The following is a 72,089-nucleotide window of genomic DNA, read 5'->3' on the forward strand; positions in this document are numbered from 1 at the left end:
AAAGGGCCACATGAACCAGCGACTACATCATCCTGAGACCAGAAGAACTAGATGGTGCCCGGCTACAACCGATGACTGCCCTGACAGAGAACACAACAGAGAACCCCTGAGGGAGCAGGAGAGCAGTGGGATGCAGACCTCAAATTCTCATAAGACCAGACTTAATGGTCTGACTGAGACTAGAAGGAGCCCGATGGTCATAGCCCCCAGACCTTCTGTTGGCCCAGCACAGGAACCATTCCTGAAGCCAACTCTTCAGACATGGATTAGATTGGACAATAGGTTGGAGATGGATGCTGGTGAGGAGTGAGCTTCTTGGATCAGGTGGACACTTGAGACTATGTTGTCATCTCCTGCCTGGAGGGGAGATGAGAGGGTGGAGGGGGTTAGAAACTGGCCAAAAGGGCACGAAAAGAAAGAGTGGAGGGAGAGAAGAGACTGTCTTATTAGGGGGAGAGTAATTGGGAGTAACAAGGTGTATATGGGTTTTTGTGAGAGAGACTGACTTGATTTCTAAACTTTCACTTAAAACACAATCAAAATTATTAAAAAAAAGGTTATTCAAGAACATAATGAAAATTTTAATGAGCTGCAAGAATCCATAGATAGACAGCAATCATAAGTTCAGAAGATTAACAAGAAAATTATAGAATTAGACAACTCAATAGAAAGTCAGAGGAGGAGAAGTGAGGAAGTTGAAGGCAAAACTAGTGAGACTGAAGATTAAACACTTAGCACCAATATATTCAAAGAAAAATCAGATACAAGAATTTAAAGATTGAAGAAACCCTAAGAATCATGTGGGACTGTATCAAGAGAAATAACCTACAAGTGATTGGAGTACCAGAACAGGGAGGGATAACAGAAAATAAAAAGAGAATTATTGAAGATTTGCTGGCAGAAAACTTCCCTGATATCATGAAAGATGGGACGGGATCTATCCAAGATGTTCATCAAACTCCACATAAGGTAGATCTCAAAAGAAACTCACCAAGACATATTATTATGAAACTGGCCAAAGCCAAAGACAAAGAGAGAATTTTAAGAGAGGCTAGAGATAAAAACAAAGTCACCTATGAAGGAGAGTCAACAAGAAAAAGCTCAGACTACTTGGCAGAAACTATGCAGGCAAGAAGGCAATGGGATGACTTGTATAAAGTATTGAAGGAAAAAGATTGCCAGCCAAGAATCATATCCAGCAAAACTGTCTCTCAAATAAAGGCGAAATTAGGATATTTCTAAATAAACAGAAGTTTAGGGAATTTGTAAAAGAACAAACCAAAACTACAAGAAATACAGAAGGGAGTTCTCTGGTCAGAAAATCAATAATATCAGATATCAACCCAAGAGTAGAACACAGGATAGAGCAACTAGGTTTCAACCCAGATAGGGAAATCATAAAAATAAATCAAGATTAAAAAAAAAAATGCTCATAACAGGGAAACAGCGATGTCATTATGTAAAAGAAGAAAATATTAAAACAATAAAGACAGACAAAGAAATGCAGTCATAGATCTTTCATATGGAAAGGAAGACAAGGCGATATAAAGAAATAAAAGTTAGGTTTAAACTTAGAAAAACAGGGGTAAATATTAAGGAAGCCACAAAGGAGAATAACAATTTTACTCATCAAAATAAAATACAAGAAAAAAACAAAGACTCAGCAGAAACAAAATCAAGACAACAAATAAGACTAAAAGACAATATATAAAAATAAACTACTCAGTACAAAAAATTAAGTGGAAAAAAGAAACTGTCAATAACACACAAAAAAAGACATCAAAATGACAGCACTAAACTCATACCTATCCTTAATTATGCCAAATGTAAATGGCCTGAAGGCACCAATAAAGAGACAGAGAGTGACAGAATGAATAAACAAACACAATTCATCTATGTGCTGCCTACAAGGGACACACCTTAGACTTAGAGACACAAACAAACTAAAACTCAAAAGATGGAAAAATATATATCAAGCAAACAACAATTAAAAAAAAAAAAGACCAGGACTGACAATATTAATTTCTGACAAAATAGACCTTAGAGTTAAATCTACCATAAAGGAGAAGGAAGGACACTATATAATGATTAAAGGGACAATATACCAGAAGAATCTCACCATATTAAATATTTACGCACCCAATGACAGGGCTGCAAGATACATAAAACAAACTCAAACAGCACTGAAAAGTGAGATAGACATCTCCACAATTATAGTAGGAGGCTTCAACACACCACTTTCAGTGAAGGACAGAATATCCAGAAAGAAGCTCAATAAAGATACAGAAGATCTAAACGCCACAGTCAACCAACCTGACGTCATAGGCAAATACAGAACACTCCACCCAACAGCAGCCAAGTATACTTTCTTTTCTAGAGCACATGGAACATTCTCTCAAATAAACCACATATTAGGTCAAAAAGCAAGCCTTGGCAGAACCCAAAACATCGAAATATTACAAAACATCTCCTCTGACCATAAGGCCATAAAAGTGGAAATCAATAACAGAAAAAGCAGGGAAAAGAAATTAAACACTTGGAAACTGAACAATACCCTGCTCAAAAAAGACTGGGTTATAGAAGACATTAAGGGTGCAGTAAAGAAACTTATAGAATCCAATGAGAATGAAAACACTTTCTATCAGAACCTTTGGGACACAGCGAAAGCAGTGCTCAGAGGTCGTTTTATGTCAATAAAAGCACATATACAAAAAGAAGAAAGGGCCAAAATCAAAGAACTATCCCTACAACTTAAACAAATAGGAAGAGAGCAGCAAAAGAAACCCTCAGGCACCAGAAGAAAGAAAATAATAAAAACTAGAGCAGAATTAAATGAAATAGAGAAAGGAAAAATAATTGAAAGAGTTAACAAGACCAAAAGCTGGCTTTTTGAAAAAATCAACAAAATTGATAAACCACTGGCCAAACTGACAAAAGAAAAACAGAATGAGAATGAGATGGTGATATTACAACAGACCCAACTGAAATTAAAAGAATCATAACAGATTACTCATAGCTATAGGGCCGCCATGAGTCGGAATCACTCAACGGCACTGAGTTTTTTTTTTAACAGATCACTACAAAAAATTGTACTCTAACAAATTTGAAAACTCAGAAGAAATGGATGAATTTCTAGAAACACACTACCTTCCTAAACTCACACAAACCGAGGTAGAACCACTAAATAAACCCGTACCAAAAGAAGAGATTGAAAAGGTAATTTAAAAAACTACCCCCTCAAAAAATCCCTGGCCCAGGCAGCTTCACTGTACAGTTCTACCAAACTTTCAGAGAACAGTTAACACCACTACTACTAAAGGTGTTTCAGAGCATTGAAAAGAATGGAATACTCCCAAACTTATTCTATGTAGCCAGCATATCCCTGATGCCAAAACCAAGTCAAAACACCACAAAAAAAAAGAAAATTATGACCTATATCCCTCTTGAACTTCGATGCAAATATCCTCAACAAAATTCTAGCTGATAGAATTCAACATCATATAAAAAAAAATAATTCACATTGACCAAGTGAGATTCATACCAGGTATGCAGGGATGGTTCAATATTAGAAAAAACAATTAATGTAATCCATCACATAAATAAAACAAATGACAAGAACCACATGATCTTATTAATTGATGCAGAAAAGGCATTAGACAAAGTTCAGTGGATGTTCATGATAAAAAAAAAAAACTCTCAGCAACATAAGACTAAAAGGGAAATTCCTCAACATAATAAATGGCATTTATACAAAGCCAACAGCAAACATCATCCTAAATGGAGAGTCTGAAAGCATTCCCCTTGAGAACGGGGAACAGACAAAGATGCCCTTTATCACCACTCTTATTCAATATTGTGCTAGAGGTACTAGCCAGAGCAATTAGGCTAGACACAGAAATAAAGGGCATCCAGATTGGTAAGGAAGAAGTAAAAGTATCTCTATTTGCAGATGACATGACCTTATATGCAGAAAACCCTAAAAAATCCTCAAGAAAACTACTGAAACTAATAGAAGAGTTCAGCAGAGTATCAGAATACAAGATAAATATACAAAAATCAGTTGGATTCCTCTACACCAATGAAAAGAATATCGAAGAGGAAATCACCTAATCGGTACCATTTACGATAGCCCTCAAGAAGAGAAAATACTTAGGAATAAATCTTACCAGAGACTTAAAAGACCTATACAAAGAAAACTACAAGATACTAATGCAAGAAACCGAGAGATACCTGCGTAAGTGGAAAAACGTACCTTGCTCATGGATAGGAAGACTAACATTGCAAAAATGTCTCTTCTACCAAAAGCGACCTATAACAAAAAACCAAAACCCAGTGCCGTCGAGTCGATTCTGACTCATAGCGACCCTATAGGACAGAGTAGAACTGCCCCATAGAGTCTATAGATACCATGCAATTCTGATCCAAATCCCAATAACATTTTTTAATGTGATGGAGAAACAAATCATTAGCTTCATATGGAAGGAAAGAGGCCCCAGATAAGTAAAGCATTACTGAAAAAGAAGAACAAAGAGGGAGGCCTCGCACTACCTGATTTTAGAACCTATTATACTGCCACAGTAGTCAAAACAGCCTGGTACTGGTACAACAACAGAAACATAAACCAATGGAACGGATTTGAGAATCCAGACATAAATCCATCCACATATGAGCGGCCGATATTTGACAAAGGCCCAAAGTCAGTAAAATGGGGAAAAGATAGTCCTTTAATAAATGGTGCTGTCGTAACTGGATATCCAACAGCAAAAAAATGAAACAAGACCCACACCTCAAACCATGCACAAAAACTAACTCAAAATGGATCAAAGACCTAAATATAAAATCTAAAACGATAAAGGTCATGGAAGAAAAAATAGGGACAATGCTAGGAGCCCTAACACATGTCATAAACAGTATACAAAACATTACTAACAATTCACAAACGCCAGAAGAAAAACTAGATAACTGGGAGCTCCTAAAAATCAAACACCTATGCTCATCCAAAGACTTCACCAGAAGAGTAAAAGGATTACTACCTACAGACTGGGAAAAAGTTTTTTGTTATGACGTTTCTGATCAGTGCCTGATCTCTAAAATTTACAGGATATTGCAAAAAACACAACAACAACAAAAAAGACAAATGACCCAATCAAAAAACGGGCAAATTATATGAACAGACACTTCACTAAAGAAGACATCCAAGTAGCTGACAGATACATGAGGAAATGTTCACCATTGTTAGCTATTAGAGAAATGCAAATCAAAACTACAATGAGATTCCATCTAACTCCAACAAGGCTGGCATTAATTAAAAAACACTTAGATGAAACCTACTGAAAACCAACTTTTTCCTAAATTCTATGTGGCCTAATACCTAAATTCTATCTAGAATTCTATCTGGCTCCTTTACTCCTCCTTCACATCCTGCTTTTAGGTCAAAAGGAGTCTAAAGAGGGGGACTATAATCACAGAAATTCAGAGATTCTGCACAATCAATAATAAATGCATACTCAGCCACCTTTTCCTCAGTCCCAGCCCTGGTGGTGCAATGGTTAAGCATTAAGGCTGCTAACCAAAAGGTGAGCAGTTCTAATCAATCAGCCTATACATGGAAACTTAATGGGGCAGTTCCGCTCTGTCCTATAGGATTGCTGTGAGTCGAAATTGATTCAATGGCTTTTTTTTTTTTTTTTTTAGTGTAGGTGCAGACCCTGGTGTCATTGGTTAAGAGTGTGGCTGCTAACTAAAAGGTCAGCAGTTCAAATCTCTCATTCTTGCAAGCTGCATGGACAGGATCCTTATAATTCAGAATCCACTTGATGGCAACTGATTTTTTTTGTTGTTGTTAGTATAGGTGCAGAGGCAATATAGGTGAGCCCTTTGCAAGTCAAGTAGGTGACATCAAAATTGGCTTAGGGAAGGCCTATGACAGAATGGTAGAAGGTGGATAGTTGCAGTTTTTCGAAAGAAGAGAAAAGGGGGTGATACATTATGACAGATCTCCAGGTCTCTTGATTTCTCACCTCCTGTATCATAACCAGGCCCTACTTCCCTGTGGAGAAAATACCCTTTCCTTACCTTCAAGCCTTCTCTACAAGGTTTCTCTACAAAATTTTCTCCTGGTTCAGGTCAAAACACAAAAATCCTTTTAGTTCATATTCTGGATTGTATGACCAAATTCACATTGATTCATCAAGGTTATTTTTATTCTCGGCTAAATAATTCAAAATACTTATCGGAAAACTAGAATCGTTCCACAAGGGTGTGACAACTGTCCCGAAACAATGTAGGCCTTACCAGAGGTCTTTGTGTTAATGTGACTGTTCTATCCTCTTTTGACCCATGAGTGTTTAGGATTTGTGCTCCATTTCTTCTTTGGCAACCTCTTCAAAGATGAGATTCTCCCAACCACACCCAAACGCTGAGTTCAGGGTATATAGACTAAAAAGTTGCTATGTACTTCAATGGCCTCTTTCTGCTCTATATCCATAACCACGAATGAGAGGTAAGCAAGACAGTGTGGTGAGTCTTTGCATTTCCAGCCCAAATCTGGGTGGAACATCTATGTCTCAAAGTTTTAGAGCATGCCAGAATAGGAGATGAAACAAGAAAATAGCTCTCTTCTTTGGCAGGAATAAATTCTTCTTTGCCGGACATTATTTGGAATTCTGTGTTCTCCATCCCAAAGAAAGAACAATGATTTTCCCTAAGCGCTGGAGCAGGTTTTTCTTATTCCAGATTCTCTAGCCTCTTGACATTCAACTTTTCCCCAAATCATCTTAAACAGTCTGCTTAGTCATGCTTAGACATGCAGGTGATGGCCAATGTACCAGTGAGTAATGAGAGTGCTTGGAGAGAATGAGTGAAGGAAAATGACAACAAATAACTTTAAGTGAGCACCAATGTTCCAACAAGTCAGTTAAAAAAGAAACACCAACGCCAGAACAACTCGATTAAAAAGAAGTACCTTGGTTTGTGAGGAAAGAAAAGTGGCAGCAGTGGGGATTGAACCTAGAATCCCATGCATACTAAACATGTGCTCTAACACTGAGCTATATCTTCAGTAACACAGCCCTTGGGAGAAATCTCCACATCTGTTCTCCGAGTCTTGGAGTACTAAGTAATGAAAACAAAATTACTTTAGGTTTACTTTTGATGTTTCCAAACTCCCTCCGCTGTACTCTCTCAGACACTGATACACCAAAAAAAGGATACCTTAGTGCCAGAAAGATCGATATTGCTCCTAGTTGACGGTCTTCCAACCAGACAGCCCAGAACCTGCTTCCATTTCATCACCTGGGTGAGTCCCAGGATATAACACCACCTTGTAACTTGTTTGTATTCTTTTGACTCTTGGAAATATATTAATGTTTCACACAGGCAAATAAATAAGTGAAACTAAGTCAAGTCTATGTGACAATACTCTTAATATGAATACAAGTGGAAACATAAATCTAACATATTTCAAAAGAATAACATTCACATTGGAGAAAAAAGAGAGACCTGATTCAAGAAAATGTTTTACACAATGCTTTATCCTCATTGTAACACAAAAAGAATTGCAAACAAATATTAAACTCTACGTAACTGAGTTTTTTGTTTTGTTTGTTTTTTTTAATACTGCTATGGGTGAAGCAATTCTGATGTTACTTCCTGTTAAGTTTTAAGCTTGAGTAAATGGGTACATATATTGAGGTTGTTGGAAACCAGGGCTTTCACTGTGGGAGATAGAAGAGAAACACGAAACTGGAATGGAGGAAGGTAAGAAATCTGTTGGTGCTGGACGAGTATTCCCGTTGCTGTCTAGGTTGATTTCGACTCATGGAGACCCCACGTTTAAACAGAGAAGAACTGCTTGGTAGGGTTTCCTGGGCTGCAATCTTTATGGGGCAACCTGGTAGCACAGTGGTTAAGCGCTCAGCTGCTAACCAAAAGATCTGCGGCTGGAACCGACCACTGCACTCTGTGAGAGAAAGATTTGGCAGTCTACTTCTGTAAAGATTACTGCTATGCGTATGAATCGACTCCAAGGCAGTGGGCATGGTTTCTTGAGTTTCATCTTTACGGGTGACACAAGGAGTGCAATTGTGCTGGACTGCTAGCTTAGATTGTTAGTTCCAGCGGTAGTAAGGGCCTGGCCATCTGCTTCTGCTAAGATTACAGCCAACACATAGGGTCACCTTGAGTCGGAATCACCTCGATAGCAATAAAAAATTTTTAAGGAAGCAAATGGTCAGGACTTTTCTTCCACAGTGTCGCTGGGTAAATTCCAGCTGCCAACCCATCGGTTAACCATTAGCTTACCGAGCGGAAACCGTTTGTACCGCCCAGAAACCTTCCTCACACAGTTTAGTGATGCTTTTTCTACAGGACTTTTTAACATTTCTTGTGATTAAAAACATCCTCCCGCCCCCAAAACACACATAATAATGTCAGAGCAGGCACGAATCATAAGTGAAAAAGCACGTAGAGTAACAGAATTTCTTACTCTATCAGTTCCTGGGTTTTCTCACTGAATTTCAGTTCCTTTTTTTTTTTTTAATGTTAAATAGAACATGCAAAATGTTGGTTAGCACTTCACGGAAGACCTCAAAACCAAACCAAATTCATTGCCCTCCAGTCCATTCCGACTCATAACGACCCAAGAAACATGTAAATAAGGGAGAGGATGATCAAAATATGTATGTCTACAACTTGATTGCATTTCCCAAAATCAGTGAAAAGTGTGAAAATCTACCATTTACTGTCGAATCGGTTCTGATTCATAGGGACAGGGAAGAGTAACACCGTAGGGTTTCCAGGTCTGGCACAGTGGTTGAAACCATCAGCTACTAATATAAAGGTTGGCGCTCCGAAACTGATCCTGGCTTCTGCAGGAGGAAAAATATGGCACTCTGCTTCTGTAAAGATTGACAGTATTGGAAACCATAAAGGGTAGCTATGAGTCAGACTCAACAGCAGTGAATTTGGTTTTGTTTTTTTAATCTGTACGGAAGTGGCCCCACCTTAATCACGGAGCCACCATGGCTCCTAGACATCGATACAGATTTTTTAAATTTTTTTACTGTAGTTCTGTGTTGGATAGATGTACTACTCAGTCCTATTAGAATCCTAAGCCTTGCAATGAACCTGTTTTATAAGTATTTATGCAAAACTAACTGAAGCTGCTGAAATCCGGGATCTTTACATCTTCAAGACTAACGCTCTCTCAGTTAAGCACTTTCCTCCACCTGCAAAGACCTTTTTCAGTCATGCTTCCAAAATATTATCAAGGCTCCTGTGTTTTCAAATGTTTAGTCTTTACTTATTCTATATTATCTACTCACTCACCCAAAATTATATGGATTCACTTGCTATTCGTGCCTGAAAATGGGATCCAATTTTAGGAGACCATGAATAAGTCCGTAGAGTAGGAGAAGGGCAAGATATGGAAAGGATAGGTAAAACAGGAAGAAGCTCTTCTTGGTAACCACTGCCTGTTCCAGGCTTCAAACAGTGCTCATCAACCTAAAGGAATTTCCATTGAAATGGCTGAGCTTGTTCTTTCTCTCTTCTTTCAGTCTTTCTGTTCCTTTCTTGCTCTTCAGTGACACTGGAAAGGGGAACACAGCATTACTGAGCACACTGAAAACTCAGCATCAGGATTGGAGGAAGACTCATTAATCACCTGCGATATGCAGATGACACAACCTTGCTTGCTGAAAGCGAAGGGGTCTTAACACACTTACTGATAAAGATCAAGGACTACAAGATTCAGTACGAAATACACCTCAGAGTAAAAAAAAAAAAAAAAAATCCTTCCAATCAAACCAATAACCTGAATCTTAATAAAGGGAGAAAACTTTGAAGTTGTCAAGGACTTCATTTTCTTTGGATCCACAATCAATGCCCATGGAAGCAGTAGTCACATAAATAAAAGACAGATTTCATCGGGCAAATCTGCTACAAAATAATTTTTTAAACTGTTAAAAAGCAAAGATGTCACCTTGAAGACTAAGATGCACCTGACCCAAGCCATGGGGTTTTCAATTGCCTCATATGCATGCAAAAGCTGGACAATGAATAAGGAAGACCAGAGAAGAATTGAGGCCTTTGACTATGGTGTTGGCGAAGAATACTGAATATACCTTGTACTGCCAGAAGAACAAACAAATCTGTCTTGAAAGAAGTACAGCCAGAGTGCTCCTTAGAAGCAAGGATGGTGAGACTACATCTCAAATACTTTAGACATGTTATCAGGACGGCCTAATCTCTGGAGAAGGACATCATGCTTGGTAAAGTAGAGGGTCAGTGAAAAAGAGGAAGACCCTCAATGAGATGGATTGACAGAGTGGCTACAACAGGGTGGCTCAAGCATAACAACAATTGTGAGGATGGCACAGGACCAGGCAGTGTTTCATTCTGTTGCACGTAGGGTCATTATGAGTCAGCGTCGACTTGACTCTACCTAATAACAATAGCGCATGATCTGGTACTTCAACTAACTGCTTTATTTTCATACTTTCATTTTATGGCCTCTGCACCCAGCACCACAGTGGTTTATCCCTCTGACCTTCTCTAGTGAATTGTCCTTGGTTTGGAGACACCTAGTAGATTATACCACCACTCCATTCCCAGCAGCAGCCAATGGCTGACTAGAGGGAGTGGAAGATGCAAAAGTCCAAATCCCTTGACTCAAGGACAACTGCGATGTGCTATTTATACCCCTGCACCCCGTCACGTGAATCAGGCTAAAACTAGACTTTACCGGAGAAAACAGCATTGCTTGGCTACTTTCCTTTTCCCATCTTGAAGACCACTACCTCAATAAATCATGTGCCCTGAATTCCTGTATCACACCCCTAATATTTTACAGACGGGAAATAGGCTGATAAAACTACTCAGCAGCAAACACATGCTTTGTTGTTATTCTTATTAGGTGCTGTCCTGCTGTTTCCAACTCATAGCAACCCTAGGTATAACAGAAAGAAACATTTCCCAGACTTACACTATCCTCACAATGTTTGAGCCCATTGTTGCAGCCACCGTGTCAATCCATATCATTGAGGGTCTTCCTCTTCTTCATTGCCTTACTTTACCAAGCTAGATGTCCTGCTCCAGGGACAAGTCCCTCCTGATAACATGTATAAAATATGTAAGATGAAGTCTCGCCATTCTTGCACCTAAAGAACATTCTGGCTGTACTTCTTCCAAGACAGATTTGTTCTTTCTTCTAGCAGTCCATGGTATATTCAAAATTTGTCATCAATATCATACTTCAAAGGCATCAATTCTTCTCTGGTCTTCCTTATTCATTGTCCAGCTTTCACATGCATATGAGTTGATTGAAAATACCATGGCTTGGGTCAGGTGCAACTGAGTCCTCCTCAAAGTGACATCTTTGCTTTTTAATACTTTAAAGAGGTCTTTTGCAGCAGATTTTCCCAACGCAAAGCGTTGTTTGATTTCTTGACTGCTCCTTCTATGGATGTTGATTATGGATCCAAGTAAAATGTAATCTAACAACATCATTATTTTCTCACTTTATCATGACTTGGCTTATTGGTCCAATTGTGAGGATTTTTTAATTTCCTTATATGCAGGTGTAATCCATACTGAAGGCTATTGTCTTTGATTTTCATCAGTAAATGTTTCAAGTCCTCCTCCCTTTCAGCAAGCAAAGTTGTGTCATCTGCATATGGAAGGTTGTAAATGAGTCTTTCTCCAATCCTGATGCTGTATTCTTTTTCTTATAGTCAAGATTCTCAGATTATTTGCTCGGCATACACATTGAACAAGTATGGTGAAAGTATACAACCCTGATGCACACCTTTTCTGATTTTAAACCACGCAGTGTCCCCTTGTTCCGTTTAAAAAAAAACTGCCTGTTGGTGTATGTACAGGTTCTGTATGAGCACAACTGAATTTTCTGGAATTTCCATTCTTCACAATGTTAGGCATAATTTTTTTATGATCCACACACCTGAATGCTTTTGCATAGTTAATAAAACACAGGTAAACATCTTTCTGGTATTCTCTGCTTTCAGTCAAGATACACCTGACATCAGGAATGATGTCCCTTATTTCACATCCTATTTTGAATCTGGTTTGAATTTCTGACAGATCCCTGTCGATGTACTGCTGTCACCGTTTTAGAAATATCTTCAGCAAAATATCACTTTTGAGTGATGTTATTGATATTGTTTGATAATTTCCACAACCTGTTGGATCACCTTTCTTTGGAATGGGCACAAATATGCATCTCTTCCAGTCAGTTGACCAGGTAACTATCTTCCAAATTTCCTGGCAGAGATGAGTTAGTGCTTTCAGGGTTGCAACCGTTTATTGAAAAATCTCAATTGGTATTCTGTCAATTCTGAAGATTTATTTATTGCCAACACCTTCAGAGCAGCTTAGACTTCTTCCTTCAATATCATTAGTTCTTGATCATATGCTACCTCCTGAAATGGTTGAATTTTGCAGGATTTTCTTTGTGTAGTTACTCTATGTATTCCTTTCATCTTCTTTTTATTCTTTCTGCATAACTCAATATTTTCCCCATAGAATCCTTCGATATTGCAACATGAGGCTTGAATTTTTTCTTCAGTTCTTTCAGCTTGAGAAATGCAAAGTATGTTCTTCCCTTTTGGTTTTCTAACTCCAGGACTTTGCACATTTCATTTTATAGTAGCCATTTACATTGCTGAAAGAAGGTATTTGCAATGAATAAGTTGTTGGTCTTGCAAAATTCTATCATGCCATCTCTAGTGTTGTTTCTATCACCCAGGCCATATTTTACAACTACTTATCTTTCTTCTTTGTTTCCAACTTTCACAATTGAATCACCAGTAATTATCAAGGCATCTTGATTGCATGTTTGGTCAATTTCAGACTGCAGAAATTGATAAAAAGCATGTGCTCTTCATTTTTCATATAAATGGAAGGATGACTCTGAGAGGATGACTCCGATGGCAGAGCCATCAAACCACAGAGCATTAATTCTAGGCCTTGAAATGTAACGTTACTTGCGTGGCTGGATTTAGACACATCTTGGGACTAGTGACCTTTTTTTCTTTCAATTTCTCCCCTTCTTTAATTAAAATGTGTAGAGCTCTTATCCTATGCCTGATGCACCACTGCATTTTGGGGAGCAGATATTTTGTTTGTTGCATTTCACAGATTCACAGATAAACAGGAATTGTATCTCAGGATGAATTATACCCAGAGCCTCACCCATACTTAATTTAGAGGATAGAGATAATAGAAGATTTAGGACTTTTGAGCTGATGAGATTTAGAGAGGAATTTTGGTCTTTGATTTGAGGCTGTAATGGGTTGAGATTTGGGGGAATGCTAGGATGAAGTGAATTTTTTTACATGTGGGACAGTTGTAAATCTTTGTTGACCAGAGGGAAGACTGTAGTAGGTGTAGTAATGACCCCCTAAAACTATCCTCATCCTAATATCCAAAAACTGCGAATATGTTACATTACATGGCAAAAGGTATTTTGCAGGCTTGATTCATTTAAGAATCTTTCAATGGAAAAATTTTTCTGAATTTTTTCGGTGGACCAAATGAAATCACAAGACCCTTATAAGAGGGAGACAGGTGGCCCAGAGTCAGAAGAGGAAATGAGACAATAGAAGCAGAGATCAGCATGATGCAGCCATGAGCCAAAGAACGTGGGTGGTCTCAGATGTCAGAAAGGACAAGCAATTAATTCTTCACCATAGTCCCCAGAAACAATGCAACTCTGCCAACATTTTGAGTTTAGTCTCCTAGGACCCGTTTCAGGGATCTGACCTACAGAACTGAAGATAATAAACTTGTGTTTTTTTAAGCCAGGAAATATGTGGTAATTTGCTACGGTAGCAATAGGCAAGTAATCCAGAGGTTGGTATTAGGTTGTACTGTAGTCAGCGTATTAAAAAACAGTCTTGCTACTGAAAGAAACTGATAGTTTTTTAAGGATTCCCTGGCAGAATACTAAAAATTACATATCCTATGCCTCACCTATGATCACATTACTGACGATTACTCAGAGTCAGTTCTGAAATCTGCATTTCTTACTTAAAAATCTGATCAGTGTTATAATTCTCCCTACTGCTATCATTTTTTCTCAAGAGAGTTTGTGTAGAAGAGAGAAAAGGACCCGTTCGAGCCTTCTCCGAGGCTTGAACTCAGGACCTTCAGACTATGAGACTGACGCCCTACCTACTGCTACCTAAGAAAGCACCCGCTCAAACATCTTTTAGTAAAACTTCTCAATTGGAAAGATTTCAAGCGTCAGGGAAACTTCTGAAATACTAGGTTTTCATATATTAAACACCACCAGTGAAGCCCTGGTGGCACAGTGGCTAAGAGTTCGATTGGTAACCAAAAGGCCGGCAGTTGGAGTCCGTCAGCTCTTCTTTGGAAACCCTGTGGGGCAGTCCTACTCTGTCCTATAGGGTTGACTCGATGGCAGCGGGTTTCTTGTTTTTGTTTTTTAATACGCCTCCATACCCAAAAGAAATTGGTGCTACGTCATATGTAAGTTTGCTGTTGCTCTCAGTTTGTCGCATAGCCTTGGTCAAAATCATTTCAGGATTTTACCCCTGACTAAACAAGTATACAACAGAGTGAGGTTTTCCACTACCGCTTTAAACATCACTTCTTGCTGGGTGACATTCAGCAAGTTGCTTATCATCTCTGTGCCTCATATTCTCCATCAGCAAAATGGAGATCATAGTAACTACCTATCATTGGGGCAGTTTAGAGGACTGAATGACTGTAAATGTAAGGAGAGTTCATGAAACTTGATAAATTTTAGTTGCTATTTATCAGTGTTTTGGACGAGTACCTTGTAGAAATGTTCTAGGAAAAGAATAAAAAAAAAAAAAAAAACGTGGTGGTAAACAATGTTGTGTCTTGGTAAACATTACGATTTGAAACACGCTAGCGGGTTAGTATGAAGGAAACCCTGGTGGCGTAGTGGTTAAGTGCTATGGCTGCTCACCAAGAGGTTGGCAGTTGAAATCCACCAGGCGCTCCTTGGAAACTCTATAGGGGCAGTTCTACTCTGTCCTATAGGGTCTCTATGAGTCCGAATCGACTCCACGGCAGTGGGTTTGGTTTTTTTGGTTTTAGTATGACGGTAGCGTGGCCGAGCGGTTTAAGGCGCTGGATTAAGGCTCCAGTTTCGGCGGGGCCCTGGGTCCGAATCCCTCCCCTTCCAGCTCTACTGTAAATTGAATCCATCTGAGAACGGAATTACCAAAAACCTAACCTGTTGTGACTGAGTCGCTTCCAACTCATAGCGAGCCTATATAGCACAGAGCGCAACTGCCCCATAAAGCTTCCAAAGAGCTGCTGGTGGATGTGAACTTTTGGTTGGAAGCCGGGTTCTCAACTTGGGCGCCCTTGGAGAACATAAACAAGGCATTTATGGTCTTTTAAAGAAAATGAAACTATTGTCATTTCTGACGATTCTTTATATCTAAGAACAGTATTTCGTGTCCAAGAGGTAAATCTTTATGGTTTTTAAAATGTTTATATTGAAACAAGTATAACTCATATATTTCCAAAAGACAAAAACGTAAGATTTGACATACAGTGAAAATCTTCCCTTCCACCACCTCCCCTCCCCATTCCACCTGCTCCAGATTCTGCCGACCCAGGCAACCATATTAGTCTGGGGTTACCTGCAAGGAATACTATTCGCACAAGCAAGCTAATAATATGCAGTCTCTGACTCATGGAGACTTCACATGTGTCAAGGTTGAACTGTGCTCTGTAGCGTTTTCTTTTTCTTCTTTTTTACTGCGTTCTTATAATACGCTCTGTGCTTAGAATAGCTGGGTTGGAAGTTTCTAGTTGAAAACACCAATGAATAGGAAGCTCAACCAATTGCTAAGGTTTTAAACACACTGTCAGAGCCTCTGTAAAAAGCCTCCACAAAATAAAACAAGCAGGGCCAATAGGCTAGGTTTCCATTTCTCCTTCTTTTTCTTCTACTGGAAGCCTCCGGGGCAATGTGGCTCTCCTCCCTTAGCCAGGAGAACCGGGGGTGGTCCTTCCCCTCTTGCTTAATCTAAAAATGGAATCATGTGACATAGCACTTTTCAGAGTCTAAGCCCATTGGTAAAAATCTAAGTCCATTTCAATGCCATATTCATTTCATTACCTAATGCTAAGTAGAGAAGAACAACTCTTCTTACTTTCTAATGTGTATAGGACAATCATTGGGCACAGTGTTTGGAGGTGAGCATTCCATAGAGTTTTCGGCGGCTGATGTTTGGAAAGTGGATTACGAGGCTTTTCTTCTGAGGTGCGTATGGGTGGATTCAAACTTCCATTCTTCCGGTTAACAGCCCAGCCAATTAACCTTTTGCACCACTTAGGGACAAATAAGCCAATAGGAACCTATTATTTTTTCCACATTTCATACTTTTCAAACCTATTCTATTGCACATTACGTATTAGGGAAACTAATATTTTCCTATTATATATTAGGGTAATTAGAAATATTTTCTCCACAATTTATTCTTTTTTTTTTCACTTTGCTTATGCATTTTTTGTTTGGGGTTTTGGTGGTTGTTTTGTTTTGTCTCACCTTGGTTTTTTTTTTTTTTTTTTTTTTTTAAAGAGAATAGAAGTATATCTAGGCAGAATTTTTTTAATGTAGTGAATTATGTCAAACTTTCATTGTTTCTAAGTTTTCTGTAAAAATTGGTTGTCTACTCAAAGTTATGTAAAGTTTACAGTAATTACATTTGGTTTTATTTTTCATCTTTTAAATTTTATGTCTATTTCAAATTTATTTAAGTATCATAGGTGACATATTTATGTAAACTTTTATTTTCCTAGATGGCTACCCAGTTATCTTAACATCATTTATCTGAACTTTCCATTTTGCTACATCAACATCAATTACAAGCGAGGCTTAAATAGCTATTTATTTTCCAGTTTCTGAGTGGCTCCAAATACGATCCAGGTGGCCTAACAATGGCTTGTTTGCTCTATGTTAATATCTGAAAATGTCATTTACCTAAGGAATCGACTCAACTACAACTGGTTTGGATCTTTTGGTTTATATTAATATAAATGTCCCTTGTTGACAAAAACGGTTTGCACTCAACTATTAACCTAAAGGTTAGAGGTTTGAACCCAAAAGGTGGCACTGCAGAAGAAAGGCCAGAAAGGCCTGACAATCTGCCTCTGTGAACATTAAAGCTAAAAAACCCTGCGGAGCAGTTCTGCTATGTAACACATGGCATCACCATGAGTCAGAATCGATCCAATATAAGGCATTGAGTTTGCTGTTATTGTTATGGTCATTATTGTATTATAATACAAAGCAGTTGCAATAGTGTGGGAAGGCAGACCATTGTGGCATGCTAGTGGGAATGTATATTAGGCAAGATCCATCAGAATTACCATCGCACATCACATAGATTGCTTCAGCAATTCAATGAATAGAAAGTACTCACACCCACTTGGAATGTCAGATACAGAATATTACTTATTGCAGCCTGTTTGTATGGGCAAATATATATTTTGACATATCCATAAAATGAATTCTATGCTGTCAAGCGAAGAAGAAGCCTTTTATGCATTGATTTGGAAATCACTACAACATACGTGAAGTGAAAAAGGCAAAATGCCTTAGACTGGTTTGTAATTTCCTTTTTTGTAGAAAAAATGAACAAAATAATATCCCCGAGAGACTATGTTTGCTGTGCAAGGAGGAACTGGGGGACTGGGAAGGTTGAGGGAGAGTCAAGGATGAGACTTTTACACTTTTTCCAGTGGCAATGAGTTTGCTTTTTGGTTCCTCAAGCAGGGACACTGGAGAACTGAGTTCGCCACCTTTGCTGTCTCTTTATGATACCTGGGTATCATGAAGTGCAAAGACAAACAAATTTAAAAAAAAAATTAATTAAATTCCAGGAGAGAAAAAAAGTCTTCAGAAAATTATTAAAAATCACAGGGCATTGGGTCGGTCGAGGCCTGCGCCTGCGCAGGCTCTGACTGACTCACTCCCTGGCTCGCCGACCTGCCAGCGGGCTGCTACCTGGCTTGGAGCAGCAACCCCACTGCCACGTGAAATCCAGTTTGCAAAATTGACTCCAAAAGACAGAACGTAACAGAGCAATAACAATGGAAGAAATTGGGAAAAATTATCAAAAAGCTACCATCCCCCAAAACACCAGGCCCAGATGGTGTTACAGGTTAAAAAAAAAAAATCCTTCATGAAGAAGAAAGATCTTAAGCAACATGATGGATTCAGAAGCTCATGAAAAGAGGGTACCAACTCTAACACCTTCAAAACAAGATATATCACCTCACATTACAAACGTTGGTCAAATGAAGCGTTAATTGTGTGGCTGCTGTGCAGATTTCAACAATGCAGTAATCACATTTCCCATTCAGAAGGTCCTTTTTTGACAACAGCTATATGGAATCAAAACCCAGGATGCAATACTTCAGTTGAGGAGGGATGGACTCCCAAGCTTATATCGATGCAGAAGGCCACTACACTGGCGCTCACGTTTGGTCTGCATGAGGATTTATCTTAATTTCTCCATAAACATGTCAGTACTCGAGAATTTGCAACTTGCAGCATGGCAGCAGTGCTTGCAGGGACAACAGAAGCAATTTTCACTCCATTTGAAAGAGTTCAAACAGTGCTTCAAGACCAGAAGTATCGTGACAAATTTATGAACACTTATCAGGCTTTCAAGGCACTGAAATGTCATGGAATTAGTATTATCAAGGCTTCGTGCCTATTCTTCTCCGTAATGGATTCAGAAATTCCCCCCCCCCCTTTTTTTTGGCCTTAAAGGCCGGGTTAAGGAGTATTTGCCTACTGCAGCATCTCACAATGCTCATTTGGTCAATGATTTCACCTGCGGAGGCCTATTGGGTGCCACGTTGGGATTCTTGTTTTTTCCAATTAATGTTGCAAAAACACACGTGCAGTGCCAGATTGGTGAGGAATTTCAGTCTTTCCCCAGGGTTTTCAAAAAAATCTGGGTAGAACAGGAAAGGAAATTGACAAATCTTTTCAGAGGTGCCTATCTGAATTACCATCGGTCCCTCACCTCTTAGGGGCATAATCAATGTGACTTTTGAGTTGTTGTTAAAGGTTGTATGAAAGAAATCATCAGTTAAGTGCCATTTATCAGCTGACTAGACCTTCTAAGAAGAATTGAATTTGGCCTGGTTCCAAATTGGCCAAATACAAGTTGGTGTCAGAAGTCCAGGGCACCATGAATTATGGGCAAAGTGGTTTTCCTTACGCACCAACAATAACAGAATTAAAGGTTTCAGTAGGAAATTTAAAGAATTTTTTTTTTTCTGTCATTACCTGAGAGCTTTAGGCTAAAGGTCTGATTAGTAGCTGTCTATCTAATGGCCTTTGACAGGGAACCTGATAGACAAGATACGATTTTTTTCTTCTCCAAAATAGTCTTTAATCCTTGGTATTAAAACATCTAAGTGGCCATGACTAGCCAGAGAAGGGCTTTTGTAGCCCAGAGACTTCTCATGCTTATTTTGTTACTCCACTGTTTGCATCTCTGCTTTTTTGAGGAACTGCAGAGGGTAGTCTTGGGTAAACCTGAGCACATACATGGGTAGGATAAAGGAGCAGAACGGAGTTCTGTTAGGTAAAAGGTTTTCATGATAAATTGCTTGCATTAGCTTTGAAACTCAGCACCTCTTGAAGTAGTCATTATCCAAACTGTTTCTCTTTAGACTTCATAGAATCAGGCAGCTAATTAAAGTTCCTGTTTTGCTTTCTAGGTTTGAAAGTTTTCTTTTTAATTCTGGGTGTGACCTGAAACCTTTCCAAAATATTATGTAGATTTTACTAATTTCATTGCCAAAAGATGAGGAAGCTTAAGTTTTGTTACAGGAGTTTCATCCTGTCAAGAAGTTCCATATTCACTGCATGTAGATCGGACTCTGTTTACCTCTGTTTCTCTGAATTATTGCTGCCAACTTTGCAAAGGGCTTTTTTTTTCTTCCACTGATAATTTTGGGCTTTTTAAATTTTTTCTTTAATTTGTTGTATTCAAGTATCCTGTTCTCTTGAAACTCTCCTTAAAAAGAAAACCTACTCCCCCCGCCCCTGCCACCCCAACTTCTGAATGTTACAGGAAGAAAAACCAGAACTGTTCAGGATAGCTTCCACCTCAGTGTTATCGATCCTTATTTTACTCTTGGAAATTAGGACTTTGACATTTTGGAAACTCAGTTTTATAATTGTGATATTAAAATAGTAAGTTTGAGATTATAAGATCTCTAACAAGACAACTGAAGAGTTATTTTAAATTTTAGGTGTTTTAGTAGCCAGATAGCACATTGGTCTCTTACCTAACACAGACAAAACTTTATTTGTCAAAGGAATCAGAGTGTAAAATTTTTCTGTGGGTATATAATACAGCAAAATGACTCATGCACCGATTGAATAAATAGGAATACATGAGAAACAACCTGGAAGAATGGTTTAATTTTTTTAACCCACCTCTGTAAATATTATACAGTTAAGACTGTTCTCCAGCATTTGACATGGTATAGAGTAGTTTGATTTCCTACTTCCACATGTTTACCTTTCTGGGTAACTACATGTGAATACGCATAAGCAAAAAAAAAAAAATCCATACCCACCAAACTAAAATCAGGGCCTCGCTTGGTAGTTTACTTGAAGTTCCTTGGCATATAGTCCAAAAAAAGCTTTTCTCAATGCAGTACGGCTGGTTAATAAAGTGAACATTCTTCTTCCAACTCTAAAGGATGAGGAAACAACAAGTATTTGCCTGGTGGTGATGAAGCTAAGGAATCCCTGGTGGTGTAGTGGTTAAGTGCTATGGCTGCTAACCAGACGCATTGGCAATTTGAGTCCGTCAAGCACTCATATGTAACTATATGGGGCAGTTCTACTCTGTCATATAGGCTCGCTGTGAGTCAGAGCCCGCTGGAGGGCACAGGGCTTGGTTTTTTTTGTTTTGCTTTTAATGAAGCCAAATAGCTTTACAGCTGCTCTGCTTGACAGTTATGTGTTGGGAATGGCAGTTTAGAAACCAAGGTGCAGATTTAAAGATTTCTGAAAATAAGAAGCACCCTTTGGCCTGGTTTCTGAAGTGAATGAGGAGAGCACTGCAGTGCCTGACCCCCTCATTTACCTGTACGAGCCCCTGAGTACTCACGGGCAAGGCTGAGTGGCCCAGCACAGGCAGGTGAGGCAGCCTAAGTTTATGCGCTGGTCGTGGCAATGGACTCCCTTGGGCCTTCGGTTCTGTGGAGCTTGCTTTTGTCTTTACACTCAACGCAGGTAATAAAAATCTAAGTTATAAAGCACTTTCGTGAAAAACAAGTGAAGTGAGAATTCTGAGAACGCTTTGTTTTATGCTGTGTCAAATATGTGGCATTGAAAACAATTATATCAAATATTTTTTATTGGTTTTAACTAAAAAAAAATCATATGGCGGACGCAGCGCCAGAATCGTGACTAGGGGCAGAGGTGAAGCCTCTTTTCCGCTGTGTCTGGGGGTCAGAAGTGGGCAGCAGGAAGTTACTCTTTATGTCCGCACCCAGAGAACCGAGGAGCTCCCTCTTCACCCACATGGAAATCGACTCATGGTGGTGTGTGAGTGTGTGTTGTGTGTATATGTATGACTGTGTGACAGAGTTTTCTTGTTGCGCAAACAGATCTCGCAGTTTTTGCTGCATGTGTGGATGGTCTTATTTCCCAGATCTCAGAGCCGGCATCAGTTTGCAATTGACACGGGCCTTGGCGTCTTCCCCAGGCCCTGAGAGAATGCATCCTGCCAGTTCTTACCCCATCAATGCGATCTGGGCGAGATCCCTGGATCTACCCTCCGCTGTCCGTCTACTCCACCCCCAATCCCCTCAGGCGTTTCAGTCCCGGCGTGTCCTAGGGGCCCGGGGCCCTATAACCTCACCTGAGCTCCCTCAGCCCTTCTATAATCCCACGCGGGACCTTCTCCCGGGCGCAGAGCTGCCGTCAGGTTCACATCTACCCTACCCGGCCCTCTGAGCTTCCCCGGGGTGGGGGATGCAACAGGGGGCAAGGGCGGGGTCACGGCAGGGTGCAAAGCGCGCGTCAGAGACGAAAACACTTTACTTTCTTTGGGAGTAGATGATCTGCTCTTGAAACCAGCCTTAGGTGAGTAGAAGGCACAGCGGGGTTTCGCTGGAGCCATAAGGCTCTTCACCTTAGGAGAACTATACTTGGATCCAGGAACCCAATGTGGCCAGCAGGCCCCACTTCACCTTCCCCCAAGAGGCTCTACACCTCTGGTTTTCTGATTAGAGTCACTATAGTGCTCGATTTTGGCATTGTGGGATTTTAAGGGAGCGACGGTTTTGAAGGAGACTCTATATGTAGCTGAATTCCACCCTCCTTGCCATCTTTTCTCTCCCTTTCCTTCCCCTCCAAATCACTGCTTGCTTGCTCACTTGGCGTCAGAGTCTCAGTGGAATTCCTTTGTTAGAAACCCTAACTTACGGCATGTGAGCTAAGAATCTAAGTTACAAAATATGAGGCTCAGTAACAGTGAAGTTTGTTTTTAGAAACCTGTATACCATTTGGAACTACTGGGCTGTCTTGACTTTGAGGGCTATTCTTGGACTAAATTGAATTATTGGGGCTGGCACTCAAGCTGCTGGAAACTTTTCCTGTTTTATTAGCTCTACAGCACATGTGAGTAAGCAAAACATTTTCTTGTCGTTTGCTCACATTCTCACGGTAAACTGCTCTGGACTGTGTAGATTTTATAGCAAGAATACTTCATCTAATCAGACAGGATGTAAACAGTAATAAGCCACATATTTGTATGAGCTCTATGGCGTAGTTGGTTGAAAGTCTTGTCTTGTAAATAACAGATCCTGGGTTCCGTCCTAGTAGGACCTTGGTGTTTTCTTCTCCATGGAAAATCAATCTCCTCTCTATCCCCCCTACCCCTAAAGTCTCTACCTTACTTACTGTACTGTAAATTCCAATTCTATTGATCAACAGCAATTGTCACTGCAGAATCCTCACTCCCAAAAGAAAAGTGATATGTCCTAAGTAACTTTTCATGTAAGTTTTTGCATTAAATTATGCCAGTTCTTTTTCTCCAACATATGTTCATTGAGCTTCTTCTATGTGATATGCACAGATTCAAAACTTACACAACTGTAGCTAGCAAAATATTATTTGCATTTATCCTCCCATCCAGCAAGCCTTTTGTTAGCAATTAATTTCAAACACACATAGCTGAAATTACAAAATGAAATATGATCATGGCTAATCTTTTTAAATTTTATAAATGAAAAAGTCTAAAAATAAACCACATGTCCATTAATTGGGAATAGTTTGAATAATCTAATACATACAGCTGTGTTATGGATTCAATTGTGTCCCCCAAAAAAGTTGTGTTGAAACCCTAACTCTCATGAATGTGATCTCATTTGGAAATAGGCTCTTTGAAGATGTTATCAGCTAAATTGATACCACGTCGTATTGGATTAGTGTGAGTCCTAATCGCATCTGAGTGGTATCCTTATAAAAGAGGAAAAAGACAGAAAGACACAGCTGCTAACCAAAAGGTCTATGGTTGGAATCACGTATGAGTCAGAATCAATTTGGTGGCAAAGAGTTTTTTGACACCCTGAATTTGGAATACTAGCCTTCAGAACTGTAAAACCAGGGGCAGGAAGACATTAAAAGGTAATATAACAGACACTAATGATCCTCCAACACAAAGACATAAGGGTCATACATGCCATACGGTGGATTTCAGTGGCATCAAATCTTGGGAATAATAACCTGAGAAAGTTATAAAAATATGGATTCTTGGTCCACACCCTAGTTCCTGATTGGATCGAAATAAGGTGGGGGCATAAATTTATGTAGTTTAGAATTGTCCCCCGGTAACTAGAAAAAAAAAAAAAAAAACTGTTACCATCAGGTAGGTTTGGAAACCATTGGCCTAGAAATTTGAATAGGGAATAAGTAACCTGGGGAAACTTCACCCAGGGAGTGAGACAGTAGACACAAAGTAGGACAAGAAAGATGAGTAGGAGTTGCAGAGCGATGTGTCCACTGATGAAGAAAGGGAGGCTGCAGATGCTGGGAAGGAACATAGATAGCTGCTGCACAGATAAGAAATAAGAAGACAAGTGGGTGGAAGCAGGCTTGGACCTGGATATCTGTGAAGGCAAAGGATTCTGGACAGTCTAGGAGACAGAACATTACTCAGCTCTGCATTTCTCTTGTGCTTTCTTTAAGTTCACACACAAGTAGTAAGAAGGCTTTCTCTAAGAAAAGTGGGCTGAGATGATATTTCCTGCAAAAAACTCCAACTCATTTTGTCTGAAACTCTGGCTATGAGAGTTCAGAGCTGGTCTTGCGGTTGCAGGATAGACAAACTGCAATCTTCGGAGGGCACACATGAGTTTGTTTTTGTTTGCAGAGCAGAAGCCCTGATCTTGGGGACTTCTGAGAGAACCAAAAGAAATCCCATTGGTGGTGGTAGGGAGCAATGTTGAATGTAGAAAGGGGCTCTGCCTGAAGATTTTGCCTTGAGTTTCTCAAACGTTAGTGCATTTTGCTTACAAATCAAGGCATATAACAGAAAGAATGGTTAGAGAATAAAACCAAAAAACCAAACCCATTGTCCTCGAGTGGATTCCAACTCATAGCCACCATATACGACAGAGTAGAACTGCCACATAGAGCTTCCAAGATGTGCCCGGAAGATTCAAACTGCTGACCTTTTGGTTAGCAGCTATAGCTCTTAACCACTAAGCCACCAAAGAATAGTTGACGGTAATTGTCAGGAAAAGTTGAATCCCTGAGCTAGGATAGCTCAGTAGATTGCAACAAACTCTGTGTGAGGGCCCATATTTCAAGAGCAGTTTCAGGCTTAATAACCACATCACCACCATGCACACATGCATTTCTAACTTTTCCTTAGAAGCCATTTGAAACCTAGCATTCTCCAGAGAAACTTATTCCATCACTTACAGTGGGCTCTTCTACTCCCCACATTTTTTTGTTGGCCACCGTCTACCAGTCCTAGAGCAAGACTGTGAGCCTAGAAAACCAGAGTCACTATAATGTCGATAACAACTCTTTATACAGCACTTTTAGTAGTTTGTTGCCAGTGACATAATGCAAATTATTGACCAAATCTAGTATGATGACAATTAGTGGGTACATAGGTTTGCTCACCGTCTTTTGAGACTTGGCCTACTTTTGGTTTTAGAAACTCTTTAATGTTAACTATTGATCTCTGAGGAGCCTTGGTGGTGTAGTGATTCAGTGCTTTGCGGTGGAAGCCACCAGTCATTCCAAGGGAGAAAGATTGGGCAGTTGGCTTCCATAAAGTTTTACAGCCTTAGAAACCTTATAGGGCAGTTCTACTCTGTCCTACAGGGTTACTATGAGGGGGAATGAACTGCACTGCAACAGGTTTACTCTTTACGGAATTGACTCAGCCTCACTGGCAAAAGGTTTGGTTTGAGTGTTTGGTCTGCTATTGTTCTGTGACAGGAGACACAACCCAAACTCCACCCCTTCCCTCCAGCAACAACTCTACAGCCAGCCAGGGGAAGTCAATTCAAGAAGCTTCCACTTCTTGCCCAACAATCAACAAGGGACCAAGTATGGACTGATCTGAAATCAGAGGCCTATACATCAGGCCGCATGACCAATACACTAAAGAAGTAGTCCAAATCTGAAAGTGATAGAGTTGCTAGGGAGCACGCAGTTTCCGTTTTCAAATTTTTAACTTTGCAATTGGAAGAAAATTTAACAACATTCAAAAAAGAAATCAAATATCACCTGAATTAATAAACTGTGAGATTGTCAGATAATCAGAAGTGACAAATTTCTTCAAGGGCTCACTTGTCTAAGTCACTGATAATAATGATGCACTTGAGTGGAGAAATATGAGCCAATAACTAAACTCTGCAATAAAGGAGTGCAGATGACAGCACGAGAGGGAGTGCCATAGGTTGGTATGTTCAGACCTTTTCTGTCTTAAAGATAAAATGGTGTTGCTCTGGGAGAAAAGTCTGAAAGCTCAAACAGGAGCTCCCCTTGTCAGAAATGCCAGCTTTTAACATCAGGAAAATATTTTATTATATTCCACTCATAATGTGGGTTTTAACAACTTGATTCTTTACGAACAATTAGAACAATCACCTGATATGATGTGGGTCACAAACCTCCCTGTGAGTGTGGTCCTGATGTCCAACGTGCAGTTTAGAGACTTCTAGGCTACTTCAAGTAGGGAGAAGAGAGCCAAAGTAGCTTGGAGGGATGCTTGTGTCATTGAAACACTAACCTCCTAGGTATTTTCCTTAGAATTTTTTCTCTAACTTCATTGTAGATTGACACACAAACTAATCCAAGGTGATTTTGTGTGACCAGCCACCAACTATGCCTTATATATTCATAAGGCAGGAGGGATGAGAAATCCACAAATTCTTAAAGTAAAGAAATTACAAATTCTCTGTTTTCACATAGTCTTGGTTTCTTGAAAGTGCCGAATTATTTGGGAGAAATAAACAATAGTCTTATCCCATTTCCCATGCCATCATTCCTCATCAGACAGCTTAGTCTTTCCTTCACCCTAAAGCTTCCCTTTTGTTCCCGGATTACCTGTACAGTACTTTTTCCAGGGTTAGGTCAAAGTCACAAACTATTTTAGATCATATTATGGATGGATGTCCTAATGTACAAACTTCATCAAGAAAATTATCCTTTTCCTTTGGATGTGAGCAGCAAACAATGATAAGGCATAAAAAAGGAAGAGAAGAAGGAGAAGGAAGAAGAAAGGGATTAGAAAGAAAATGAAAAGGAGCAGTGACTCACTCATGGTAGACAAGTTGCATCATTAAGAAAAGCAAGCATAGAGATGCAGAAGATTAAAGCTCCCACCCGCCAAAAAGGAAAGTAAGGTTGTGTGATCATTAAGGTTGTGTCAACTTGGCTGGGCCATGATTCTCAGTGGTTGGGCAGTTTTGATGTAGCTTCGCAGTTGTATGATGATGTGATCACTTCCATGACGAGATTTGATATGTGATCACCTCCATGATGGGATCTGCTGTGAGTAGCCAACCAGGTGAAAGAGAATTTCCTTGGAAGTGTGGCCTGCAACCAGTATAGGTGAACTCTTTGGCAAGGATCTCAAGCTTTTGCTTGCTCTGGATCCTGCAGCTGGCTTCTGTTCCTCTGACTTCTGGTTCTTCAGACTTGAGCTAGCAGCTTACATGCCCTCTTGCCTACTGATCTTGGGATTTGTCAGTCTTCAAAGCCTGTGAGCAAGAGCTCTGCTGTCTGACCTGCCAATCTTGGGTTTGCCAGCCCATGGCTATGTGAATCAGGAGAAGTCTCCAGCCTGACCCGCAGACTTGGGACATTCCAGCCTCTATAACCACATGAGCCATTTCCTTGATATAAGTCCCTCTCTGTATATATACATACATTTATACACTTGACTTCTTGCTTCTCTAGAGAACCTAACCTAAGACGGGTTGTTATACTTAATTTGAATGGGTAATATGATGACACACTGTGATTTATATATACATACATACTTACATACATACATATATATACACACATATACTGTTTTGCCACAAAAAAAATCTATGCAAAGAGATACACTCAAAAACTCTATAAATGAACATGAATTTTTTTAAAATGCAAGTAATCCATAAAAAGACAGTGAAAAAGAAATAAAAAAGAGAGAGCAAGTACAAACAAAAAATAAAATGCCAAATGTAAGCTCTGGAATAATCAACAGTTACACTGAATGTAAGCTGTTTTAAATATAGCAATAAAAATACAGAAATTGTCAATTCCCAGGTTACAAAAAGGATTTCTTCCTGACAGTGTCTTTAAGCCAAATTTGTAGATAAGTCAACACATGTGCATATGATTCCTAATTAAGACTGGAGGTCTTTTCAATGGTTTCAAAGCTGTGCACACAGCGCGTAAAAGTGATTGTCGTGAGGAATTTGTTGGAGTAGGGTTGATTCAATCGTTTCAAAGTGCGGGTGAATTTTTGGTTTTACCCATTTTGTAACGTTAATATATACTGCTCTTTGTGGAACATTCCTTGGACTCGAACACACATAGCTGTGGCAGCACACTTTGTCCATTTTTCTGCTTTTGTGTATTCTATAATATTCCTTGGACTTGAACACACATGGCTATGGTGGCATGCTTGTCCATTTCCTACTTTTGTCTCTTTAAATATATGCCAAATAAAACTCTTTTTGCTTTACTAAACTTTGTGGTGTTTTTACCCTAGAACAAAGCTCACCCATACTGTTGCAGTGGACTTCTATACTGCTTACATCTGGTTCTTGGAAGAATGAGGAACTGGGAAAGCCAAGGTTGCCAAACAACAAAAGTCCCTTACAAGAGTCAAACAGAAATAAAGCAGTGGCTTAGGAAAGAAGAATGTACATGGGCGCGCAAAGAAGAAAGTGGGTAGGGGCAGGATTTCCTCCAGGGAGGAAAAGGAATGGTCTATCAGCCACAAAGCAGCCTCTTTCAGACCACAAGCCTGCCTAATGCCAAGAAGATTTTAAGTCACAATTCCCTCATGTTATAGATTTAACAACTTGGTCCTAGACCAGAAGGCTGGCCTAATCACAAGGTGGCATCTGGAGAGACAGCCAGGTCCAGACTTCCAAATCTTTCTTTGAGGACAGAGATAAAGATTACAGTCTCTGTTTTGAAACTTGCAGTCTTTTTAGCTTGGATTTCAAATTGAGGGCCACTACGCTGCCTTTGTTATCTAGTGCTGCTATAACAGAAATACTGTAATTGAACAGTATTTATAAACTGAGGCTATAAGTTCGAATTCAAGACAGTAGCTCTAGAGGATGGCTTCCTCTCTGTGTCAGCTCTGGGGGAAGTTCCTTCTCTCTTCAGTTTTTGTTTGGAGATCTCATTCCTTGAAGATCTTCACATGGCATAGCATCTGTCTTCCCCTATCTCTGCTGCCTTAATTGCTCCTTTTATGTCTTGTAAATGATTGACTCAAGACACACCCAACGCTAATCCTACCTCATGAACATAACAGAAAACCCATTTCCAAGTGGGGATTTACAACACATATTTTGGCGGAACACAATTCGGTCCATAATAGACACTCAAATAGCTTGACCAAACTCAAGGCGTTTTGACTACAGAGCATCACTTTGTTTCCATTTTGAATTCATCCAGAAAAAAACAAGGGATGTTTTGAGTGAACTCCAAAGTCACTTAAACAATTGGAGGTCTTGAAAAGATGAAAAACTCTCCAAGTAAGGCAGATAGAGCAATTGCTTGGCAATGGACAGCAAACCCCAGGAGCCACTCTCCATCCTCAGCACACACCTGGCCTTTAGCATTTCCTTCTCAAATGTACAGAGCAGTGCTTCTCAAGTTTTAGCATCTGTACTACTTGGAGGGCTTGAACCACAGATTCAGTGTATCTAGGGTTGGGTCTTCAACTTGGAATTATGCTCAAAAAAAAAAAAAATGCTCACAGCACCCTAATTTCTCCCTACTCCTTGCAGTGCCAACTGTGCAAACATGCTACTGTTTGCTTAAAGGGCCTAGAGAGAACACACGGATAATAGAAAAAATTAAAAGAACAAGTACCTGGAATGAGCGCATTGCCTCTGTCTATAAAATGCATCCTTAAACATAAATATTTGACCTCAGGAGCACAGCCAACATGCAGCCAGTTAAAGGTAGAAGCCAGAGAGTCTTTCCCCTGAGTACCTGCTACGGATATTTGTGTTGGAGAAGAAAATAGGGAAGTAAGGTCATTCTAGATTGATAGAAGGTCAGATTGGAGGGCTGGGAACAACCATCTGTCTTCCCAAAGACCTTTGATTCAATGAAATTCAGACAGTGTTAGAGATGACTTTGAAACCATTAAGCATTAGAAATCTTCAAAAGCAGCAATCAGTGGACTGGAAATTCCTGGTCATACAAAGCAGATGTGATCAGATTGACCAAGAAGGAAGAGAGGCAGCTTATCTTTTTATAAAGGAAGCACACAGCATACCTGTGATCCAAAAAACAAACAAACGAACAAATTCCCTGCCTTGGAGTCCATTGCAACTCACAGGGACACTGTAGGACAGAGTAGAACTGCCCTATAAGGTTTCCAAGGACTGCCTGGTGAATTCAAACTGCCAACCTTTTGGTTCACTGCCTTAGCTTTTAACCAGTATGCCACAACCTGGGATCCATTCACCTTTTATTGTAGTAGTCCCACACTAACTATGGTGTCTCAAATAAATTCTTAAGTACTTTGAGTATCTCTTTTTTATTTTTAGTTTACATTACTGTTGCCTTTTATTGTGAATATTTTTATGAATTTGGTCTTTATTTTGCAGCGTTGGCATAAGAATGATAACATAAGCAACATTGTATGTAGGCCATATTACTAACGATAAGATGTACAAAAAAGGGGGGGTGGTAAGTGCGGTTCATTGTAACTCAAATAAGAACTAAGTAGTAAACTACCTGGATCTATTTTCCATTTTGACAGAAAAACCTTTCCCTGCTTTTTCACGTGTCTACCTCCTTTTACGGTTAACTGAGGTTTCCAGTAAATGCTTTACTTAAAGACTTAAAATGAGGAAAATGGAGTGAGCAAATTTAGGAAAACTGATATGGAATATCAATTGGGAATGTGTTGATTATACCTATTTCTTCTACTTTCATTTTCGGAAGGCTTCTAATTTCCTTACAATCTTCTTTCCCTTGCCCAGCGTCCAAGTCACTCGCTTCTCTAAAAAGACTCTCATCGGCAGCCGTCCATCTCTCAATTTTGACCAAGCACCAGTAGAGAAATCGGTGGGCATGTATACGATGGGCTTCTCTACTTTGGCTCGGTCCTTTGGCGCAGAAAACTCAAGGCACTAAAGGAAACTGTTCGCGGGGACCTTCTTCACCTTTTTTTCTGTCTTTCTGTCTCTTTAATAATAGTACTAATGGGAGCCAAGGAACCACCTATTAATGTGCAGGCTTTTGATTCGGGTGATTCGAGTGAGTCCCTTGGAATTCGGTTCTTCGTTTCTCCCCTTTCTTAACGTCTTCCTTCCGTTGTCACAGTCACCTAAGGGATGTAGAGGCTCTACATTATGAATGGACGAGCCTTCAACGCAATGCACCGGGTTGTGTTTTTGCTTTCTGTATGTGCAGGTATGTGTGCAGAAATGGTACGGGAAAGATTAGAAGAACCAAGTGTGTATGCCTTAAAATAAAAAAAAAGGTTGCGGCCTCGTGCATTCCAACAGATAGTGACACTACAGAACTGCCCCATAGTGTTTTCAACAACCTGCCGGTGGCCTTCCACTTAGTAGCTCAGTTCTTAACTACTGTACTATCCCAGGGCTCCATAGCTTAAAGCATGGGTTTTAATAGCATTGCAACTCAGTGAAAGATTCTGGAGGTATCAGGTATTGAACCTGGGACAACATACATGCAAAGCATGTGCTCTACCACCGAGCTACATCCTCCACCTGTGTAGCCTTTTGTTAAACTTTATTTACACTTAGTTCCATTATTATCCTAAAGCCTTGGAATACAATTCTTACATTAAAAAAAAAAAAAAGATGATAATTATGTAAGCAAAAACAAAATTGCTGAATCCAGGAATTGCCAGGGACTTTTATATCTTCAGGCTGAGGCTCTCCCAACTGAGCTGTTTCTGCTGCTTTTGGGCATGATTTTTAGATATATCTTCGAAATATCATTTAGCCTTTTCATTTACAGAAGCCTCCCCCACCTCCAAGGCTAGAGGGGACTTAGTTGGGTATTTCCCCTCCTCCCTGTGGAAGGCTATGGGCTGCAGTTGGTATATCCCTTCTTCCATAAGAGTTGGAATCTGATAAAATCCTCATTGGTTAGGCTCTGATAAAGTGGTTTCCCTTGAGGGCAGGCCATTGTTAAGAACAAACCCACCACTATAAGAACAGAGCGCTATTTTAAACTGGTTTCTTTTCACCCCTCCCTTTGCAGGAAAAACTAGGGGATTTTTCTCTGAAAGTTAGGATGAGAATGTGAGGGACCCCCTAAAGATGGGTCCACAGGAGGTTTTCCCTCTTAAGCCTGTCCACACTCAGTCTCCAGCAATAAATAATTCTAATCAGTGCTGGGTCCAGCTGCAGTGGCCCTTTCTGCTCCTGGTGAGCAGTGATTCTCTGTATCAACCTGTTTGTTTCCAGTTTTCAAGTTGTTGGTTTGCCCTGTGATCTCAATTCTTTGATGTTTCTACTAAGAGATGTTAATTTTGCAACTTTTTTCTTGTTTTGAGGATGGAAGAGATTCCTTCCAAGCTCTTTACATGCAAGACTAGAAGCCAGATGTCATAATTTTTAAATCTATTGCTTGATAATGTTTTGGATGCATCAGCTTAATAAAGTGTATTGTTAAAATTAAATTCACATGCTTATTTTTACTTGTTTAATCTGGCTTCTTGAAAATTGCATAAGTGTCCTTCGTTTACAGCTTGCATTGTATTTCCATTAGGACTGGCTGGAGAAGATGGTACTCGTTAGGTGTTGTCCTGGGAGAACCACTAGGCAGAGAGGATGGAGTAGGACCTACCAACATTTATGTTTCATATCTCGCATGAACATGGAAATGTGGTCACATGCATGATCACCTTCAATCTTTACAGCACCAGTTTTAACATAGTAGTCACTTGCCTCATTTTTAAGATATTGAATGGAGGTTAACCGCATTTTGGTAATTGCCCTATGTCTCCCACCTGAATAGAATATAAAGGAATCTTTGCTTATTTAGGCAATAAGATACTCTACGATACTCTTTGTCCAATAAAGTGTTTCTTAAAGAAATAAAGTGCAAGTGTCAGAGCTGAGATAGACTGTATGACCTAATGGATAAAGTATCTGCTCCCCAATTTCTTTACAGTCAACGTCCTTCTCCTAGTGTTGCTTCTCATTTTGTACCAATTTTCCTTTTGCAACTTGTTTCAGTTCTGAGGTTGGAGCATCTATGTTTTTTTCTCCTGAGAGTGTCTGGGAGTTTCCAGGGGAAAATAGGTACTGCGAAACCAAAACGCTGAAAAGGAGAAAAGAAAATCAAAATGACAAAGAAAAACTGACCTGTTTTCCCTGGTAAAAAATGTCAAGAAAGAGGTTGATGTTAGAGTGGGAAGTAGGGAATGTTCATCCGTGAGTCTTGATGACTTCACTACCATTTGCTCTCATTGTTCAGAATTCTAGTTTCCCTCTTAAATGTTCAGCTGAATTTTTCATACAGAAATGTTTATTTTTGTTCTTCCCTCAAAAAGAAATAATTTGAGATTTGGAAATTTCAAACAGGGGTGTAAGGCTGTAGGGATGTTTTATCAGGAAGAAAATCCAAAATGTTCTTAAAATTTTTTAAAAGTTCAATGATGTTCAACAAGTTTCCTTATCCAAGCAATCTAATAATGGGGTGAACTCAGGTACAAACCCAGGTCTTTTTATCACAAAATTTTTCTTGCATACACCACACCCACGTATATATACTCATACCAACTAATGATTCTTTTTCTACAGGACTTTAAACACTTCTTGCTATTAAAACCATCCCTTCTCCCCCACCTCCCCATACATAACATGAAAGCAGAAAAGAATCATAAGTCTAACCAAAATGCACTTCCTTTAAGTCTATTCTGACTCATAACGGTTCTATAGGACAGGATAGAACTGCCTCATAGGGTTTCCCCTATAAGATAGGGTACAATTGTCCCTATAGAGTCTCCAAGGCTATAATCTTTATAGAACCTGACTGACACATCTTTCCCCCTAGGAGCAGCTGGTGGGTTCAAACCACCCATCTTTCTATTAGCAGTCAAGCACTTTATAAATGCAACATCATGTACTATATTGGAATTTCTTACACTAAAATTCCCAGAGTAAAATTTTCCCATATGGTTTTCTAGGCTGCAATATTTACAGGAGAAGATCTCCAGGTCTTCCTCCTGTAGAGCAGCTGGATAGGTTGAACTGCAGACCTTTAGGTTAGCAGCCTAGATGGTAACCATTGTACCACCAGGCCTCTTAGCGTTTTTCTTTTCTTTTTTTTTAATTTTAAATAAAATAGGCAGCACTTCATGGGAGACCATAGTAATATGTAAATAACGGAGAGGATGACAAAAATATGTACCTACACAACCTGGTTGCTTTGCTGAAATCAGTAAAAAGTATAGAGACATAGAAATATTTATATCTTAAAACAAACAAACAAACAGTTCTGTGCTAGATGGATGTACTACACTTAGTTCTATTACAATCCCGAAGTCTTGGGATGAAATTGTTATATAAGAAAAGGGATGGTAGTAATTATACAAAGGTAAACAAAACTGCCAAACCCAGGGTTGAACAAGGGACTGTAGATTTAGCAGGCTAACACTCTCCCAACTGAGCTATTTCAGCTGTTTCAGGAAAGGACTTTTAGTTATCTTTTCAAAGTATAGTTTAACGTTTTTACTTACAAGACTCATGTGTTTTTAAATACTGAATCTCATTCAATGTTATCTACTCACTCACCCAAAATTTTATGGGCTTTCTGGCCACCCATGTCTGAAAAATGCAGTCCAACTATCGGGAACCTTTGAAGGGTTGGTAGAGGAGGAGGAGGGTGAGGAAGGTGAGAAATAGGTAAAATGGGAAGAAGTTTCTCTATTTGGTAACCTCTGGATCTTCCATACTCCAAATGCTGCTCAGTAAAATAACGGCATTCCAAATGAAATGATGTAGCCTGTTCTTTCTTTCAGTTCTTTTTTTTTCTGTCTTGCTCTTCAATTACACTAGAAAGGGGAATAGAGGATTATTGAGCAGGTTAATGTGGTGGCAGCCTTCTTGCTTCGGAGTAGAAATGGGGAAACTTTTAAAGGCAATGCATTAAATAATGTTTTTATTTCCATATGAATCCGCAAAACATGTTCTCAAAAGGAGAAAAGAACAGAAATGTTGGGAACTATAAACAGCAGATTAGTTATATGCTTTCCAACCTCCTCAAGGAAAGGATAGGCTCCCATTGAGCCACACCTCTCTCACCACAGAAAGGTCATGAAGATCCACCTTGAAATACTAGCCGCATTTCTGAGGAGTCTTTTCAGATCTGAATGTCGGACAGAGAGAAACTCCCCTGTTTGAAATTCCTCCCAATCTGGTTGCATCAGAATAAGCAAGACCAGAAGGAATAGCCCCACTTGTGCTCTATGTTGTAGTTAACTGAGGAAGAGAAAAAATAGAAGAATTCAGAGAAAAGTAAAGACGTCCTCAGACAATCTGTTAACCATCTTTGTTAACAGATCCTTCTGTGTTCTCAGTTGGGTCTCTGTCAATTAAAAGGTAGAAGGCTGAGGACCTATCCATTGATTTCCTTTACCTGTTCCCAGCCTGACACCTCACGTCTGCCTCAGCTGGCAGTAATACTTAGGCTCCATCTCTGTATGTGGTAGCACAGCATTCCCAAAATTCTCTTAGCGAGGAAATAGGGAAGGGCATCTCTCAAGGAATGCTTTCCAAACAGAAGGCTGAGAAAATCATTAGTTCCCATGAAAGTAAAGGTGTGACAGACACAGCTCAGTTGGGAGAGTGCTAGACTAAAGCTCTAAAAGCACCAGATACTTTCCCAGGGTTTGAAAATCCTCAGTTTACTTCAAAATGATGTCTCCTTCTTACACCAAGTCACCGGACAACAAATAGCCTCCAACACTCACATTCTCAACTAAATTTTCTAAATGTCTAAGAAAAGTCGGAACTGCATGCCTGCAACCCTCATTGCCTTCACCAGTGTTACAAGCAATAAGACTAAAGAGCTCAACTATTTATTGAGTGAGAGATGTTTGCAAACAGGCTGCCATTTCTAGAGAAACTGCTGCGATTATCGGAAGACCTTTTTATTTTTGGCTTAGATAGTGTTTACAATTTTGTGATAAAAGAAAGAATGTACAGTTGGTACAGTAATTCAGAAGAAGAAGCCACATAGAATGCACAAAATCCTAGAGATACAGGCCTTGGGAAAAAGAAACTTTTAGGTTAGACATCTACCATCTTTCACTTCAAAGTGAGCATGGCCCTGGGGAAAACAAGAAGGGACATTCTGGATTGTTTAATGAGGTTGACTTACAGGCGGGATGTTTAATGATAAAATGCCCAGAAGTCTTGGAGCTTTGTCCAGGTTTCTGGGGAGTTATTTAATCTTTATTACCGGTATTTCAGTATTTTAAGTCTTTAAGTAAAGACCCGCCTGGGATACCTTCCTAAATATCATGTGGAGGATCTTGGGTAAAGAGGCTTTGGGCTCAAAGTAGAGATCACCAGCCATACACAACTAAGCTGAAAGCATCCCAGTGAGAGAACAGATCTAACTTCAGCTCTTTCCTCGCCAATCCTACCCTTTCTGTTTTGTATTATCCAGGACTTCCTTCTATTTTCCAGTTCACCAATGGCACATTTTGATGATTTCCAAGGCTCTTTGAGTTTATTCTTTCAAACATCTATATCCATACCAAAAAAAAAAACTAGTTCCGTCGGGTCGATTCCAAATCATAGTGACCCTATAGGACAGAGTAGAACTGCTTCATAGAGTTTCCAAGAAGTGCTTGTCGGATTCAAACTGTCAACCTTTTGGTTAGCAGCTGTAGCACTTAACCACTAGGCCACCACGGTTTCCGGCAGTCCCAAGCTTTACAATTATGTCAGTGGGTTCTCAGGCAGAAGGGAGTTTGACAGTTTTGCTCTGTCATTGCTCTGCCATCCTGACTCTACTTTTGACCTGTAGATTCCTCCACTCTGGAAAAAAATGTTAATTTAAAGCTGATGGACTTTTGAAGTCCACCCCTAAAATCTTTTGTGGGAATGATCATAAAGCGAGGGATAGAGATGGAGTTGTGAATCCAGAATGAAAGGACAAGCTCAGAAGGTGTGACTTGACAGGAGCAATGAGAGTCAGCTGGAAAAAGGATGCTGGCGGGGCACTGATCCAACTAGAAGTGAAGGTCAGGTAGCCAGTTCCACTACAGCTGGCGGCTGCTGGTGGTCTAAGGCGATCTCAGTTTGGAGTCATTTGCGGTGTGATATACGTTGCAGAGTTGTGATCTTCTGGGAATTTCCCTGGTGGAGGCAAGCAACTTTCACTTAAAATATCTGCTGGTGAGTGGACCTTGGAGCCGACTATCGACTCTCGGAGTGGAAAGATCCTAGAACCAGAAACGGTTTTTCAGACTACAATCCAGTTAACCCCTTTATGACACCGCTAGACAGTACCCACATTACTGATTTCAGAAAGAGTGGAATTTAACCCAGTGGCCTCTTTCTAGGCAACTCGTGGGGTTTTTAATTTTTGTTTTGGGGAGGGGGCGGAGGGAGAAACCCCACAGAAAAAAATATCGGTTTGCTTTTATGAAAACAAGAGTCATCACCAAGCTAGCCAGCCATCAAGTGGTGTAGCTCAGTCGTAGACAGCGTGCTACGCATGCATGGATTTTCTGGTTCAATCCCTGGCACCTCCTCTTCACTTTTTAGCAACCCTCATCCTCTCATCTCTTTTATCATGTTTGCTCTTCTCACAAGAAAAGGAAGCCGATGGTCCAACTGATTGCTTTTATCGTTCTTTCATTCCTACGTGCTGGGGCTTAGTATCTGTCAGGGCAGGGCGTCAGCAGAAGGAAGACATGAAGGAAGAGAAAGAAAAGGAACCAGTCCTTACCTCAAAGCAAGAAGGCTTTTGCCACAACAACTAATTCATAAATGCTGGGTTTTAGTTAGCATACCATGGAATATCAGAGTAGAAAAACAAGGACAGAGAGGAAGGAGAAAACTAAATGGCCCAAAGAAAATATTTTAATTCTTTTAATCATCTAAGCAGTCATACCTGCTCAGTCAGACTAGAGAAAAGCTTAAAGCTCTTTTACTCTCCCCTAACGACACCATAATGACACCATGACGTAGTGGCTCGTTGGTCTAGTGGTATGATTCTCGCTTTGGGTGTGAGAGGTCCCGGGTTCAAACCCCGGACGAGCCCGAGTTTTCTTCTATTCATTATTGGAAACCCTGGTGGCATAGTGGTTAAGAGAAACCGTAAGAAGGCAGTTCTACTGTGTCCAGTAGGGTCGCTAGAAGTCGGAATCGACTCGACGGCGATGGGTTTGGTCTTTTGGTTTAGTGGCACAGTGATTAAGAACGCAACTGCTAACCGCAAGATTGACAGTTTGAGTCCACCAGCCGCTCATTGGAAACTCTAGAGCGCAGTTCTACTCTGTCCTATAGGGACGTTAACCCACTGCCCTCGAGTCGATTCCGTCTCATAGCGACCCTATAGGACAAAGAAGAGCTGCCCCGTAGAGTTTCCAAGGAGCGCCTGGCATAGCAATTAACCACTACTCCACTACGAGCACTTGACCACTACTCCACTAAGGTTTCCACAGGGACATTACGAGTCCGAATTGACTCAATGGCAATGGGTTAAAATGGCCCTCTATTAAGATCCTTGACAAAGCAGCCAGTGGTGGATGCATGATTAGAGGACCTTGGACAACCCAAACCACCGCGATCCAGAAACGCGGAGACACTCAACACGATCCCTGAAACTGTAATTCCAAATCTGAGCGACCGACGCTATCACTGGCCACAACGGTTCAGTTCGGCAAAAGATTAGCCTTAAGATCTTAAAAGTTTCTTGTGCAATTCTGGGTTTTAGCAGAGCCGCTATTCTGGCTCATCCAAAAACGGCTTTCACTGGAGGTTTTCAAACACCCTCTTGTAGAAAACATCCCACATTGCACACACACCTAGCTGAATTAAAATAACATAAGAATTGGCGAGTATCCGATTAAAATTGCTGCCCTTCTACATTTCTTACATTCTCCTACAGAATTCCAGTTTCTTGTCTTTAGAAGTTTAAATAAAGTCACATAACATGGTCATTTCACATCACACCAAAGATTTCTGAGGGAGATTGCAGCCAAAGTACTATGTAGAGGGGTGAGAGGACAGAGGGCAGAGAAGGGTAAGAACAGATAGATGCATCTCAGTTGCTTTCCCAGTGCCGTCCAATCGATTCCGACTCATAGTGACTCTATAGGACAGAGTAGAACTGCCCCATAGAGTAGAACAGTCATTTCACATCACACCAAAGATTTCTGAGGGAGATTGCAGCCAAAGTATTATGTAGAGGGGTGAGGAGACAGAGGGCAGAGAAGGGTAAGAACAGATAGATGCATCTCCATTGCTTACCCAATGCCGTCGAGTCGATTCCAACTCATAGCGACCCTATAGGACAGAGTAGAACTGCCCCATAGAGTTTCCAAGGAACTCCTGGCGGATGTTTCCTAAAATAAACAGTCTCCACTGGAAGCCAATTCAAGAAGCTTCTACTTCTTGTCAAAGCAGAAATAAGGCACCAAGAAGGGGCTCCACCTTTCAATCTTCTGACCCAGAATCAGAGGCCTTATCCATAGGGCCACAGGACCAATACACTAAAGTAATAGTCCAAATCTGAAGGTAGAATGTTGCTAGGGAGCATTCAGTTTCTGTTTTCAAATGTTTAACTCTGAAATTGGAGGAAAACTTAACAACATTCAAAAAGGCATCAAGTAGCAACTGAAACCACTGAAAACAATTACATCGAATTAATAAACTGTGCAATTATCAACAGTGACATATTTCTTTGAGGGCACACTCCTCTAAGTCACTGATAATAATGATGTTTTTGGGTGGAGAAATAAGAGCCAAGGCGTAAACTCTTCGATAATGGAGTGCAGATGACAGCACAAAGAGAGGAAACACCAAAGGTTGGTATGTTCAGGCCTTTCCAGTCTCAAAGATAAGATGGCATTGCTCCAAGGAAAAAGGTCTGGAAGCTCAGACAAGAGCACCTCCTGTCAGAAATGCCCATTTTTAACTCCAGGAAAATATTTTATTTTAATCCATTCATAATACAGGTTTAACAATTTGATCCTCTATCAACAAGTAGAATAATCACCTGACATGGAGGTGGAACTAGATAGTGGGTCCCAAACCTCCCTTGGTGAGTGGTGCAGAGATCTGACGTGCAATTTGGTGGCTTCCAAGCTACTTCAAGTAGGAGAAGAGGGCCAAAACAGCTTGGGGGGGCACTTCCCTCATTGAAATGCTAACCCCTCAGGTATTTTGCTTAAAAGTCATCCCTGAGTTCTCTTTGTGCTGATCCACAAATGAATCCAAGGCAATTTTGTGTGACCCACCCCCAACTCTGCCATATATATTCATAGGGTAGGAGAGAAGAGAAATCCACAAACTCCCAAAGTACAGCAGTTATAAATTTTCTCAGTTTTCACATAACCTTCATTTCTTGGAAGTGCTGAGTGTTTTTTTTAAGAAATAAACAGTACTCTTTTCCCAGAGGAAATTCTTTGTCTTTCCTCCCCAGAGAGGTCTTTCCTCTACAACAAAACTTCCCTATTTGTTCCCAAATTCACTGTACAGGATTTTTCCAGGTTTAGGTCAAGACTTATGAACTATCTTGTATCATACTCTGGATGGTATATCCTAATGTACATTAATTCATTAAGATAATTATCCTCTTCCTTTGGACATGGCAGCAAACACTGAATAAAGACATGACGAAGGAAGAGAAGGAAGAGGAACAGGAGAAAGAAACTGAGGAGAAGGAGTGGCTCACATTGGTAGGCAAGGTGCATTATCAAGAAAGGCAAGCACAGAGATGCAGAAGATTAAACCCAGGCTCCTTTGCAACCCCATCATTATGGTACATTCTTATAGGTCTTCAAATTCTCTCCAACTCTTTTCTCCTGTTTCCCAAAGCTGCAAGAAAGATGTACAAGACACTGCAGAGGGACAAGAAGAAGAGTAGGATTGGTGTTGCTTCAAGAAAAATAGGTGCAAGTGGGGAAATAAGAAACAAAGGGATAAAATCACAACTTTTGGCAAATAAGGAGATCCTCCATGTCTTGCTGTATGGTCAGAAATCCAGCAGTGCTTTGTCTAGAGGTTGCCACTCTGGTTATTAAAAACTGAAGAGATACAAGACAAAGACAGAAGGAAGAACAATGATCCGAAGGATGACAGCACCTCTTTCAAACAAAATGTTCTTGCCAACAAAGAGAATTCAAGGAAAACTATCTGAACGCATGAAATATGACACCAATTGGCCACATATAACCAAAATAAAAACAAACCCATTGCCACCGAGTCAGTTCTGACTCACAGAGAACTTGTAGGACAGAGAAGAAGGGCCCCACAGGATTACCAAGGACCAGCTAGTGCATTGCAACTGCCATCTAGAAACCTGAAAGAGTTGCTCAGGAAAGGATACATAGGCAGGTCTGGGTAGCTCAGTTGCTAGAGTGTTGGGCCTTTAATCTGAGGGTCCAAGGTCCAAATCCCTGTTCAGGCACTCTTAATTATTTCTCTTACATAGAAACCCTTCATTTTACCCTAGTTACCTCTCTTAGAAGCTCGGCTTCTTCACTACTCTCTTCCTACTCTTTGCTCTACAGAAATCTGAAGAAAATCAGAACGGAAAAAGAAATGGTAGCAATTTCTACTGTGTGTTTAAGTCTTTCATTCAAATCTGTAAATAAATGTCAGTCTGAGAACAGAAGAACTAGATGGTGTCCAGCTACAACCAATGACTGCCCTGACAGGGAACACAACAGAGAATCCCTGAAGAAGCAGGAGAGCAGTGGGATGCAGACCTCAAATTCTCATAGAAAGACTAGGCTTAATGGTCTGATTGAGACTAGAAGCAGAAGTCATGCTCCCCAGACCTTCTGTTAGTCTAAGAAAGGAACCATTCCCAAAGCCAACTATTCAGACAGGGATTGGACTGGAGTATAAGACAGAATAGTAAGTGGTACTGGTGATGAGTAAGCTTCTTGGATCAAGTAGACACATGAGACTATGTGGGCAGCTCCTGTCTGGAGGGGGGATGAGAAGGCAGAGGCGGGACAGAAGCTGACTGAATGGACATGGAAATACAGAATGGAGAGAAGGAGTGTGCTGTCTCATTAAGGGGAGAGCAACTAGGAGAATACAGCAAGATGTATATAAATTTTTATGAGAAACTGACTTGATTTGTAAACTTTCACTTAAAGCACAATAAAAAAAAATTTTTAAATTGTAGATAAGTCAAAATAAGTGCATATGTTTCTTATTTAACCATCCTTTAGTGCAAGAAAAGACTGGAAGCCTTTTTAATGATTTAAAAGCTGTACACTCAGCGTGAAAAAGTGATGGTGATGAAGATGTCGGAGTAGGGTTGACTCAATCCTTTCAAAGTGAGGGCAAATTTAACATTAAAGGGCAAAAGGAATTGTCTTGAGGTCAGATGTTTGTAAGCTGTCTACAAGGAATTCATTTCCTATATATAACTATATCCCACTACCCACAGTTAGGTAGAAATTAAAGAGAATTTTTAAAAAGATATATCATTAATCAAACATTAAACAAATGTTAATCAAAAGAAAACACGAGTGGTTATATTTATATCAAGTAATGAAAACTTCAGAACAAAAAATTAACAGGGACAGAGATAAAAACCACTTAATGATAAAAGGATCAACCTACCAAAAGGAACAGGAAATAGCCAATCTACTACAGGGTTCCATTCTAATGACACCTTCCTGAGCCGGTTCTACTGTAAGTTGAATATCTCATTTCTTCTTTTTAGTTTTCCTTATTACTGCCTTTTATTATAAATATCTTTATAAATCCAAGCTTTATTCATCTTGGGAGTTTGGAAAAATTACACACAAACTTACAGATATGATGACAGCAACAAATTACACACTGTATTACATATTACTAATGATAAGAAAAAAAAATATTTCTGTGTTTCATTCTAACACTAAAATGAGATAAGTTGAGACTACCTGAATAGTAGTGTCAAATATGTATTCACTAAACAACAGAGCTGCAAAATATGTGAAGAAAAAACTGATTGAATTGAAAGGAGATATAGACAAATTCAGAATTATAGTTGGAGACTTCAATACCTGTCTCTAAATAATTGAAAAGCAACCAAGCAGAAAATCTGCAAAGATGTAAGAGGATTAAAAAGCTGCATCTGCCAACAGACCTAATCGACATTTATATAAAACTTCACCAAACAAGAGCAGAATACACATTCTTTTCAAGTCTCCATGGAACATGTATCAAGATATAGCATACAGTCTGGACCATCAAACAAAACTCAACAGATTTAAAAGAATTTAATCATACACAGAACATTCTCTGACCACAATGGAATCAAACTAAAAGTCAGTCAGAGAAACAAAACGAATTTTCCAAGTTGGAAACTAAGCCACACACTTTTATATAATCTATAGGCCAAAGAGGAAATCTCAAGGATATAAAATGAAAATACAACATGTAAAAATTTGTGGGTCACACTAAAGCAGTACTGAGAAGGAATTTTTTTAGCACTAAATTCATACAGAAGAAAAGAAAAAAGCCCATATCAATTAAGCTTTCGCTTGAAGTTCCTTAAAAAAAAAAAAAGTTAAATAGGGGGACACAAGAGCAAAATAAACTCAAATCAAGCAGAATGGGAAAAAAACATAAAAATAAGGGCAGAAATAACTGAAAGCAAACAAAATGGAGAAAATCAGTGAAAGAATAACTAGGTTTTTTGAAAAGATGAATAAAATTAACAAACCTCTAGCAAGACTGACAAAAAAAAAAAGGAGGAAAACACAAAGTGTTAGAATCAGGAATGAAACAGGGGATATTGTTATAGACTCTACAGACAACAAAATAATAATAAGGAAGTAATATAAACAATGCTACATGCATAAATTTGACAACTTAATTGAAACAGACAAATTGCTCAAAAAACTCAAATGGCCAATACTCACCCAATGTGAACATGTATTTTGAATAACACTATATTAAGGATATTTAATTTAGTAATTTTGAAACTCTTCTACCCCCCAAAAAGGGATCACCAGAAAGATTAATTAGAATATTCCAACAAATATTTAAAGAGTTAACACAAACTATGCACAATTATTTCCAGAAAATAGAAGAGGAGGGAATACTTCCTAGTTCATTGTATGAAGCTAGTATTACTGTCCGCACACGAGCCTTTCAATTTTTCCTACTGTTTTCTTAAAGTGCCTGGAGAGAACAAGTGGATAACAGGAAAAAGAGCTAACACATGAAATGATCACATTACCTCTGTTGATAAAATGCATCCTAAAACAAATAAATAATTGACCCCAGGAACACAACCAACCTGAGTCCAATCAGACTTGGAAGCCAGACAGTCTCTCTCCTGACTACCTGCTGTGGATATTTACATCAGAGAAGGAAATTAATAAGTAATGACATCCCAGATGGGAGTGCTGGGAGCAAACATCAAATTCTGTGTCTTCTCAAAGATGATTTGATTCAACATGAATACATACAGAGGTAGAGACTTTTTTGAAACCATAATGCATTAGAAAGCTACCAGCAGTAAACTGGAAATCCCTAGAACTTTACTGGTCATACAAAGCAGATGTGATAAGATTGACCATGAAGGAATAGAGGCAGTGGCTGTTCTTTACAAAGGAAGCATTTAGCATACCTGTGATCCATTCTCCTTTTATTTGTCGTAGTGCCCCACTAACAATGCTGTCCCAAGCCAATTCTTACGTAAGTCAAATATCTTTTTTTAGTTTTCATTAATGTTGCCTTTTATTGTCAACATTTTTATAAATTTGTTCTTTATTTATTTTGCATGGTTGGCATGAAAATGATAACATAACGGACATTGTATATAGGGCATATTGCTAACGACAAGATGTACAAAAAAAAATGCAGATGCTAAGTGCGGCTAATTGTAACTCAAATAGGGCATAATCTGTTACTACCTGAATCTATTTTCCATTTTGACAGAAAAGCCTTTCTCTGCTTCTTCACATGGGTCTACCTCCCTTTGATGTTAACTGAGGTTTCCGCTAAATTTTTTATTTAAAGATTTAAAATAAGAAGGAAAATGGAGTCCCTAAGGAATAAAGGAAAATTGATATTATCGAATATCAATTGGGGATGTGTTAATTCTAGTTATTTCTTCTATTTTTGTATTAGGAAGGCTTCTAATTCCCTGACAGTCTGCGTTACCTTGCCCAGAGTCCTAGCCACGCGCTCAACTAAAAAGACTGGGGACCTACAGCAGTCCATTGCTCATTTTTGGACCAAGCACTGGTAGAGAAATCGGTGAGCATTAAGATGGATTTCTCTGCTTCTGCTGCATCCTTTGGACCAGAGAACACAATGCACTAAATAAAACTGTCTGCAGAAGCTTTTCCCCATCCCTTTTTCGGCCTTTCTGTGTTTTTAATAACAGCACAAATGAGAGTTAAGGGGAACCACCTCTTAATGTGCAAGCTTTTGTGTCTGGTGTTTCACGTGATTCCGCTGGGATCTGGTTCTTTATTCCGCCTCTTTCTTAACTTCTTCCTTCTGTTGTCACAGTCTCTTTAGAGGATATAGAGGATCACAGCCTGTGAATGGAAGAGCATTCAAGGCAATCCACCGGGTTATGTTTTTACTTTCTACGTATGCACGAATAGTATGGAAAATATTAGGAGAACTACATCTGTATTCCTTCAGGGGAAAACAAACAAACAATAAAACGGTTGCCTTCGAGCGGATTCCGATGTATAGTGAGAGTATAGGACACGATAGAACTGCTCCATAGTGTTTTCAAGAATCTGCTGGTGGCCTTTTGGTTGGTAGCCGAATTCTCAACTAGTGGACGACCCAAGGGCTCCATTCCTTAAAGAATGAGTTTAAACAGTGTGGAAACAGGAAAACTCCGGAGGTGTTGGTGATGGATCCCTCACCTCTAACGTGCAAAGTATGCGGTCTACCCTCCTTCCAGGCAAGTTTTTGCTAAACTTTATTTACAGTTACTTCTACTAGAATCCTAAAGTCTTGGAATGCAACTGTTACATTAAAAAAGCCATGATAATAATTATGGAAAGGCAAACAAAATTGCCAAAACCCAGGATTGAACCAGGGACCTTTAGACCTTCAGTGTAATGCTCTCCCAACTGAGCCATTTCAGCTGCCTGGGTGAGACATTTTAGTTATACATCAAAGTATTGTTTACGAGACTCCTGCGTTTATAAACACAAATCTCATTCAATATTATCTATGCACAAACCTGAAATTACATGAGGCCTGTTGCCATCCACGTTTGAAAAATGTGATCCAATTTTTGGAGACCATGGTTGGGTTAGTACAAGAGGAGTGTGAGGAATGGAAGGTAAAACAGGAAGAAGATTCTCTACTTGGTAACCTCAGGCTGTCCCACACTCCAAACACAGAAAACTAAGGAAATTCCAAATGAAATGACATCGAGCCTGTTCTTTGTCTCCTCTTTCAGTCCTTCTTTCCCTGTCTTGCTTTTCAATGGCACTGAAAAGGGGAACAGCACATTAGTGTGGTGAAGGGCTTCTTGCTTTGGAGTAGAAACCGGGAAACAGTTAGAGGCAATCCAACAAACAATGTGTTTATTTCCATATGAATGCGGAAAAAGTGTTTTCAAAAGGAAAAAGAACAGAAATGTTGGGAAATGTAAAAAGCAGATGAGTTGCATGGTTTGCTGAGCAGTTATTCTGCTTGATTATAAAAAGACTTTCATTGGAGGTTTCCAAACACCATGTTGTAGAAAATATCCCACACCACTCAAACACACCTAGTTGAATTAATATCACAAGACTATTGGCAAGTACATTTCTTACACTCTCCTACAGAATTCCAGTTTCTTGTCTTTAGAGCTTTAAATAAAGTCATAAGGTGGTCATTTAACACCACATCAGATTCCTGAGGGAGATGCAGCCAAAAGGTATGTGTGGGGGTGAGGGAGAGGGAGGGCAGAGAACGGTAAGAATAAATAGATGCATCCCAATTACTAATGTTTCCTGAAATAAACACTGGCCATTAGAAGTCAATTCCAGAGGCTTCTACTTCTTGTCAAACCGGGAACAAGGCACCAAGAAGGGACACAAAGTTTCAATCTTCTGATCCATAATCAGAGGCGTTGTCCATCACACCACTGGAGCAATACACTAAAGAATTAGTCCAAACCTGAAAGTGAAAGTGTTGTTAAGGAGCATTTGGTTTCCATTGTCAAATTTTTCACTTTGCAATCAGAAGAAAATTTAACCACATTCCAAAAAGGAATCAAATAGCAGCTGAAACCGGTGAAAATCACAATTACTTAGAATTAATAAACTGAGATTTTGAGATGATCACAAGTGATGTATTTCTTGAAGGTCACTCTCCTCTAGTCACTGATAATAATGATGCGTTTGGGTGGAGAAACGTGAGCCAAGAACTGAACTCTGAAATACAGGCATGCAGATGAGAGCATGAGGAGAGGGAGAGCTATAGGTTGGTGCATTTAGATCTTTTCTGTCTCAAAAATAAGGTGGCATTACTTGAATAAGAAAGGTCTGCAGGCTCAAACAGCAGTACCCTTTGTCGGAAATGCCTGCTTTTAATGCAAGGAAAGTATTTTATTATAATCTATTCATAACATAGGTTTGAACAACTTGATCCTCTATCAGCAAGTAGAGGAATCACCAGATATGCAGGTGGGCCAGGGTTATGGGTCCCAAATTTCCCTGGAAGAGCAGTACTGGTGTCTGAGGTGAAATTTGCTGATTTCCAAGCTATTTCAAGTGCAGAGAAGAAAGCCAAAATAGCTTGGAGAGGTGCTTGAGTCATTGAAATGCTAAACTCCCAGGTATTTTGCTGAAAAGTCTTTCCCTAACTCCCTGGCCCTTTGATCCAAAAACCAATCCAAGGCAGTTTTGTGTGACCCACCAGAAAATGGATGCCTTACATATTCCTGGGTAGGAGAGATGAGAAATACATAAATTCTTAAAGTAAAACAATTACAAATTCAGTTTTCACATAGTCTTGGATTCTTGGAATCGCTGAGGTATTTGCAGAAATAAGGAATACTCTTTTCTCATGACCAGCTTAGTCTTTCCTTCCCAGAGAGGTTGATATTTTCTTCACACCAAAACTTCTCCCTTTTGTTTGTTCCCAGATTCCCTGTACAATATTTTCTCCAGGTTTAGGTTAAAACTAATGACCTCTCTTGGGTCATGTTCTAGGTGGTATACCCTAATGTAACTTTGTTCATCAAGATAATTATCCTTTTCCCTTGGATGTGGGCAACAAACAGGGAATAAAGAAAGAGGGAAGAAAAGAAGGAGAATAAAAAAGCAGAAGAGGGAGAAACAAAATGAGAAGAGGGAGGAGTGGCTCACATGTGGTAGAGAAGTGCTTCACGAAGAAAAGCAAGCATAGAGATGCAGAAGATTAAACTCAGGTTCCCTTGCTTACCCACCATTATGGAATGTTCATGTCATCCTCAAATTCTCTCTCCTTCAACTCTTTTCTCCTCTGCCTCCCAAGGCTGCACAAAAGATGCACAAGGCAATGCAGAGGGATAAGAAGGGTAGCATGAGTTTTGCTTCCAGAAAATTAGGTACGAGTGGGAAAATGAGAAACAGGGATAAAAACACAACACTTGGCAAGTAATGAAGTCCTCCAGGTCTAGCAGTATGGTCAGAAACTTTGCAGTGCTTTGCGAGGGGATGCTGTTTTGGTTCTGAAAATCTAAAGTGATACAAGGCAAAGAGAGAAAAAGGGAAATGCTCTCAGATCAGGGAAGACAACATCTTTTTCAAACAAAATCTTCTTGGCAATGAAGAGAATTCAAGGAAAGCTATTGGAAAACATTAAATATGGAACTGATTGGTCACATACAACCAAAAAAGCAAACCTGTTGTCATCAATTCCAACTCATAGAGAACCTTAAGGACAGAGTCTAAGGGCCCCACAGGGCTTCCAAGCTGTGTCCGGAGGATTGGAACTTCCATAAATGAACCTAAAAGAGGGGCTATGGTAAAAAAACACAAAAAGGGACCCAGGTAACTCAGGTGGTGGAGCATTAGACTTTTAATCTAAGGGTCCAGGGTTCAAGTCCCTGTTCAGGTGATCTTTATTTTACTCTAATTATTTCTCTTAGGTAGAAGCCCTTCATTTTACCCTAGTTACTTCTCGTAGAAGCTCTGCTTCTTCACTCCTCTCTTCCTACTCTTTCCTCTACAGGAATCTGAAGAGAACCAGAACGGAAAAAGAAATGGTAGCACTATTGCCCAGCCATAGTCTGTTTTGTCACACTCTAGGCATAGGTACAAACCTTTCAGTAATTCAGAGGAAAAAGACAGGGATGACAAAAAGTAGAGATAGCAAGGAGAAAGAAAGTCAGGATTCAGGGATATTTTGGATTTAGGGAGCTAGAAAAGATGTAATGCCTTTCACTGAGCACAGAAAGAGGTTTGTATACTTCTGCTTGTACATTGACTGAAATTTTGTTTGCATTTTCCTTTATGGAATGTTTACATGATGAATTTTCCAGCCCTAAGAGACAGCCTTGTGAAGTAGTTTTCTAAACACTGGAATACCCAAGTCTGAAACTCCACAGACTGCTGACCCGGAGATTTGGGTTTTTATGTGGTTTTTGGAGGAGAAGCTTCTGTCATTTGAATGGCAGTGGGGGTTGTGGTTGGAAATGTCAATCAAAATTTATGAGCTCTAAAAGCAATGCAAAACTAAAAGAGATCTTGAAATGAGTGAGAGAAATGGCACCTCACCTTTTGGGAAAAAACAATTTGAATGAGAGTGGATATCTTAATCAGAAACCGTGGATGCCAGAATGAAGAGGCACATTTTTCAAGTGCTGAAAGAGAAGAATTCTCAATCCAGGAAAAAAGAAAAATTCTTTTGGAATCAAAGAGAAATCAAGACATTCTCAGTCAGAGGAAAGTTAAGAGAGTTTGCCACCAGAAGAACTACCCTAAAAGAATGGTTCAAGTAATTTTTCCAGAAATAAAGGACATAATAAAAGATGGAATTTTGGAATATCAGGAAGGAAGAAAGAGTATGGTAAGCAAAAATATGAGTAAACAAAATAAGCTTTTCTTCTCTCCTCTTGAGTTTCCTGTATTATGTTTGATGGTCGAAGCAAAAAGTATAACACAGTCTAATGTGATTCTAAACATACTTAGAGAAACTAGTTAAAACAATAATATTATAAATGAGAGAGGGTTGCTATGAGTCAGAATCAATTAATCAGCACACTAAAACAACAACAACAATGGAAAAAAAGGGAGGTAACGTTGCTGCACTTAACTTGAACTGGTAAAATGATGACACCCGTACACTGTGATTTATAAATGTGTGTGCGTGTATATGTACATATGTAGGTACATATACATATATATAGTTATACCACTATAGAAATCTATACAAAGAGATATACTCAGAAACTCTGTACATTAATATGGAAAACAAAATTTTGAGTAATCCATAAAAAGACAGGAAAACAGAGGAATGAAACAATTTCATTATTATTCCCTTTTATTTTCAGCATCTTTGTAAATCTAATATTTATTTGTTCTGGGAAGTTGGAAACACTGCATATAAACTTACAGATATGATGACATCGACAAATTACACATTGTACTACGTACTACCCATGAAAAGATTTTTTAAAAATTGCACGTGTTGCTTGTTGTAACATTAATATGAGATGCATCAGGACTACCTGAAGAGCAGTGTTAAATGTGTATGCACCAAATAACAGAGCTGAAAAATATGTGAAGAAAAAAACTGATTGAATTGAAAGGAGATATAGACATATCCACATTTACACTTGGAGATTTCAACATCTGTCTCTAAATAATTGAAAAGCAATTAGCAAAAAAAATCAGCAAAGATATAGAAGAACTAAAAAACTCCATCAACCAGCAGACCTAATTAACACTTATATAACACTTCACCACACAAGAGCAGAACACATTCTTTTCAAGTCCCCATGGAACACGTACCAAGATAGAGCATATAGCCTGGGCCATCAAACTAACCCCACAAATTTAAAATTTAATTGAATCATACAAAATGGGTTTTCTGACCACAATGGAAACAAACTAAAAATCAGTGACAGAAACATGGAACAAATCTTCCAACTGGGAAACTAAGCAACACGTTTCTACATAATCTCTAGGTCAAAGAGGAAGTCTTGAGGATATAAAAATGAAAATATAGCATGTCAAAATTTGTGGGGCACCCTAAAGTATTACTGAGAAAGAATTTTATAGCACTAAATGCATATAGAAGAAAAGAAAAAAGCCTCATATCAATTATCTAAGCTCTCACTTGAATAACCTAAAAATAAATAAATAAATAAACCCAAATCAAGGAAAAGGAAGGAAACAGTAAAAATAAGAGAAGAAATAAATGACATTGAAAATAAACAAAATAGAGAAAATCAATGAAACAGTAAGTTGGGAGGCATGGGCAAGATGGCAGAAGAGACAGACACTTCCAGCAAACCCTCTTACAATAAAGACACAAAAAACAAGTGAAAGGATTATATTTACGACAAGCTAGGAGCCCTGAACATCAAAGGCAAAGTTAGAAAATGGACTGAGCGACAGGGGGAGGAAAACACGGTTCAGAAGTTGAGAGGAGTTACCAGACCTGAATTGCCAGGAGCCCTCGGGCAACATTCCCGGAAGTGGCTACGGCAGGATGATACTAGTGTTAGGCCGCAGTCCTCAGGGAGAAGCAGCTAGCCACACAACCTACTCACACCTTAGGCAAAAGCTAAGTACTTGCACATATTTTACTGCAGTCTCCCAATCCAAGCTGGTTTCAGTGGTTGTTGATTTTCCTGGGCCTGAAATAGGCCCTATTGAGCCCCTACAGCCATTCTCCCAGCCGTGAAGAAGGAATAAATTCTCAACTGGGGTAAAAGATAATTTGCCAGCTCCACTAACAGGGGGAACTTAGGACAGAAGCAGCTCCTGTCCAGGCATAAATGGTCCACTGATTTTGTGTACCTTTCCCCCCTTCATGGACCTGTGTGGGCCTCTTTCATGAGAATAAGCCCTTGTTGGCAGGCTACAACTGTTTCAGCTATGCAGTGGAGAGGTGGGTGTTTGATGTTTGACATTGCTTTGCCTATTATAAAGGGTCCTCGCCTACTCACATCAGGGGCCTAAGGACTGGTGGTTACACGCAGGTTGCCCAGCCACCCACAACATGGGTTGAAGGATAACTAGTACCTCCCAGTCCTTACAACCAAAAACTTTGGGTGCCCATGGTCCATCTGCAGAACCCATCCAACTGTACGCTCTAGGGGAGAAGGATGGCATTTCCTCAAAGACACGTGGGGGACCATTCTCAGCCCCCTGCCTTGTTCAGAGCATGACCCTCTGCTGCAAGCAGATACCAGTACCTACACTAATCACCCCTGCCCCTCTAACACTATAGGACAGAGCCTGTACCACACACTTGATGATCAGCTACCTGGACACCTGAGCAGAATTCATACAAGAAAAGTAAATGGAATCTTAGACTGATGTACCTGATAACAGCTCTAGCCTTCTGGGGACAGGATGTCAGAGCTTCAATGGTGAAAATAATCAAGCTAGCTCATTCAAGAAACCCATTTGGACATATCAAAACAAAACAAAGCAAGAAGCTAGGATATGGTAAGCTAAAGTAAAATAAACTAATACAATAACTTACAGATGGCTGGGAGACAACAGACAAAATCAAATCACATAAACAAACAGACAATGACTGATTTAACAAGCTCTCAAAACAAAGAGTCAAGGGATCTTCTAGATGAAAGTGACTTCCTGGAATTACCAGGTGCAGAATACAAAAGATTAATATACAGAACACTTCAAGACATCAGGAAGGAGATCAGGTAATATGCAGAACAAGCCAAGGAACACACCATTAAAGCAGTTGAAGAAATTAAAAAGGTTCTTCAGGAACATAATGAAAAATTTAATAAGCTGGAAGAATCCATAGACAGACAGAAATCAGAAATTCAGAAGATTTACAACAAAATTACAGAATTAGACAACTCATTGGAAAGTCAGAGGAGCAGGATTGAGTAAAAGTGGAAGGCAGAACTGGTGAATTTGAAGAAAAAGCACTTGGCACCAATATAGGAAGAAAAATCAGATAGAAGAATTAAAAAAAATGAAGAAACCCTAACAATCATGTGGGACTCTATCAAGAGAAATAACCTATGAGTGATTGGAGTACCAGAACAGGGAGGGATGACAAAAAATACAGAGAGAATTGTTAAAGTTTTGTTGGGAGAAAACTTTCCTGATATCGTGAAAGATGGGAAGATATCTATCCAAGATGCTCATCAAACTCCACATAAGGTAGATTTTAAGAAAAAGTCCCCAGGACTTATGGTAATCAAACTTGCCAAAGCCAAAGATAAAGAGAGAATTTTCAGAGCAGTTAGAGATAAATAAAAAGTCACCTTCAAAGGAGAGTCAATAAGAATAAGCTGGGACTCCTCAGCAGAAACCATGCAGGTAAGAAGGCAATGAGATGACCTATATAAAGCACTGAAGGAAAAAAATTGCCAGCCAAGAATCATATACCCAGCAAAACTTCTCTCAAATATGAAGATGAAATTAGGACATTTCCAGATAAACAGAAGTTTAGGGAATTCATAAAAACCAAACCAAAACTACAAGAAATACTAAAGGGAGTTCTCTGTTAGAAAATCAATACTATCAGTTATTAACCCAAGACTAGAACACTGGACTGAGCAATCAGATGTCAACACAGAGAGGGAAATCACAAAAATAAATCAAGATTAAAAAAACACTAAAAACAGGTAAACCGATATTATTATGTAAAAGAAGACAACATTAAAACAATAAAGAGGGTCTCAGAAATGTGGTCATAGATTTTTCATATGGAGATGAAGACAAGGCGATACAAAGAAATAAAATTTAGGATTAATTTAGGAAAATAGGAGTAAATATTAAGGTAACCACAAAGGAGACAAACAATTCTAAGTATCAAAAAAGTAGAGACTCAGCAGAAACAAAATCAACAACAGATAAGAGGAAAAGACAATATATAAAGATAATCTACTCAGCACAAAAAATTAAGTGGGAAAAAGAAACTGTCCAACAAACAAAAAAAGACATCAAAATGACAGCATTAAATCCATACCTATCCATAATTACAATGAGTGTAAACAGAGTAAATGCACCAATAAATAGACAGAGAGTGGCAGAATGGATAAAAAAAATATGATCTGTCTATATGCTGCCTAGAAGAGACACACCATAGACTCAGAGAAACAAACTAAAATTCAAAGGATGGAAAAAATAAATCAAGCAAACAACAATCAAAATACAGCAGGGGTGGCAATAGTAATTTCTGACAAAATAGACATTAAAGTTAAATCCACCACAAAGGATAAGGAAGGATACTATATAATGATTAAATGGACAATGTACCAGGAGGAGATAACCACACTAAATATTTATGCACCCAGTGTCAGGGCTGCAAGATACATAAAACAAACTCTAACAGCATTGAAAAGTGAGATAGACAGCTCCACAATTATAGCAGGAGACTTCAACACACCATTTTCAGCGAAGGACAGGACACCCAGAAAGAAGCTCAATGCAGACATTGAAGATCTAAATGCCACAATCAACCAACTTGACTTTACAGATGTATACAGAACACTCCACCCAACAGCAGTCAAGTACACTTTCTTTTCTAGTGCACATGGAACATTCTCTAGAATAGACCACGTATTAGGTCATAAAGCAAGACTTAGCAGAATCCAAAACATTGAAATATTACAAAGCATCTTCTCTGACCATAAGGCCATAAAAGTGGACATCAATAACAGAAAAAGCAGGGAAAAGAAATCAAAAACTTGGAAACTGGACAATACCCTGGTCAAAAAAGACCAAGTTATGAAAGACATTAAGGATAGAATAAAGAAATTCAAAGAATCCAATGAGAATGAAAACACTTCTTACCAGAACCTTTGGGACACAGCAAGAGCAGGCCTCTGAGGTCAATTTACATAAATAAATGCACAAAAACAAAAAGAAGAAAGGGCCAAAATCAAAGAATTATCCCTACAACTTGAACAAATAGAAAGAGAGCAACAAAAGAAACCCTCAGGCACCAGAAGAAAACAAATAATAAAAATTACAGCAGAATTAAATGAAATAGAGAAAAGAACAACAGTTGAGTTAACAAGACTAAAAGCTGGTTCTTTGAAAAAATTAATAAAATTGCTAAACCATTGGCCAATCTGACAAAATAAAAACAGGAGAGGAAGCAAATAACCTGAATAAAAAATGAGATGGCGATATTACAACAGGCCCTACTGAAATTAAAAGAATCATATGAGATTACTATGGAAAATTGTACTCTAACAAATTTGAAAACCTAGAAGAAATGGATGAATTCCTAGAAACACACCACCTACCTAAACTAACACAGAGGTAGAACAGCTAAATAGACCCATAACAAAAGAAGAGATTGAAAAGGTAATAAAAAAAAAAAAACTGCCCCCCGTCCCCGCCACCAAAAAAAAAAAGCCCTGGCCCATATGGCTTCACTGCAGAGTTCTACTAAACTTTCAGAGAAGAGTTAACACCACTACTACTAAAGGTATTTCAGAGCATAGAAAAGGACAGAATACTACCAAACTCATTCTATGAAGGCAGCACATCCTTGATACCAAAACCAGGTAAAAACACCATAAAAAAGGAAAATTACAGACCTATATCCCTCATGAACTTAAATGCAAAAATCCTGAACAAAATTCTAGCCAATAGAATTCCACAACATATCATAAAAAATAATTCACCACGACCAAGTGAGATTCATACCAGGAGTGCAGGGATGGTTCAACATTAAAAACCAAAAACCCACTGCCGTGGAGTTGATTCCGACTCATAGCGACCTTATAGGACAGAATAGAACTGCCCCGTAGAGTTTCCAAGGAGCGCCTGGCAGATCTGAACTGCTGACCTTTTGCTTAGCAGCTGTAGCACTTAACCACTATGCCAACAGGGTTTCCTGGTTCAACATTAGAAAAACAATTAATGTAATCCATCATATAAATAAAACAAAAGACAAGAATCACATGATTTTATCAATTGATGCAGAAAAGGCATTTGACAAAGTTCAACACCCACTCACGATAAAATAGGAATAAAAGAAAAATCCTCCACATAAGAAAGTACATTCATACAAAGCCAATAGCGAATATCATACTAAATAAAGAAAGACTGAAAGCATTCCGCCTGAGATTCGGAACCAGACAAGGATGCCCTTTATCACCACTCTTATTCAACATTGTGCTGGAGGTCCTAGGCAAAGCAATTATGCTAAAAAAAGCAATTATGCTAGATAAAGAAATAAAGGGAGTTCAGATTGGCAAGGAAGAGGTGAAAGTATCTGTATCTGCAGATGACAGGATCTTATACACAGAAAACCCTAAGGAATCCTCCGGAAACCTACTGAGCCTAATAGAGGAATTCAGGAGAGTATCAAGATACAAGATAAACATAAAATAATCAGTTGGATTCCTCTACAGCAACAAAAAGCACATTGAAGAGGAAATCACCAAACCAATAGCATTTACAGTAGCCCCCAAGAAGATAAAATACTTAGGAATAAATCTTAGCAGAGGTGTAAAAGACTCATACAAAGAAAAGTACAAAACACTTCTGCCAGAAACCAAAAGAGACCTACACAAGTGGAAAACCGTACCTTGCTCATGGATAGGAAGACTTAACATTGTAGAAATGTCTATTCTACCAAAAAAAAAAAGCCATCTACAAATACAATGCAATTCTGAATGAAATTTCAAGGACATTTTTTAATGAGATGGAGAAACAAATCACCAACTTTATATGGAAAGGAAATAGTCCCCAGGTAAGTAAAGCATTACTGAAAAAGAAGAACAAAGTGGGAGGCCTCCCTCTATCTTATTTTAGAACCTATTATACCCCCAGAGTAGTCAAAACAGCCTAGTACTGGTACAACGACAGATACATAGACCAATGGATCAGAATTGAGAATCCAGCCATAAACCCATCCACATATGAGCAGCTAATATTTGACAAATGGGCAAAGTCAGTTAAATGGGGAAAAGACAGTCTTTTTAACAAATAATGCTGACATAACTGGATATCCATCTGCAAAAAAAAATGAAACAAGACCCATACATCACACCATGCACAAAAACTAACTCAAAATGGATGAAAGACCTAAATATAAAATCTAAACCAATAAAGATCATGGAAAAAAAAAAGGACCTTAGGACCTCTAATACATGGCATAAACAGTATACAAAACATTACTAGAAGAGCAAATAGACAACTGGGAACTCCTAAAAATCAAACACCTATGCTTATCCAAAGACTTCACCAAAAGAGTAAGAAAATTACCTACAGACTCGGAAAAAGTTTTTAGCTATTACATTTCTGATCAGCACCTGATGTCTAAAATCTACATGATACTGCAAAAACTCAACTACAAAAAGACAAATAACCCAATTAAAATATGAGCAAAGGATATGAGCAGACACTTCACTAAAGAAGATATTCAGGTGGCTAACACATACATGAGGAAAGGCTCACGATCATTAGCCATTAGAGAAATGCAAATCAAAAGTACCATGAGATTCCATCTCACTCCAACAAGGCTGGCATTAAACCAAAAAACACAAAATAATAAATGTTGGAGAGGTTGTGAAGAGACTGGAATACTTACACACTGCTGGTGGGAATGTAAAATGGTACGACTACTTTGGAAATCGATTTCCTGCTTCCTTAAAAAGTTAATAAGTTCCAGCAATCCCGCTCCTTGAAATATATCCTAGAGAAATAACAGCCTTTACACAAACAGGTATATGCACACCCATGTTCATTGCAGCACTGGTTACAATAGCAAAAAGGTGGAAGCAACCAAGGTGCCCATCAATGGATGAATGGATAAATAAATTATGGTATATTCACACAATGGAATACTACGCATCGATAAAGAACAGCAATGAATCTGTGAAACATTTCATAACATGGAAGAATCTGGAAGGCATTATGCTGAGTGAAATCAGTTGCAAAAATACAAATATTGTATAAGACTACTATTATAAGAACTCGAGAAATAGTTTAAACAGAGAAGAAAATATTCTTTTATGGTTACTAGAGGAGAGAGGAGGGAACGGAGGGAGAGGGGCATTCACTAATTAGATAGTAGATAAGAACTGTTTTAGGTGAAGGGAAAGACAACACACAATACAGGAGAGGTCAGCCCATCCGGGCTAAACTAAAAGCATAGAAGTTTCCTGAATAAGCTGAATGCTTCAAAGGCCAGCATAGCAGGGGCAGGGGTTTGAGGACCAAGGTTTCGGGGAACATCTAAGGCAACTGACATAATAAAATCTATTAAGAAAACATTCTGCATCTCACGTTGAAAAGCGGCATCTGGGGTCTTAAACTCTATCAACGGCCATCTAAGATGCATCAATTGGTCTCAATCTACTTGGAGCAAAGGAGAATGAAGAATACCAAAGACACAAGGTAAATATGAGCCCAAGAGACAGAAAGGGCCACAAAAACCAGAGACTACATCAGCCTGAGACCAGAAGAACTAAATGGTACCTGGCTACAACCAGTGACTGCCCTGACAGGGAACATAGCAGAGAACCCCTGAGGGAGCAGGAGAGCAGTGAATTGCAGACCCCAAATTCACGTAAAAAGACCAGATTTAATGGTCTGACTGAGCCTAGAAGGACCCCGGTGGTCATGGTCCCCAGACCTTCTGTTAGGCGAAGACAGAAAACATTTCCAAAGCCAACTGTACAGACAGGGATTGGACGGGACAATGGGACAGAAAATGATACTGGTGAGGGATGATCTTCTTGGATCAAGTAGACACATGAGACTATGTTGGCATCTCCTGTCTGGACGGTAGATGAGAGGGCAGAGAGGGTCAGAAGCTAGCCTAACGGACATGAAAGGAGAGCTTGGAGGGAAGTAGTGCGTTGTCTCATTAGAAAGAGAGCAATTAGGAGTATATAGCAAGGTGTATATAAATTTTTGTATGAGAGACTGACTTGATTTGTAAACTTTCACTTAAAGCACAATAAAAAAATTTCAATAGAAAAAAAAGAAACAGTAAGTTGGTTCTTTAAAGAGATTAATAAATTTGACAAACCTCTTGCAAGACTGACAAAAACAAAAAGGAAGAAAGCACAAAGTATCAATATTAGGAATGAAACAGGATATCACTGTAGACTCTGCAGACAACAAAAGAATAGTAAGGAACTACTGTAAGTAATGCAATACATATAAATTTGACAACTTACTCGAAATAGACCAATTCCTCAGCAAACTCAAACTGCCACTAATCACCCAATACGAATATGTATTTTGAATAGCGTTATAACTATTAAGGAAATTGATTTAGTAATTTTAAAACTGCCACCACGTACAGAAGAATCTCCAGATCAAGAAAGGTTAATTGGAATATTCTGACAACTATTTAAAGAGTTAATGCAAACTATGCACAGTCTTTTCCAGAAAATAGAATATAAGGGGTTACTACCTAATTGATTTTATGAAGCTAGTATAACTTTTCCCATGTGTGTCTGTCAGTTTTTCTTGCCTGTTTCCTTAAAGCGCCTCAACAGAAGAAGAGAATAGCAGTTAAAAAAAAGAAAGAAAGAAAGCGCTAATACATGAAATGACCACATTACTTCTGTTGATAAAATGCATCCTACAACGAATAAGTAATTGGCCCCAGAAATACAACCAACCTGCAGCCAATCAGGGATAATCATGGATAATGTCCCTGGAGAAGAAAATTGAGAAGTAACAACAACCCAGGTGTGAATGCTGGGAGCAAACATCAAATTCTGTGTCTTCCTAAAGACACTTAGATTCAACAGCAACGCATATAGAGATAGAGACTATTTTGAAACCATAAAGCGTTAGAAAGTTGCAAGCAGTGGACCAGAAGTTCCTAGAAGTTTAGTGGTCATACAAAGCACTGGTGATGAGATTGACCGTGAAGGAACAGAGGAAGCAGCTATTCTTTACAAAGGAAGCATCCAGCATATCTGTGACCCATTCGCATTTTATTTGTAGTAGTTCCTGACTAAAGATGGTGTCCCAAGTCAATTCTTATGTAAGTTGAATACCTCTTTTTTTTTAAATAAATTTTTTTTAGATTTCATTATTATTGCCCTTTATTAACAATATTTTTATAAATTTGATCTTCATTTTGCTGGGTTGGCATGAGAATGATAACATAAGTAACTTTGTACATAGTACATATTACTAATGATAAGATGCACACAAAAAAGGGTGAGTGGTAAGACAGTTTATTGTAACTCAAATACAAGGTAAGTCGGAAACTACCTGTATCTATTGTCCATTTTGACAGAAAAACCTTTCCCTGCTTCTTCACATGGGTCTACCTCTTTTTGATGTTAACTGTGGTTTCCAGTAAATGTTTTATTTAAAGATTTAAAATAACTAAGAGAATGGAATGAGTGGAGAAATATCGGAAAATCAATGTTATGGGATATCAATTGGGAATGTGTCGATTCTAGTTTTTTCTTATATTTTTGTATTAGGAAGGCTCCTAATTCCCTTACAGTCTTCGCTCCCTTGTCCAGGGTCCAAGCCACTAGCTCACCTAAAAAGACTTGGGACCTACAGCCGTTCATCTCTCATTTTTAGACAGAACACAGGTAGAGAAATCGGTGGGCGTAAGACGTGGTCTCCTGCTTCCTTTGGCCCAGAAAACACAAGGCACTAAAAAAACCTGTCTGCAATGCCCTTTCCCATCCCGTTTTCTATCTCTTTAATAATAATAAAAATGGAAGCCAAGGTAAACTCCCTGTTAATGTGCCACTTGTGTTTCCGGTGTTTCAAGTGCTTCTGTTGAGATCCAGTTCTTCTTTTCTCCCCTTTGTGAAGGTCTTCCTTCCATTGCCAAGTCACCTAAGTGGATGCAGGTGCTCGCAACCTACAAACGGGATAGCATTCAAGGTAATCCACCGAGTTATGCTTTTACTTTCTATGTGTGTGGGAATAGTACAGAAAATATTAGGAGAACTAAATGTGTATTCCTTCAGGATTGGATTTAGATAGTGTTGAATCAGAGAAAAAGAGTGGAGATGCCAGGGATGGAACCCACAGTATCATATATGCAAAGGGTGCACTCTGTCACTGACTTACACCATCCTGGTGGATAATAACTCATCGACTTTATCTAAATATAAGTGGAGATCAAATGATAGAATTTTTTCAAGACATCGACAGAATCATTGGAAATACTTTTTTTCAACAGCATAAATGGCAACTATACACATGGACCAAAACAGCTGGAAAACACAGGAATCAAATCAACTGCATCTGTAGAAACTATGATAGAGAAGCTCAATATCAAGGGTCAGAACAAGACCAGGAGCTGACTGCACAATTGAGCATCAATTACTACTTTCCAAGTTCAACTAGAAGCTGAAGAAAATTAAAACAAGTCCATGAGAGCCAAAAATGAACTCGAGTATATTCTGCCTGAATTTAGAGACCGTCTCAAAAGATTTGATGCATTGAACACTAGTGACTAAGGAAGACTAGATGAGTTGTGGGATGACATCAAGAACACCATATATGAAGAAGACAAAATGCCAGTAAAAAGATAGGAAAGAAAGAAAAGACAGAAACAGAAGAGACTCTGAAACTTGCTCTTCAAATTTGAGTAGTTAAAGCGAACGGAAGAAATAATGAAGTTAAAGAGATGAACAGAAGATTTCGAAGGGAGGCTAAGAAGACAAAGTATAATAATGAAATATGCAGAGAGCTGGAGTGAGAAATCCAAAGGAAAGAACATGCCTGGAATTTCTCAAGCTAAAAGAACTGAAAAAAATTCAAGTCATAAGTTGCAATATTGTAGGACTCTACAAGGGAAATACTAAACAATGTAGGAATCATCAAAAGAAGATGGAGACATCCACAGAATCACTATACCAAAGAGAATTGGTCTATGTTCAACCATCACAGGAGGTAGCATATGATGAAGACCCGATGGTACTGAAGGAAAAAGTCCAAGCTGCACTGAAGGCATTGGCAAAAAATAAGGCTCCAGGAATAGATGGAATACTAGTTGAGATGTTTCAACAAATGGATGCCAGGCTGGAAGTGCTCTAATCTACACCAAAAAATTTGGAAGACAGCTACTTGGCCACCTGACTAGAAGAGATCCGTATTTGTGCCCATTCCTAAGAATGGTGATCCAACAGACTGTAGAAATTATCAAAAAGAATCATTAGTATCACTCACAAGTAAAATTTGCTGAAGATAATTCAAAAGTGGTTGTAGCAGCACATTGACAAGGAACTGCCAGAAATTCAATCCAGATTCAAAAGGGGATGTGGAACCAGAGATATCATTGCTGATGTCAGATGGATCTTGGCTGAAAGCATAGAAGGATGTTTACCTGTGCTTTATTGACTTCGCAAAGGCATTCAATTGTGTGGATCATAACAAATTATGGATAACATTTCTAAGAATGGGAATTCCAGAACTCTTAATTGTGCTCATGACAATCCTGTAGGTAGATGAAAAGGAAGTCAGTCGAATGGAACAAGGGAATACTATGTGGTATAAAATCAGAAAAATTATGTGTCAGGGTTGTATCCTTTAACCATTCTTATTCAATCTGTACACTGAGTGAATAATCTGAGAAGCTGGACAATTTGAAGAAGGCAGCATCAGGATCGGAGGGATACTCAATTAGAACTTGTGATATGCAGATGACACAACTTTGCTTGTTGAAAATGAGAAGGACTTGAAGCACTTGCTGATAGAGATCAAAGACTACATTCTTCAGTATGAATTACACCTCAACATGAAGAAAGCAAAATCCTCACAACTGGACCAATAGCAACATCATAATAAACAGAGAAAAGATTGAATTTGTAAGAATTTCATTTCACTTAGATCCACGATTAACACCCATGGAAGCAGCAGTCAAGAAATCAAAGAACATACTGCATTGGGCAAATCTCCTAAAAAGACCTCTTTATAGTGTTCAAAAGCAAAGCTGTCACTGTGAGGATTAAGGTGTGCCTGACCCAAGCCATGGTATTTTCAATCGTCTCATATGCATGCATAAGCTGGACAATGAATTAGAAAGACCAAAAAAGAGCTTATGGCTTTGAATTATGCTTTTGTTGAAGAATATTAAATATACCATGGACTGCCAGAAGAGTGAACAAATCTGTCTTGGCTGAAGTACAGCCAGAATGCTCCTTAGAAGCAATAAAGGCTAGACTTTGTCTTATGTACTTTGGACGTGTTATCAGGCAGATTAGTCCCTGGAGAAGGACATCATGCTTGGTAAGTAGGGGGTTAGCAAAACAGAGGAACCCTCAACAAGATGGTTTGACACATTGACTCAACAGTAACGTCAAGCAGAACACTGTGAGGATGGCACAGGACTGGGCAGTGTGTTCTCGGTTGTACCTAGGGTCACTATGAGTCAAAGACGACTTAACAGCACCTATCTACAACAGCTCATAACAACAGTGGCATATGGGAGTCCCTGGGTGGTGCAAATGGTTACATGTTCAGCTATTAACTGAAAGATTGGTTGTTTGCATCCACCCGAAGTACCGCAGAAGAAAGACCTCGTGATCTACTTCCATTAAAGACCCCATGAAGCACAATTCTATCCATGGGGCAAATGGTCTTTTTTTTTTTTTAGTGGTGAAAGTCATCTGTATATCTTCTCTGCTGAGGTGTCTATTCATTTATTCAGATATTTTACCCACTTTTTAATTGGGTGGCTTCAGTTTTTATTGTTGAGTTTTAAGAGTTCTTGTATATCTTGGATTCACCACCACCAACAGTTACCATCCGGTTGATTACGACTCATGTTAAACCCATGTTTTGCAGAGCATAACAAGTCCTTTATCAGATATGAGTTTTCCCTCAGGTATTTTGATGCTGTGTTGTTAGGTGCATACACATTCAGAGTTGTTATGTCTTCTTGGAGAAATGACCCTTAATCATTATGCAATGCCCTTCTGTACTTTTGATAATTTTCCTTGCTCTGAAATCTGACTTGTCTGAAATTCACATACAAGTTCCAGCTTTCTTTTCATTAGTGCTGGCATGATGTATCTTTCTCCATTTCTTCCCTTTTAATCTATCAGTGTCTTTATATTTAAAGTGGGTTTCTTTTAAATAACGTTTTGTTGGGCCTGTTTTTTTTTAATCCACTCTGATAGTCTCTTTTAATTGGTATTGTAATGGTTAATTGTTACATGTTGTCTTGGCTAGGCTATGAATCTCAGTGGTTTGGCATATGCTCTTCCATTTTGTGATCTCATGTGAGCAATTAGTCAGTTGAAAGTGGAGTTTCCATGGGGGTGTGGCCTGTCTCCAGTATATAAAATAACGTTTTGGCAAGGCTCTTTTGACCCTGCACTCTTCTTGGTGCCTGATTTCAAGTTCTTGGGATGAAAGCCTGCTACCTGAGCTGCAGATCTGGGATTCACTAACACACCCCAACCCCATAAGCCAGCAGGGTTCCCCAGCATCCCACCTCATCTGCAGAACTTGGATTCATCAGTTCCTGCAACCGCATGAGGCAGCAGAGATCTTCAGCCTGCTGCCAGATCCATGCATTTAGGACTTGCCAGACACCACAGTTGGATGAGTAACTTCCTTGAAGTAAATCTCTTTATATATATTCATATATATGTTTCAGTGATTTTGCTCTTTTAGACAACCCAGGCTAAGATACATATATTTAGACCATTCACATTTAAAGTGATTATCAATATAGTTTAATTACTATCTGCCATATTGGTAACTGCTTTCTATTCATCGCCCTTGTCCTTTATTTCTTTCTTTCCTTCTCTCTCTTTTTTTTTTTTTTTGGCCTTCTCTAGTTTTATTGGGCATTTGGTATGATTGTATTTTCTCTCCTCTCTTAGCAAACCAATTAAGCTACATTGTAAAATTTTGTTAATGGTTGCCCTAGAGTTTGCAATATACTTCTACAACTAATCTAAATCCATTTCCAAATAGCACTATATTACTTCATGAGTAGTAAAGTTATAACAAACCATTTTTCCTTCCCATCACTTGTAACATTCCTATCATACATTTCACCTATTCTTAAGCTATGATCAACCAATATATCATTACTATTATTATTTTAAACAAATTTTTATCTGTTAGATCAGTTAAACATAAAAAAAAGAAACATGCAAAATTCAACTAACACTTCCTGCAAGACCTCAGCAATATGTAAATAAATCAGAGAACCATAAAGACATGCACGTACACAGCATGACTGGAGTTGAAAAATTCAATGAGTACTCTTAGGAGAGATACTATAGACATTAATGTAACTTTTTTCACATAGGTCTCCCTTGGATGGCTGTACAATGAAATCTGTGAGAGTCACAATTTGACAGGACTGCCATGCTTCTCTAGGTCTCGGAAGTATTCCACCTTTGACAGCGTACAGTCTTACCACTTTATTATTCCTCCTTTTAGTGAAAAATATTTGAGTTTTCCTTTTCTGACAGATTTCCACCCTACATAGGTTCCGGCTATCTCAGATTTTATTGCACTATGCTTAGTTCTATGAGAATCCCAGAGCCCTGCAATGTAAGAATTGTATAAGAAAGGGTACAATGGTAATTCGGGAAAACTAGACACAACTGGCAAAACCCAGGAATGAAACAAGGAGCTATGGATCCATCGCTCTCCCAATTAAGCTAATTCAAATTATGTAATCTAGCCATTCTTTCAAAATATTACGTAATTTTTTTTTGTAAGGCCCTTGTGTATTTAAATACCTAATCTTACCTTATCCAGTATTTTCCACTCACTCACCCAAAATTGTATGCCCTTGTTGTTCACGTCTGAAAATAGGATTCGAGAAGACACTGAATGGGTTGGTACAGGAGGAGGAAGGCAAAAAGTGGGAGGAACAGGTAAAACAGGAAAAAACTTTTCTGCTTGGTAACCTCCTATTGTTCCATGCTCCAAACACTGCTTAGATAACAAAGGAAATTCCAACTGAAATATTCCAGACTGTTTTTTTCATCTTCTTTCAGTCTTTATTTTCTGTCATTCTCTTCAACGGCACTGGAAAAGGATACATACGGCTTTTGTTCGTATTAATGTTTCGGCAAGCTTTTTGCTTCTGACTGAGAAATGCTGAGCAAGCCAATTCTGTTTTCTCTATTTTCTTCCTTTTTCCTTGTTGTCCTTGTGCTGACACAGCTGCCCTAGGTGGTGAAGAGACATAGGGATAGAAAAGGGGGACATTTCAAGGCAATCTGTGGAATAATATGTTTATTTCTACATGAGTACACAAAATGTGTTTTAAAAAGGAGAAAAATACAGAAATTTTGGAAATTGTAAAAAGCAGGTAAGTGTGCATGGTTTTAAACCCTCTTAAGGAAAGGACACTTTCCTATTGAGCCACATCTCTCTCACAACAGAGGCATCATGAAGATCCTTCTTGAAAATTAGCCATATTTGTAAGAGGTCTTCAAAGATTCCACAGTTTGCCAGAGCGAAAATCCACTCTTTCAAATCCCACAATGTTTTAAAATTTTTCATTGTATTTTAGATGAAGGTTTACAGAGAAAATTAGTTTCTCAATAAACAAATAATACACATACTGTTTTGTGACATTGTTTGCCAATGCCACGACATGTCAACACTCTGTACTTCTTGACCTTGGGTTCTCCATTACCAATTTTCCTCTCTTTTCCTGTCTTCTTGTCCCTGCCCCTGGGCTGGTGTGTCCATTTAGTCTCAATCTGTTTTATGAGACTGTCTGATCTTTGGTTGAAGCATGAACCTCAGGAGCGACTTCAGTACTGAGTTAAAAGTACATCCGGGGGTTTCTCCAGTCTCTGTGAGATCAGTAAGTCTGGCCTTTCCGTGTGTGCGTGAGTTAGAATTTTGTTCTATGTTTTGCTCAAGCTCTGTGTGGGACCCTCTATTTTGATCCCCGTCAGAGCAGTCAGTGTGAGCAGTCAGGCACCATCTAGTTATATTGGGCTCAGTCTGCTGGATGTTGTGGTTCCATTAGTCCTTCAGACTAATCTGTGTGTTTTCTTCATTCTCCTTTGCTCCAGATGGGGTCGGACCAGTGGAGTATCTTAGATAGCTGTTCACAAAGTTTTAAGACCCCAGACGCTACTCACCAAAGTAGGATGTAGAACATTTTCTTTAAAAACTATGTTATGCCAGTTGAGCTAGGTGTTCCCCAAGATCATGATCCCAAGCCCTCAGCGCAGTAATTCAGTCCCTCAAGGAGTTTGGATGTGTCTGTGAAGCAACCTTGCCTTGGTCAAGTTGTACTGACATCCCCAATATTGTGGACCATCCTACCCTTCATTCAAAGTTACCACTTACCTATTGTCTAGTTAGTGTTTTTCCCTTCCCACCCCTCCTCTCCCTAGTAACCATCAAAGATTGTTTCTTTCTGTGTGTAAACCTTTTGATGAATTTTTATAACAGTGGTCTCATACAATATATGTCCTTTTGTGGTTGACTTATTCCACTCAGCATAATGCCCTCCAGCTTCATCCGTATTGCGAGAGGTTTTGAAAATTTATCTTTCTTTATTGTTGCCTAGGATTCTCCTGTGTGCATGTACCTTAGTTTGTTTATCCATTCACCTGTTGATGGGCACTTAGGTTGTTCCCATTTTTTGCTATTGTAAAGAATGCTGCAGTGAACATGGGTGTGCATATGCCTTTAGGTGACATCCCTTATTTCTTTAGGATATATCCCTAGGAGTGGGATTGCTAGATCTTATGGTATCCTTATTTCTAGCTTTCTAAGGAAGTGCCATATCATTTTCCAAAATAGTTATACCATTTTACATTCCCACCAGCACTGCATAAGAGTTCCAAGCTCCCCACAGCCTGTCAAACATTTCTTATTATCCGCATTTTTTTTTTTTATTCTTGCCAGTAATGTTGGGCTGAGATGGTAGCTCATTGTAGTTTTGATTTGCATTTCTCTAATTTCTAGTGCTCTCGAGCATTTCCTCATGTGTCTGTTAGCGACCTGAATGTCTTCTTTGTGAAGCATCTGTTCTTATCCTTGGCCCAATTTTTAATTGGATTTTTTGTCTTTTTGTTGCAGGGGTGTTGGATTTTTCTATAGACTTTAGAGATTAGACTTTCATTGAATTTGTCATAGTCAAAAATGTCTTCCCAGCCTGTAGGCTCTCTTTTTACTATTTGGTGAAGTCTTTTGATGAGCATAAGTGTTTAATTTCTAGAAGATCCCAGTTATCTAGCTTATCTTCTGGTGCTTGTGTATTGTTAGTTAAGGTTTGTATCCTATTTATGCCCTGTATTTGGTCCTCTAGCCTTGATGCTATTTTTTTCTTCTATGATCTATATAGTTTTGGGTTTTATATTTCGGTCTTTGATCCATTTTGAAGTAGTTTTTGTGTATGATGTGAGGTATGGGTCTTGTTTCTTTTTTTTTGCATATGGACATCCAGATTTGCTAGTACATTTGTTAAAAAGACTATATTTTCCCCCATTTAATGGACTTTGGGCCTTGGTTGATGATCAGATGACCGTAGGTAGATGGATGTACTTCTGAGTTCTTGATTATTTCATTAGTCAATGTGTCTGTCTTTGTTCCAGTACTAGGCTGTTTGAGTACTGCAGCTGTACAGATTCTGAGGTCAGGTAGTGTGAATCCTCCTACTTCTTTTTCTTTGATAGTGCTTTAGTTACCCAGGGCCTCTTTCCTTTTCCATAAAAAGCTAATGATTAGTTTTTCCATCTTGTTAAAGAATGCTGATATTTGGATCAGTTTTTCCTTGTATTTGTAGATTGCTTTGGGTAGAACTAACATTTTTACAATTTTGAATCTACCTATCCATGAGCATTGTATGTTTTCCCATTTATGTAGGTTTCATTTGGTTTCTTGCAGTAGTGTTTTCTAATTTTCTTTGCATCTGTCTTTTATGTCCCTGGATAGATTTATTCCTAAGTATTTAATTTTTTTAGAAGTTATTATAAATAGTACTGCTTTCCTGATTTCCTTTTCCTAGTTCTCTTTATTGGTGTATAGGGATCCAACTGATTTTTGTATGTTTCTCTTGTATCCTGAAAAAAAAAAAATTTTTTTTTTTTTTACTCTTGTATCCTGCTACTTTGCCAAATCTTTCTGTTAGTTTCAATGGTTTTCTTGTGGAATCTTTCGGGTTCTGTATGTGTAGTAGCATGTTGTTGTTGTTAGATGCCATCAGTCAGTTCCTACTCATAGTGACCCTATGTACTACAGAATGAAACACTGCCTGGTCCTGTGCCATGCTCACAATTGTTGTTCTCCTTGAGCCCACTGTTGCAGCTACTGTCAATCCATCATGTGGAGGGTCTTCTTCTTTTTTGCTGACCCTCTACTTTACCAAGCATCATGTCCTTCTCCATGGGCTAATCCCTCCTGATAACTTGTCCAAAGTATGTAAGATGTAGTCTCACCATCCTTGCTTCTAAGGAGCGTTCTGGTTGTACATCTTCTAAGAGAGATTTATTCATTCTTTTGGCAGTCCATACTATATTCAATGTTCTTCACCAACACCACTATTCAAAGGGATCAATTCTTCTTCAGTCTTCCTCATTCATTGTGCAGCTTTCACATGCATATGATTTGATTGAAAATACCAGAGCTTGGGTCAGGCCCACCTTAATCTTCAAGTATGGTATCATATCATCCACAAATAGGAATAGTTTTACTTCTTCCTTACCAATCAGCATGTGCATTATTTCTTTTTCTTGCCTTACTGCTCTAACTAGGACATCCAGCAAAATATTATGTAGGAGTGGTGATAATGGCCATCCTTCTCTCGTTCCTGTTCTTAGGGGGAATGTTTTCAACCTTTCCATGTTAAGAATGATGTTGGCTGTTCGTTTTGTACAGATGCCCTTATTATGTTGAGGGCCTTCCCTTCTATATCTATTTTATTGAGCGTTTTCATCAGAACATGTGTTGGACTTTATTGAATGCCTTTTCGGCATCAGTTGAGATGATCACGTGATGCTTTTGTTTCATATATATAATGGATTACATTGGTTGATTTCCTAATATTGAACCATCCTTGGATACCTGATGTGAATCCCACTTGGACTTGGCATTTTTTTTTTATATGATGCTGAATTCTATTGGCTAGAATTTTTTTGCTGATAATTTTTGCATTTATATTCATGGAGAGATATTGGTCTGTAAGTTTATTTATTTACTTTTTTGCTGTCTTTCCCTGGTTTTGGTATCAGGGTTTTACTAGCTTCATAGAATGAACCCAGAAATATCCCTTCCTTTTTTTATGTTCTGAAACAGTTTGAGTAGTACTGGTGCCAGCTCTTCTCTGAATATTTGTTAGAATTCTCCAGTGAAGCCATCTGAGCCAGGGGTTCTTTTTGTTGGGAGTCTTTTTTTTTCAGTCACAGAACTTTATTTCTAAACCAATTTGAAGGATCCAAAGATTAAAGTACAAAAAAAAAAAAAAAAAAGAGAGCCCAAATAGCTGTGGTTATCTATGTGCTATTAATTCAAGTGGCCAAGAGGAATTGTACCAAATGCCAAACCAAGGATGTCCCTGAAGTAGAGACAAGGTAAAGGGCCTTCCTGCCCTTTGACGTTGTCATCATCATTGTTTGCTTGGAGGAACCCCCCTGTGCCATTCCAATTCAATGTGCCTCTAGTCTTAACTATTGAAGCATCTCTTTACCTAGAGAAAAAGACTAGTAAAAAATACTTCAGTATAGGTGAATTATCTAATACCCTTTAACATCATCCCAGAAGGGATGTTAATATAAAGGTGAAGTGAACTACTTAAGATAACTAAGTGGGCAGCAATGCAAACTTTAAGGACTTTTATCTTTTGTTTATAGCCATAACCTCAGGCTGGGAATAGTGCCTGGCAATGGTGACTCAATAATGATGATTTATTGAATGATGGACACCTTGAACTTCACCTCCACTTGTTACACTCCCATCTCAGAAACTTATGACCTTGATCAAGCCCCACTTGTTACTAGGTTGGAAACTAATTCAAACAGGGTTGCAGGACTGCCACCTCATAAATCTTAAGACAAAAGCACTTAGGGATCCTAAAGCCACTATGTAGACAAAGATAAGTTACCCGTACAAACTCTGCCCCACAGGCTAGCTCTGCAAAATGCAAATTCATGAAAGAGAGAGATAGAGAGACAGAGACAGAGACAGAGATGGGGAGAGTGATCAGCACCCACAACACACTACATGCCGCTGCTTTTGTAACTATTCTGAGTCCACACTGGGGAAAGACTACTGTTCAGCTCGTTTCACTTTTCCTTGATCCTCTACTTAATGGCTGCTTAGACCACCTCCTGGTTGCCTAGGAATTGGTGAGGTCCAATGGCATGCAGGTTCTCATCCAGTTCCAAGAGAAAGGGGACACCAGTAGGGAGAGTAATGTTGAGAATGTCTTCTTCTGAGATACCTTCCAGATGCTACAGGAGTGCCCTACTGTTATTTCCATGACCAGATATCAGAATGGTTTTGCCACTTAATACTTCTGGAGCAATCCTTTCATTCCAATAGTGAAAAGTCTCTCCAGAACACCCTTTAGGCTTTCAGATGATGGCAGCTATCCATATGCAAGTGGCACACTTTATACTTCCCATCACTGTAGATCTCCTGGTAGGATGGGTGAGACTACTTGAAGGTAGGTGGGGTCTCATTGTAGCATCTTCTCCGGAGCCTCACTTGTTCTTCTCCGTGATTCAAAGCCACTTTCTCCCTATTGAGACCAATCAAGGCTCCATAGTGACTCCAGGAACTTTCCACAGGAACCCACTCCTGCACCAGTTTCTCCAGGATCAGCCAGGCCGTGTGCATGGACCGATTCAGGATGGATGTGAATTCAAGGTCAAACTCAAAGTTTAGCTCCTTTAGTTGCTTCCCACAGTTCCCACCTTCCTCCACTCTTTTGTTGTTAAGTTTCTGGTCCACACAGCTACAAAAGCACTTCTGGTTCCAAGCACCCTTCCCATGTCTGACATAAAAAGTTTATACTTGGACATACTGGTAGCTGAGTTTCCCTGGCATTGCAAGTGGGCCAACTTTCAGTAGTAA

The 72,089-nt window shown here is 39.1% G+C and overlaps 2 non-coding genes and 2 pseudogenes across 2 annotated transcripts; 2 read left to right on the forward strand and 2 right to left on the reverse strand.

Moving 5' to 3' along the window:
* The first annotated feature begins 18,234 nt into the window (after window positions 1–18,234).
* LOC100668499 (mitochondrial nicotinamide adenine dinucleotide transporter SLC25A51-like) lies at window positions 18,235–19,365 on the forward strand (annotated as a pseudogene).
* Window positions 19,366–37,963: 18,598 nt separating this feature from the next.
* Window positions 37,964–38,035, forward strand: TRNAP-UGG (transfer RNA proline (anticodon UGG)). The gene has a single exon. It is a non-coding gene; the product is annotated as a tRNA-Pro (tRNA).
* A 7,959-nt stretch (window positions 38,036–45,994) lies between these two features.
* TRNAF-GAA (transfer RNA phenylalanine (anticodon GAA)) lies at window positions 45,995–46,067 on the reverse strand. Its single transcript has one exon. It is a non-coding gene; the product is annotated as a tRNA-Phe (tRNA).
* A 25,212-nt stretch (window positions 46,068–71,279) lies between these two features.
* The window catches only part of LOC100668779 (bisphosphoglycerate mutase-like), an 893-nt pseudogene continuing 83 nt past the window's right edge, over window positions 71,280–72,089 (reverse strand).

Source organism: Loxodonta africana, chromosome 1 (assembly GCF_030014295.1).
Source record: "Loxodonta africana isolate mLoxAfr1 chromosome 1, mLoxAfr1.hap2, whole genome shotgun sequence".
Classification (NCBI taxonomy): Eukaryota; Metazoa; Chordata; class Mammalia; order Proboscidea; family Elephantidae; genus Loxodonta; species Loxodonta africana.